Source organism: Mus musculus, chromosome 2, assembly GCF_000001635.26.
Source record: "Mus musculus strain C57BL/6J chromosome 2, GRCm38.p6 C57BL/6J".
Classification (NCBI taxonomy): Eukaryota; Metazoa; Chordata; class Mammalia; order Rodentia; family Muridae; genus Mus; species Mus musculus.
This window is the reverse complement of record NC_000068.7, coordinates 151,257,849-151,329,937: the sequence shown is the minus strand read 5'-3', so window position 1 is coordinate 151,329,937 and position 72,089 is coordinate 151,257,849. Positions and strand designations below refer to the sequence as shown.

Here is a 72,089-nt window from a genome sequence, read left to right as displayed (position 1 = left end):
CACAGTAGAAAGCTTAACCAAGGCCAGGCAGCTGTGTGCCTCCTCCATCCTGGTCAAAAGGATTCTGTTTAGTGCAGAAGGTATACAAACTACTGTATGTTTGTCCACATAGAATTCCATTCACAAATTATCTAGCTCAGTGATGTATTTCATATTTCTCTTGATAAGAGTAGAGGCTGGGCAAAATTGATGTCTACAGACATTGGAGGATGAAAAGACACATAGAATCTATGAACAGGGGAGAGGGTGTAGTTCACAAGTGTCAGAGCCCAGATCCACCAAACAAGATTTTCAAAGGTTGACAATGTCAATAGAAGTAAAAATCCTGAACATGGGAGAGAAGAAAACCTGCCATCTCATTTCTGGGGGTGAGATAATAAAAACCTGTAGTCATCTCAAATATCACCATACTAAATCATACACAAAATATCCATGGTAACAGAACATGTAAGAGTAGGTGGTCTGTGTTTCAGAGCCATGGCATCAGTGCAGAAGGTGACAGGGAATGAACCATATCACATAGCTTGGATATGTGCAGAAGGATGAGGCTCATAAATAATTCAGATAATATGGTCTCTCTCCTACTGCCATGAAAAGGGAACTACACATAGATATCCAAAACCAGAAAATATCATGATAGATGCACAGGGAGTTCAAAATGAAGTGACTTTGGCCTGGGTAGCAAACTGAGCACTGAAGGCCTTCTGTTATTAGGGCACATCATGCAAGTGAGCTATTCATGTATGGTGAGCGATAGGCTTGCTGTGGACATCTGGAGACTGGTACTACTGTTGTGTTTTATAGTTACTATGTCTTGTCTCCCTTTCAAAAAAGAACATGAAACAGAAAATACAGGTCAAATTACCAAGAATTATCAAACAATTGGATCATTCCTGTTTAACTTTCTTTAGATTGTTATGACCATGACATGATCAGCCAGTGGCTGGACATTAACAACATAGGCCACATAAGTAGACACATGTATGAACCATGGTGATCAAATGTCCATAGGTTCTTCAATCAACACATTTTACAACCAACAAATACCCAAATAAAGTTGCAAATAGTGTTGTTGTAAAGCCTTCAAGAAATTCAAGACTTTTAAGACAGTTATACAAGTGTGGATAGTATTGAAATGTTCAGCAGTGGTCACCCTGTACACAATCAAACAAACATTTTAAGACTTGCAAGCAGGGTAATATCATCACCATCTCAGCCTGAGGGGACTTAGTTTTCTTGCCCATCAAATTCTCACCAAAGGCAAGCGTCCATCTTAGTAATTGTGGAACAATGCACAGCATACCTGTAACTCCGTGCTGTCACAGAGAATACACTCTAACAAAACATGCCATAGTGTGTAGAGTCATAGAGAACCAGCTATCTTGGCTTTCCTATGTTTGTGTGTTTGCTTGTAATTTGAGAGATATGGGAGGATACAATAACCTCTCACCAGTCTAATGAAAGCAGAAAAACGAGCCAGGATATCTACTGACAGTTGTTGGTTACTGAGTAATAGAGAAGTGAACACATTTCATCTTTTTGTTCAAATTTCCATTTTCATATTCCCAGGATCAATGAAGTGTTACTTCACTAAGGGAGAAAGAAGTTCTGAACTAGTGAGATATGGGCTGAACAGGTTAGTAGACTGAAGAGAATAAAGCACCTATTCTGAGAGCCCCACAGCTCCTTGCATTGAACGTTTATGTACAGAACCACTGTCTGAAGTTGAATTGATACTTCTGTAGGAATAACACATAGGGTGCTGAACAAGGTTTTCCAAGGAATATATGCACTTATGCACAAATATTATTTTCTTCTTTAATTTTACTATATATATTTAAAACACACATCCACACTATGGTGTGTTAATAGGTGGATAAAAATATATGGTAAAAGGTTTTGGTGCTAGAATATGCTCATTTGCCTGAAAAATAAAAAGCCATCTAGAGGAATCACCATCCCTGACCTCAAGAAGTAAGTTGGGGAAGTGGGATGGGTGTAAATGGGGGAGGTGAGTCAGGTTGCTGTTGGGGTTTAGAGAGCACACTCTTAGAGGGAAAATGTAAGAGGGATGTGGTGAAGAACACTTGGAAGAGGAACTAGGAAGAGGGGCAGCTTTTGTAATGTTAAAAAAATAATAATTTTTAAAAAGGGTATTTTGGGGGAAAGCTGTGACCAAATTCTCTGCCTTTCAGTCCCACAGACTTTAGTAACTTGTCTAAGTATGTTTGAAAAACAGAATATTTATTGCAGTAGCACAATGACAGTGAGGGGCATACTTTGGACAACAATCCAAGTTTAGAGAGGAATGAGTACTTTGAATGTAGATATTTTAAGGTCTGTAACAGCCAAATGTTACCACAGAATTTTCAGTCTTACTCACAAAGCACACTAGAGCATCCTAGGATCCACACACTTATGGGTAAGTATGAGTGTCTATACCCAGTCAAGTGGGTATATGTTATCATTTGGGGGCCTAGGTTATCACTGTTTCCATTCCTGCTTTTATTTCCATTAAAGTGGAGACAGTCCTTGCTGTCTTTTGGATTTAAAATTTTCGCTGTAGACACTTGTGTTTGAACACATGGTCTCTAGCAGGTGATACTGTTATGGGGAGCTGGAATCTAGCTTTATGTGGTGGGGTCTAGCTCCAGGAAGCAGTTTTCTGGCCTGGCAGTAGAAGGGACATGGCCCCCAGTACAGTGTGAGCAGCCACATGCTAACACTGTACACAACTCCTGCCACCAAGCTTTCCCAGTTCCTTCAAAGTGTGAGACAAAATGGATGCTTATCTTCCTTCTTGTTAGGCACATGAGAGCAGTGACTGCAGATTAGCTAATACAGTCCTTTTGTGCAGGAGTGTGCCACTCCTCATTGGTCCTTGTCTTGCTCAGACATCACAAGGAGTCACTGTGATAAGTGACTGACACCTGTGCATATAATGTACCACCTGGGGCCTCTTTTTGTCATTCTATTGTGGAGAACTGCTGGTGGTTATCGGTTGGACTTGGACTTTAGTGAAAATTTTGGACTCAGATATTAGTGAAATTATTTACTCAGATGCTGGTAAAGTTTTGACTCCAATGCTAGAGAAGTTTGGGTTCGAATGCTGGCAACAAATTTGAACTTAGATGCTGGCGAACCTGCTTGGACTTGAACAGAGTGAGACCGTTTTATACATAACTGCTTGAGCTTTGCATTATAATTTTAATCAGGTATTTCTATGAACTTGACATGCATCAATAGATTACTTGAAACACTTTTTTTTTAACTGCAGGAATTTATAGCTATATATGTTTCTTCTAGACCCATTTTAATTCACTTTTATCTTGCATCACTTGTTGGTGTAGACACTGACCACTCCTATCAACAAAGTAGAAGAGATGGCAAGTGAGTCAGGTCCTAAGGTCCAACCTTTACATTGAAGATGCTTTAACTGAACATTAAAAGAATCTTAAAGATCCTTTGCCAAGGATCATTTGGGGTACTAAAACTGACTAGCCATCTCTTCGTGAAGACTATGTTAGCAGTTAAAATTGTATCAAAAGGGAGAAAGATCACCCTCATCAAATAAGAAATTGAAATTATAAAAACTCTAAACTACACCTATATACCTACATTTTTTCACACTATAGACAAAATCATTTATATGATTGTGGAACACTAGGTGGGAGGAGAGTTATTGCGCAGAATTGTGGAATTTGGCTACCTAACTTTGAGCAAGAATCCCACAGGCCATTTAAGCACATTAAGTATGTGTCCAGCAGTATTGTCACTAAAATATATTTCCCACAGAGAATTCAAATGCAGAAATATTTTAGTGGCTGACAAAGAAAATATAAAACTTATCAATTTTAGACTGGGCAAAAAGACTCCCATGTGCTAGACATTCTATAGGAACCTCACTTACTATGCCCAGTAAAGGTAAAGAGTATGATGGCCATGCAATGGATCTCTGGACCTTGGGGGTTGTGCTCTACCATATGTCAACAGAAAGCCTCCCTTTCCAGGAAAATATCTATGAAACACTACAAACGACCTTAGCAGGAAAGTACTCCTGTAAAAATCAAGCTACACTTGATATTTGTGACGGGATTGCTGATGTGTAAACCCTGAACAAAGGCCAATATTGCATGACATCGTGAGATTAGAATGGATAAACACAAATGACGGTTCTTTCAGTTTCAGTGGAGAAAATATCAACAGCCACACAGACTCCACTGTAATGTTCATTACAGGTATCATGGTATATAAGCAATGAGAGATAAAGGAAAGTTTACAAGAGAATTAGTTGACCATGTGATGGTTATAGATTTGATGCTGAGGTAACAGGAAAGTGAGGAGGAAAACACACACAAACACACACAAACAAACCAAACCAAACCTAGGCCCAGGAATTGGGATCAAACCTTAAAACATACAGGGCTAACTGTGAAACAACAACAGCTATGATGAGGGGATTGACTGTACCTACCCCTCCCCGCCTTCAGTTTGTCAAGTCTACTTGAAAATCGTGAAAAGGAAACAAGAGTACAATGATGTACCCTATGCCACCTACTCTGAACTACTTGAACAAGAAGACAACTCCCATTCACAGAATCTACCCCAAATTTATCCATAAGCCTCACTTCATGAACAGCACATGTGGGAGACAGAGAGCAATGAGCCTCAGATGAAAGGTGTACCAGAGTGTCTTCTGAGAATAAAAACATGGAAATCTCCTCCAGCCACTCATCAATGGATGTGTCCAAAGCTGGTTCTAACTATTCAAAGAGCCAGTGTCCTCATCAGGTGGTTCATGTCATCATGCCTGTGTGGAGGAAGCTCAGTGAAAGGGCACCAACATACCCAGTGAAAAGATCATTAATCTCTTCCACAAACCTCATCTCAGGATGAACTCAGGGGTCAACCACCATGACATGACTTTGACTGGTTCAAAGAAAAACAGGACCTAACAGGACAGATCATCTTCATTCTCCTGCAGTGAGGCCTAAGGTAACGTTTCCCCCTGTAGAAATGATTCAAGCCTGTCTTCCCCACATATGCTTCAGGGACACCTTCATGATTGGTCACAGACTACACCCAGGGATCACTTTAAAAGGTGGGTCTGGAAGACCCTGAAAAATGGGCTTGTAAAAGGCCTGTGTCAATACCTAAAATCTAACACCTTTGATGAAGAGGCTTTAACTGAAGATTAACAAATCTTAAAGACTTGGTCAAGGAGCATTCAGGGAATTAACTAGCCATTTCCTCATGCAGACTATAGTAGCAGTTAAAATTCTATCACAAGGGAAAAAGAACACCCTCATCAAACCAGAAATTTAAATCATGAAACTCCACTATGTTATTAAACATTTGTATATCATTCACAAGTCATTTGTGTTTTTCTGGAATTCAAGGTGGGAGGAGAGGTGTTAAGTAGGATTGTGGAGTTTGGTTACATACCAGAGAAAGAATTCCATAGGCTGTTTAAGCAAATGGTATGTGTCGTCCAATATTGTCACCAAAATAAATTGTCCACAAGGGTCTAAAGCTCAGAAATATTTTAGGGGAAGTCAAAGAAATATAAAAATTTAATGATTACAGATTGTGCAAAAAAATTATCTGGGTTCAGAAGCTAGCAAGTTTCAATTGGAGCCTCCTGTACTGTGCTGCAGAACTCTCTGAAGTTGTAGGGTGTGGTGACCACACTATTGATATGTAGACCTGGAGTTATCCTGTATTACAAGGAAAGGAAGTCTTCCTTTCCAGGGAAAATAACTATAAAGACATGAAGCAAGAGACTTTTGTGGAAAGTACTCTGTAAAATTCAAGCTGTTTCCAGAAAAATTTAAAATAATTGTCAATTTGTGAACTGTATACCCTGAACAAACACAAACAGTACAGGACATTGTGAGCTTTGAATGTCTAAACTATGACAATTAAGCTTGTAGCAATTCTTTTAGATAGAATACAGACAGCCATAAAGACCACACTGGAATGGTCCTCATGGTCCTCATGGGATATAAGCAGGGAGAGAGAAAAGGAATTTTACAGGAGAAAGGATTTTGATGGAAACATATCTGAGGTTGAGGCAACACTCACCCTGGGAAGACAGCTCTGGTATAGCCAAATAAAAACCCTAAGCCTGGGCATGGGGATCAATTCTTGAAACACATAGGGCCAAGCATGAACCAACAAAAGGCTCTAAGGAGGGGATCTAATGTGCTTACCCTTCCTACCTTCAGTTTGCCCAATCATACTGAAAATCTGGAGATGGCAAAAGGAGTATAATGAGGCAGAGTATGCCACCCACCACGGACTGCTTGAACAAGAGGAGAAACTCCCATTGGCAAAAACTTCCCCCAGCTTGTCCACTAAGCACACTTCATGAGCAACGCAGTGGAGGAGACAGAGAGCAGTGATACTTATTATGAGAGCTCTACCAGAAAGCCTTTAGAGCATCCAGCACTGGGACTTTACCCAGCATTCATCTATGGATATGCCCAAGGCTAGTTCTGAGATTCAGAAACAAGGTGTCCTCACTGAGTGTTTTATCTCTCCATTCCTTTGTGAGGAAGCCTAGTATAAATGCACTAACATATCCAATTAAAAGTCAACTAATTTCTGCACAAAGTGCCCCTCAGGAGGCCCTTACAGAACAACTCCACATTGTGAGTACAAATGTTTCAAAGAACAACACAGCCTCACAGGATAGATGACCTCCATTTTCCAGCAAGGAGGACCAGGGTGAGGGACCCACAGAAAAAGAAAGTGATTCAAGCCTGTCCTCCCCATGTATGCCCCAGTCACACCTTTGTGGGCGGTGTCAGACTGCATTTAGGGCTCCCTTTAAAAGGTGGGTCTTGAAGACCCTAAAGAATGGGGTTCTAAAAGGCCTCTGTCAGGTCTTAAGGTCCAATGCTTTGATGAGGAGTCTTGACCTTTACATTATAAAAAACTAAGAATTGACCAAGGAGCATTCACGGAAGGAAAGCTAACCTATCATCTCATGCAGCCTGACTGTAGCAGTTAAAATTCTTCTGAAAGGGAGAAAGAATACCCTGATAAATGCTACAACACGTTCATATCATTAATCTTTTACACATTATCAAAAAAACATTTATATGGTTTTGGGACACCATTTGGGAGGAGAGTTGTTGGGCAGAATTTTGGAGTTTGGCTACCTATGTGACAAAGGATTCCATAGGCTATTGAAGCATTTGTATGTGCCCCCCCAGTTTTACCACTAGAAATGTTTGCCTACTGGACAGTAAAGCCTAGAAATATTGTAGCAAAATGCAAAGGAAATATAAAACTTATCAATTACGTATTGTGCCAGAAGACTATCATGGGTTACAAGCCTGCCACTTTCAATGGGACTCTCTCTGAATGTGCCCAAGAACTCTTAGAAGGTAAACAATATGATGACCATGAAATTCATGTCTGGAGTCACGGTGTGTGCTCTACTTTATGTCTACAGAATGCTTGGTTTTACAGAAAATTAAGCGTGGAGACCTAAAGCAGAAGAACTTGGCAGCAAAATACATATAATATTCAAGTTCTCAACAGAATTTTATGACATGATCACTAACTTGGTAAGTGTGATCTCTGGACAAAGGCCAGCACTCCATGGCATTTTAAGCTTTCAAATGCTGAAGCATAACAAAGGAAGTTCTCCCAGTTTCTTTAGGGAGACCATCTATAGCCACCCTAAACCCATTGTAATGTTCATCATGGGTGTCATGAGATATAAGCAACAAGATGGGAAGGAAGGTTTACAGGAGAAAAAAATATGACCATATAATGGCAACATACCTGATGCTCAGGCAACAATAACCCTGGGAAGAAAACTCAATTAAAAAAAAAACCTGAAGCCCAGCTAGAGTGTTCAAACCTTGAAACATACAGGTCCAACCATGAAACAACAAACAGTTATAAGGCAGGGATCTAGTGTACCTACCCTTCCCAACTTCATTTGACCAAATCAACCTGGAAATCCTTAGAATGTGAACAAGAGTAGAATGAGGGACAGTATGTCATCCACCCTTACTGCTTAAAAAAAAAGAGACCCCCCCATTCATAGAATCTGCCCCTCAGCTTGTCCAGAAGGCTCACTTCATGAGCAGCACCTAGTGGGAGACAGAGCATTGACCCTCAGACGAAAGCTGTACCAGAGTGTCTTCAGAGGATTCATCACTGGAAATCTCCTCCAGCCATCATCCAGGAATGTGTCCAAAGCTGACTCTAACAATCCACAGAGCCATGTGTCCTTACAGGGTGTTTCAAGTCATCAGGCCTCTGTGGAGGAAGCTCAGTGTAAGGGCACCAACATACCCAGTGAAAAGAACAGCTCTTCTCTTCACCTCATAAGCATCTCAGGGAATAACTCAATGTCATGAAGACCACTGCTTCAAAGAACAACATGACCTCATGGGATAGATCACCTCCTTTCTCCACAGAGTAGACCCATTGTTAGTGTTGACTTGTACAAGAAAAACAGTCAAGCCTGTCCTCCCCAAATATGCCCCAGTGACACCTTTGAGGTTCCTGTCCCACTGTGCCCAGGATCCACTTTAAAATAAGGTTCTGAAAGACCCTAAAGGAGGGGGTTAAAAAGGCCTGTGTCAGGTCCTAATGCCAAATCCATTTGATGAAGAGGCTTTATCTGACAATTATAAAACATTAAAGATCCTTGGCTAAGGAGCATTTAGGCAAATATAATTGACTAGCTAGCTATATCCTCAACCAGACAATTGTAGCAATAAAAATTGTATCAGAAAGGATAAAGAAAACCCTCATCAAATCAGGAATTGAAAGTGCAAAAACTCTAAACCTCCCTCATATTATTAATCATTTGCACATTATATAAAACAAACTGTTATATGATTCTGGAATATAAGGTGTGGGGAGAATTGTTGGGCAAAATTGTGGAGATTGGCTACCTACCTGAGGAAGAATCCCATTTGCTATTTAAACAAAGGGTATGTCTCCTCCAGTAGTGTCAGCAGAAGTGTATTGTCCTCAGGGATAAAAGCCAGGAAATATTATAGTGGAAGGCAAAGGAAATGTGATTGCAAAATAGGCAAAAAGGTTATCATGGTTCATAAGCTAGCAACTTTCAAGGGGACTCTCCACTGTGAGCTTTGATTGGCTAATTCATGACCATTTAGTTTGTCATAGTTCCTTTAAGAGGAACACAGACAGCCACTCCAAATCACATTGTAATGATAATCAAGGTTACCATGAGATATAAGCAATGAAAGATGAAAGTAATTTTACTAGAGGAGAAGTTTGACCATGTGATGACAACCTATTTTGTTGCTGAGGCAACAATAACCCTGGGAAGACAACTCAATAATAAAACCTGAGCCCAGACAGTGGGATCAAATCTTGACACATATTGGGCCAACCATGAAACAACCAATGGCTATAAGGATGGGATCTAGTTTGCCTAGTCTTCCCACCTTCATATGGCAAATCAAACTGAAATTCCTTAGAATTGAAACAAGAGCTGAATGTGGTACAATTTGCCACAAACCCTGAAAGGCTTGAACAAGTAGACAACTCCCATTCCCAGAATCTATTCCCAGCTGGTCTACAAGACTATCTTCATGAGCAGCATCTCAGGGGGAGAGGGGGAGACAGAGACAGAGAGCAGTGAGCCTCAGATGAAAGCTGTGCCAGGGGGTCTTCAGAGGATTCATCACTGGAAATCTTCTCCAGCCAGTCATCCATAGGTGTGTCCCAAATTGGCTATAAAGATATAAAAAGTGTTTTGACTCATCTTTGCCTCTGCCAAGGACACTCAGTGTAAGGGCACCAATGTATCCAGTGAAAGATCAACTCATCTCTTCCATAAACCTCACTTCAGAGGTTCCTCCTGCACAGCTTCCTCTGATTCAAAGGACAACCTGACCTCTTATGATAGATCACCTCCAATCTTCAGCAAGTATATCATGGGTTACAGTCCCGCTCTACAAGAAACAGAGTGGAGTAGGTCTGCCTCACATATGCCATAGAGACAACTTCACAATTGGTTTAAGACTTTACCCAGGGCACTCTTTAAAAGGTGGGTATTGAAATCCCTGAAGAATGGGGTTACAATAGGCCTCTGTCAGGATCTAAGGTCCAACACCTTTCATGAAGGCTTAATCTGAACATTATTAATCCTTAAAGACCCTTGGTCAAGGAGCATTCTGGAAAGTAATTACGCAAAAAAAGAGAGATAAAAGGAATACAAATCAGAAAGGAAGAAGTCCAAACACCACTAATTTCAGATGATATGATAGTATATATAAGTGACTCCAAAAATTCCACCAGAGAAATCCCAAGCCTGATAAACAACTTCAGTGAAGTAAGCAGGATATAAAATTAACTCAAACAAGTCAGTGGCCTTTCTCTACACAAAGGATAAACAGGTTGAGAAAGAAATTAGGGAAAAAACACCCTTCAAAATAGTCACAAATAATATAAAAAACCTTGGTGTGATTCTACCTAAGGAAGTGAAATATCTGTATGATAAGAACTTCAAGTCTCTGAAGAAAGAAATCAAAGATCTCAAAAGATGGAAAGATCTCCCATGCTCATGGATTGGCATGATTAATATAGTCAAAATGGCTATCCTGCCAAAAGCCATCTAAAGACTCAATGCAATCCCCATCAAAACTCCAACTAAATTCTTCACAGAGTTACAAAGGGCAATTTGCAAATTCATCTGGAATAACAAAAATACTAGGATAGCAAAAACTATTCTCAACAATAAAAGAACCTCTGGAGGAATCACCATCCCCAACCTCAAGCTGTACTACATAGCTATTGTGATAAAATCATCATGGTCCTGGTACAATGAGAGGCAGGTAGATCAATGGAATAGAATTGAAGACCCAGAAATGAACCCACACACCTATGGTCACTTGGTCTTTGACAAAGGAGCAAAAACCATTCAGTGGAAAGAAGATAGCATCATCTTCAACAAATGGTGCTGGCTCAACTGGAAATTAGCACATAGAAAAATGTGAATTGATACATACTTATCCCCTTGTACAGAGCTCAAATATAAGTGGATCAAAGAACTCCACATAAAACCAGAGACACTGAAACTTATAGAGGAGAAAATGGGGAAAACCTCAAAGACATGGGCACAGGGGAAAAATTCCTGAACAGAACATCAATGGCCTGTGCTGTAAGATCAAGAATCAACAAATGGGACCTCATAAAATTGCAAAGTTTCTGTAAGGCGAAGGACACTGTTTATAAGACCAAAAGGCAACCAACAGATTGGGAAAAGACCTTTAATAATCCTAAATCTGATAGAGGGATAAAATCCAATAAATATGAAGAACTCAAGAAGATGGACTCCAGAAAACTAAATAGCCTATTAAAAATCTGGTACACAGCTAAACAAATAATTTTCAACTGAGGAATACCGAATGACTGAGAAGCACCTAAAAAAATGATCAACATCTTTAATCATCAGGGAAATGCAAATCAAAGAAACCCTGAGATTACACCTCATACCATGCAGAATGGCTAAGATCAAATACTCAGATGACAGCAGATGCTGGCAAGAATGTGGAGAGGAACACTCCTCCATCTCTGGTAGGAATGCAAACTTGTACAACTATTCTGGAAATCAATTTGGTGGTTCCTCAGAAAATTGGACAAAAGAGGACCCAGCAATGCCACTCCTGGGCATATGCCCAGAAGATGTTCCAACATGTAATAAGGACACATGCTCCATTATGTTCATAGCAGCCTTATTTATAATAGCCAGGACCTGGAAAGAACCCAGATGTCCTTCAACAGAGGAATGGATACAGAAAATGTGGGACATTTACACAACGAAGTACTAGCCATTTATTAAGAACAATTATTTATGAAATTCTTAGACAAATGGATGGATCTGGAGGATATCATCCTGAGTGAGGTAACCCAATCTCAAGAGAACTCACATGATATGCACACACTGATATTAGTCCAGAAGCTCAGAATCCTTCTTAGAAGGGGGAACAAAGTACCCATGTAAGGAGTTACAGAGACAAAATTAGAGCAGAGAGTGAAAGAATGGTCACCCAGAGACAGCCCCACTTGGGGATCCATCCCATAAACAACCACCAAACCCAGAAACTATGGCAGATGCCAACAAGAGTCTATTGACAGGAGCCTGATATAGCTGTCTCCTGAGGGCCTATGCCAGTGCCTGGTATATACAGAAGTGGATGTTCATAGTCATCCATTGGACAGAGCACAAGGTCCCCAGTGAAGGAGCTAGAGAAAGTACCCAAGGAGCTGAAGGGGTCTGAAGCTCCATAGGAGGAAAAACAGTATGAACTAGCCAGTACCACAAGAGCTCCTTGGAACTAAACTATCAATGAAGAAAGCACATGACGGAACTTGTGGTTCTAGCAGTACATATAGCACAGGACGGCCTAGTCAGACATCAATAGGAGGAGAGGCCCTAGGTCCTGTGAAGGTTCTATGCCTAACTATAGGGGAATACCAGGACTGGGGATGGGAGTGGGTGAGTTGGGGAGCAGTAATAGAGGGGAGTGGATGGGGGATTTTTGGAGGCAAAACTTGGAAAGGGGATAACATTTGAAATGCAAATAAAGAAAATATCTAATTAAAAAAAATACAACACATCTCTTTCACAAACATCACCTCAGTAGGACCTCATGGGTCAACTCCACAATGTGACTACCACTGGTTCCAAGGACAACATGATGTCACAGGATAGATTTCCTCCATTTTCTAGCAGGAGGGCCAGTCCAAAGGTCCCACTATACAATGAATAGTGTCGAGCCTGTCTTTCCCAAATACATCAAAGGTACACCTTCCTGGCAGGTTTCAGACTGCACCCCAGGTCCCCTCTACAAGGCAGCTGTGGAAAACCCTGAAGAACTGGGTTATAAAATACCACTGATTTTATATTGCTGTTTGCCAATCCAAAAGAGCATGTGTAGCTAAAAACAATATTCTGGTTATGAGTTAAAAAGGCAGTGGGGGCTTCCATGGTGAGAGGCATGAGCACAGGCCACAGTGCAATTTTCCATCTAGGATCTTTGAGAAAGAGATATCCCTCATTTAAAGGAAAAATGGTTACCAATGGTATGTATGAGGAGGTTAACTTGCAGAAGTCAGTTCTTTCTTTACACCATGTCTGTCCTGGGGAATGGATTAGGGTCCCCAGGCTTAGCAGCCAATACTTTAGCACATTGAACCGTTTCCTGGATTAAATGACATGCTTTGAAATAAAGATATTATGAAAATATACATTTTAGGGCATGGTGATAATATATTATTTCACCAGAAGTCCAATCCCACAGTATCCTTCCTGTGTTAGTTGACTATGTGTAGAGAGAAGAGGAATGTGTCTGGAGGCTGTGCCAGGATGCTGAGGGAGGGTGGGTGAAGGGATCAGTGGAGCACTCAGGAGGAATCAGCCTTAGAGCTCATGCCATCACAGGGCCAGCAGAGCCAGCCATAAGTCCTGCAAGTTTGTACTGAAAACCCCTTTCTTGTATCTGTTTTAAGTGTACTTGGAGGCACTGTACTTCCTGGATGATGGAATCAGAGAGTAGATAGCAGCTTGTTGAGGATGAAGACAGGCTCAGGCGAGAATCAGGTAGGGTTCTCACAGGGCTTGGCCCCTGTGGGAAGCCATATCTACATCACAGGTTGTAAGTAAAGGCAAACTATTCCCCTATCTGCACAGGAGCAGTGTGTTTATTGGGGTGTAATAGCCTTCTTGGGTCCTCTGGGGCATGAGGACCCAGCAAGGAGTCTAGGAGACAGGTCTGATCTCATGACTCCCCTCTTTGTGCTCTAGGTTGTTTCATGATGGTTGGTAGTGTCACAAATGTTCCAGCCAAGTGAGGAGCTCCATGTAACTCAGAAATCCTGGAATGAAGGTACCACTGCATGCAGGTCACCATCAGGAAGACGGGCCTTAGAGGAACTTCCAGGCATGGTAAGATGGCCAGCTGTCTGTCTCCAAATGTACCCATGAGCCATTAGAAGAGACAGTAGATACTGGAAGCAGATTAAGACCCCAGAGTTCCTGAACTCCTTGTGATTGTGTCCAAGATGACGACAGCTGACCAGCGAGAGTCAGAAACAGAGCAAAGAGAGTGCTCATAAGGGAAGAGAGTGGACAGGAACAGGTGAGTCCATTGCTTTTGGTGCAGCTCTCAAAACCATCCTGACTTGCTGGACAGCTTGCTCCTAACCCACCAAGATTCAGACACCTTCACAACTCACCCCAGCACTGTAACTATTATTGAGTTTGCTTGTTGCTTTGCAACCTCATATGGATGCACACTTCTCAATATCAAAACTATTTTGGAGGGACACACAGGTACACACACACTTTGAGATGTACTTATGTACAGTTCATGCTAGTGAATTTTCCAGAGAACCTCCATGCTAAACAAAGTACTTGCATATTTCATGTGACTTTAGGTGTCCTTCAAATTAGTTTTCTCTTGTATCCACGCTCATTTGAAAACACTAACCACCTCTTCTACTGCTTCATCGGAGCCATTTGCCATGCCATGGTGAACATTTTGTCATAGGACATCTGACCACATGAAAGGTGAGGTGCACCACCTGTCCTCTGAGTGGAGTCAAGGAGAAGTCTGGAGTGTTTGACAGTTGAATTCATATCTGGATCTGGTTCCAAACATGATCATGAATAAGAACCTGTGGATGGAAAAACAACAGAGATCCTCTGGTTTGACAGTGAGGGCTTTCCATTGGGTGGTTAATGGTCACCTGCCACTTTCCACCACCTACAAAAACTCAGGGATTTAAGGACCAGCATCATACCCCTCTTTAGCGCCACTCTCTTGTATACCCTGCCTTTCTCATGTATCTCACACAAAGACCCATGCTGTTTTCTTTCTGATATCCTGCAAGTATGTTGTTGTTACTATGGTTTTGTGTCCCCATGCAGCAGGCTTAAGAAGTCTGGTGCCTTTGCTGCCTATAAGATCCTGTGTTGAAGTTACCAAAGAACTCCTGGGACCACACTCAACAAGGCACAAAGCCTGAGGCCAGCTTCATCTGCTTGGTGCAGGAGATATCCCTCAAGCCTTAACACACTGGATGCCATAGGGACACACAGAAGATGCTCCCGTGCTTAAGCCATGGGGAAGGCATGATTGAATACACGTGTTAGTCTTACCAAAACCTCTTGTTTTCAGATCTCCTTGGTGGAAGAGGCTCCTGCTGATTGGCAGAGAAGTAGGGCCAGAGCTAGAAGAGCACAGAAAATTCCATCAGCCAGACGGACTGGGATCAACAAGAGAAGAAAACCATGTTCTGATCCCAGGTCACCCATCACCTTACCCTGACCCTTTGTTGTTGGAGAAGACTATATGTGGAATTTAGAGAACTTCCTCACTCTGGACAGTTCTCCTGGTAGGCGTCTAGTGACCATGGCAAGGGGCTTCTCAAGCCCCTACCTCCACTGCTGAGTATATGGTGCAAGGAGAGTCAATTGGTGTTACTGCCCCCTCAGTCTCTTAGGCATGGGCACCACTTCTCCAGTAAGATGTCTCAAGAAATACTGTCATCTGAAAGAGCCAGACATACAAGACATAGATAGCTGAGAGACATTGTGTGTGAGGTGAGGGGTACTCTTTATACTGGGTCCCCTCTAAAGCAGTGACAACAGCCATTACCTACAGAAATGAAATATGGAGACGATCTGTCAACAAGTCCGAGATATTCAAAGCTGACCGATTTCTTATTTTAGGTATTGTATGTTCAAGTGAAGATTAGCCAATGAGAATGTCCACAGAGCGCTGAGAGTTTAATTTCTTAGGCAGAAGTGTTACCAAGTGTGTGATACCCAGGAACCTGGAAAAAAATATAGGACATAAATAACTCTGAATACATAGAGTATTGACTTATTACAATAAACTTATAGTGTGTTTAAAAAAAACCTGCTGAGTTATACTAAATTATACCTATGTAAATCTACAGACACTGGACTTATTCAGCATGTCTACCTTGCAAATGAAAAGCTCTTTCCATTGTGAGAGCATCAGTAATTCTCCAGGACACATTCTTGTCTTCATTCTGTGTATTAGATCTCTGCCCTCTTCCTCTTCCATACTGCCTAGTCTCCATCCTAGAGACATCTCTACATTCTACTATTGTTTATCATTAGTGGACACTTTTGTTTCAGACTTCATTTGGGCAGTATTTCCCTCTCTTTTGAAGATTAATTTTCTTAGTATAATGTCCTTCAAGTCTACAGAAGATGACCACAAAGCTCAGTATCCTTCTCCCCTTTATATTTCTGAGAAAAGGTCTTGTTGTATTGCCTAGGCTGGCTTACAACTCCTGACCCTCCTGTTCAGAATCCTGGTTATTGTGGTGGCAGGTTTGGACCTCTTTAATTAGAAGGCCTAATTACATTCTTCCTCAATAAACATGTGGAAATAGGCTAGCCACATTGTTAAAGGATAAGGGGTGGGGTTTTTTTTAAACTCATTTTGAAATATTCTCAATTCTCTTTGCAGTTGTCCTATCTCAGTATCTTATAAAAGCCTTATGATTGGGATTGGAGATTCTCACCAGGGCCCTGACTTTATTCAAAAAGCACTCACTTATGTAGCAGTAATCTGGTTCACCCTCAACTTGTATTTCTGCCCTTCCATTCCTATCCTGTTGAGGGAGCAGAACTTTCTTCAGGGCACAAAGAATGTTCTTTGCTGTCATGTGAACTAGAATTAGAGAGGCTTTCAAGATTAAAGAAATTCCTAAACTAGTTCACATGTTGATATTTATTACTCATTTATCAATGGTTGGCCATATTTCCTGGACAAATGCAGTTCAACTCACAAAGTTCTAAACTATGTCCACACTTTGGTTAATTTTTCCTACTATTCCATTTGCAATTTCAGAGTGTCAGGTCTTACTTGAAGGTCTTCTATCCATTTGGAGTTGATTTTTATGCAGGCAGAGATAGACATCTAATTTCATTCTTCTACATTAAATGCCATGGTTTTTTTCTCTCACCATTTGAAGTCTATATAGGAAATTCCATACTAGTCTGGGCTAAGTAGTGAGACTATAACTATATATAAATACATATATAGAAAATGTAAAACATGGATGACTAGATTCACTTAAAACTAGTTTATCCTTTCCCAAACAACTTTTAACCCATTTGTCAAAAATAGTCATGAAGATGTTGAAACAAGAGACTGGTGAGCTTCTTGGTTTCTAAACTGTACTATGGGTAGATGTGATCTCCGTTTAAGGAATCATTTGAATGCCTCATACAGCATTAATCTATTAGTGACCTGGGCAAAGTGGAAATCAGTCATTACCCAAAAATAGCTGTCTATCATCTTCCGACGTTAAAAAAATTTAAGATTTCAATTTAATTGATACAGTTGGATCTTTCCGTAATTGTGAGAATTTGGTCTAACCTCACCACAGATTTAGGTTAAGATTGCGAAGACTATAAGACATAAATTAGCACACGGTTACAAAAATCTGGAGTGTGTGGAGTTAGAAATTTGGCTAAGAGCCTTTTCTGCTGTTAGAGGATGGAAGTTCAATTCCTAGCACACACATAGGGTTGCTCACAACTGTTATAATTTCAGCTCCATGTATCCAGTACCTCTGGCCTCTATGGGAATCTTCATTCACATGCACTTCTGCTAAGAACACTTATGGCTGTCTATAGGATTCCACTAAGGAAGTTCGGGGTGAGAGCACAAGCCATGAGGCTCAGAAGAGAAAATGCTATATTCCAGAGCAATTCCGAGGGTACTGCCAGAGTTTACTCAAAGTCTCACAAAGACAATGGTGCCAGAAGGGCCTGAACAGAAATGCCAAAGGTTTACCCAGCTTGTGTTCCCGCCTTCCCAATGCAAAGAGACCATCATAATTTGGAAAGAGCAAAATCATGGCAACCAAGCAGATTTCATTACTGTGTGCCCGAGAAGTAATCTCTTTTGTACAGTGTGGAGGAATAATCTCCCAATAAAAAATGATGGCTCATTCCAAAGGACAGGAAGTAGAAGGTGGGAGTTTCAGTAGAGAGATTGGTACTCCAGGAAGTATTCATTGCTGGGAGATATTCCCTGGATGAACTCCTAGGAAGTTGGACATATGAGGTTACTAGCCACATGGCAGACATAGTGTTATTTAAATGGGCTAAATATACAAAGACAACAAATGAGCTCTTCTTGCTGCTGAGAATTAAAAAAAAAAATCACGCCTAAAACCCTTAACCCCCAAATTTTTAAGACTTCTTTATTTAAATGCTTGTTCTTCTCCCTAAGAGAAACACCAGAAACAATGTTTGTCTTTTATCTCAAAATTTTTATACTTCTTTATTTTAATGCTTATTTTCCCCCCTAACAGGAATACCTGAAACTATGTTCTTGCCTTCTAACCTAAAATTCCCCTGAAAACTTACAATTTGTTTAAAATTCCTTTTAAGCCTCAAAAATCATATTTAATCCACTCTAACAGGACAAACCATCAATGTTAAGAATCAATATTAAATTGCTAATTAACAACCAATTTCCTTTTACAGACAAATTATTACTACTGCATATCCCAGATACATAATTACCGTGATATATTCTTCCTCGTCCATCTACAGCACATAAATTCTCAACCTTTCCCTCTGGTTTTCTTAATAAAACACATGTAATTCCCCCTTAAAGGATTCCTTCCAGGACTACGTTCCTTAAACACTCTGGCCTTTTTTCTAAGACCATAACAACAGACCAGCAAAATGTTCACAATCAAGCTGTTTCAGGTTCCATATATACATTACCCACACTGTGCAGACATCCCCCTGCTGGAATTCTGCCCCCTGTTGTGATTATTCTACAGGTTTATCACTATAAAAGGAGGAAATAGAGTGCTGCTTCCACAAGCCAGAGAGAGAAGCACCCTCCATCTCCCTGGACCAGCCTAGGGCAGTAAAGCTTCCTTTGTCCAGACACATCTTCTGACTGAAGGCTTCTAGGACACCAAGCCCCACAGATGACGGCTGAGACCCACTGATGACAGACTTGAGACCTTCCAGAAAGTAATGAACTCTCTGCCAGAGACTAATGCATATGGAAGTTAGGGACATGTATATGATAGTAAGGAAAATGTTATGTCTATATCAATAAATCAAATGTTGTTTAAAACTGATGTTAATACCCTCACAAACCCTATGCAAATCCACTCGGTGACCACCTGCTGAACAATTATTCGTTCAACAAACCCTTTTCATCTCAGCCTCACAACCATGGCCGCTGGACAGCTAATCATATTAAAGTCCATGGATGCCCCCCCCAACACACACACACACACACAATTCCCTGGATACGTCAAGAGGGGATAACAGATTCCTCAATCTCTGAATCCCTGACAGGACTATAATTAACTATGGATACCATTTTTTTCCCTCATTACCTGACCACCTTTTCCAATCTGCTGACATTGTGCTGGTACATCACATCAACACTAACCGCTGCTGATACATCACTTCAAAACTAACTTCCATTAGTGCACGAAGGATGCCCAACACTATTGATATTGCTGGTATTCCTTCCTGGATTCATCACTCTCATCTCAAGAAAGCACCTGAGGATTTCATAGAAAGAAAAACTTGCCAACAGAGGTGAAATCTGACTTAATGGAGATCCTTCAAGATTAAAATTTTCAAGGTTTAATATTTTATCGCTAATCTTTTCTTACTCACATTTTATACTATGATAGTCATAATGTTAGCATATTAGATTATATTCACGCCCTTAAAGTTTAGCTGTTCTAGCCCACATAGAACATGCACTTGAAAACTGAAGCTTGTGCTCTCATGTATAAGACATTTTTACAACATGTAATTGATCTAAGTTGAAGCAGATTACTGTAAGCTCTTTCACTGCCATTCTGGGATGAAGTGTGGGCATTTACAATTTAAAAAGAACCTACAAGTCATCCTAATCTATGCATGTCCAGCACAACTAGGCAAACTTGCTAGGGTACTGGTGCATATCATTAGGCTTTTTGTAGATGTGGAACTATTGTCTTCCTGGGGAAAGACCAACAATGGTGTATTTATCCTTTGTCCCAAACCTAAAACCAACCCTGCCAATTAAAATAATTTAACATTGTAAATTCCTAACCTAAACTCTTGAGACATCTATAACTATTCTGGCAAATTGCTCTGGGATGCCAGAATACCTTGAGCAATTCAGTTGTGTTGGACCTGGGTTCCTCAATCACAATTCAAAGATATTAGGTAAAACAAGAAGTGTCTAAGCCCACAGTCTTCAATAGAGAATTCTTTCTGGTGCCTTAGATTCCCCTGGTACACAAGTCTATAGGGTCTGGTAACTACCTTCTCACCTATGCTATTCTCCCCAAGACACCTTCACCTATCTCTTTAAATGGAATTCCTCCGGACTATGTTAGCAGCAACCATTTCTTCCTCAATCAATCTTCATCTAACCTGACACAGTTTTATTGGTTCTACCTTGATCCAAAATGCTCTTATTAGGTAGGAATGTCCTACAACCTTTCAACTGTAGAACTGTCACAAACCACTGCTGATGCCTGTTCATGGACCCAGGCCATATCAATCATAGGTGACATATAAGGATAAGAACTATGCATCCTGTCAAAGGTATCAGGTTACCTGGCTTCTCTCTCAGTGCATAATTGTGAAGATAGTATCCAGAACCTCACTATGAGAGTTACCAACTGTCAACAACTGTTCCTTCCTGTCCCTTCTGATACTTGGTGAACATGTATCAAAGGTATCAGGTTATCTACATTTTCCAATGTCTATTGGTCTCCCACTTTGTCCAATGTCCATTGGTCTTCCACATTGTGCATGGGATACATCCACTCATTTGTGGCATTACTCACATCTGTCCCCAAGTTTATATCTACAATGGGGATGCAAGCCACCTACCTTTAGCCATGACACCAGGCCACACTTGATCAAAACATGTAGTAGCCATACTATTCCACTCTTAATGAGCGCAGGAATGCAGGGTCTACTGTACTAGGAACATCAGTTTTCCTCAAAGATCAAGTGTTTAGAACCTTGAATATCTACTCAAGTTTAACAAGATTTAGGGTTCTTAGATGACTCGATATCCAGGGTGGATACCAAGTAGACATATTGGCAGAAGTAGTATCGAGGAATCAGTGAGGTCTCAGTTTGCATTCAAAGAAACAAATAGCATTGTGTAGTCTTTGGAGAACTTTTTTATGCCAACAATTCAAGAACAATCAGGGACACTTTCATCATTGTGAAAAAACGATCTTAAAACTTAAATACCTACCTAAAAGGCAGGAAACAATCGGAACTAATCACTGGTCAACTGGTCCCCCATAGTTAACACCTGCTTTAACTGTAGCATGATCCTATCCAGGAGTATTTAAAGAACAGGGCACATCTCTGATTCATCTCTCATATACGATCACATTCTATATTGCCTACAAATTAACAAAAGGAAATGAGAGACCTGATGCCATGATTACGGCTGTGGATGGAATTGTTAAAACAAGCTAGAATGTTACACCAACAATTTCACCTTTCCCCTCAGAATTTTCATAATCTCTTGCCCAAATTGCCCATGTCACAATATACACATTTTACAAGATACAGTGCAATGTTCACACCCCTTGAACCATTGGGGCCTCTTGGCTTATAAGAAGTTAACCCTAGAGGTCTACTCCCCAATGCAATCTGACAATGATATCATCCATTACCCAGCCTTTGGTAATCTTAGATATGTACGTGTTGTGGTAAATATTTACTCTGCCTTCTATACGAGGTGGCCATGACAGGAGAAAAGGCCTATCATTCTATTAAGGCCATGAAATCAACAATATTAATAAGGGGAGTGCTGTGGACACTCTTGTCTGGCAATAGACATTCTTACTCATTTGAATAGTTCAGCAGTTGTTATCCTCGTGGAGGATCAGTCACTCCTTTGGGATACCCTATCATCTTCAAGGACAAACAATCATAAAGAGAACAAATCACTCCTTAAAGGAGCACTTGCTTGGCTCCTGTCCCAAGAATCCAAAAGAGATCCACACCTAGCATTGATGCCAATCCTATTTCATTAGATCTTTCTCTCCTTCAGTGAGCAAAGGCTGAGCTCTGCTACCAAACATTGGAAACTTTTGCCGAGGAACACTTCCCTCCCATTGGTTACATGGAGGGACCCAATAACCTCTCAATGACAGTTTCCCACTCCTCTTCTTACAAGAAGTGAAACTATGCTTGTGTTTTCTCCCTGGACACAACCACACCAATATCCATGCCCTCAAGAGACATTTGCCTTGCCATGGACCAAAGGCCAATGAAGGAGCCAGAAGAGAACCAGAATCCAGAGATGTAATTCACATACTGTGAAGAGAGAATCTCGGGGGCAGAAGATACCATAGAAAACATTGACACAACTGTCAGAGAAAATGCAAAATGCAAAAAGCTCCTACCCCAAACCATCCAGGAAATCCAGGACACAATGAGAAGACCAAACCAAAGGATAATAGGTATAGAAAAGAGTGAAGATCCCCAACTTAAAGGGCCAGTAAATATCTTCAATAAAATTATAGAAGAAAACTTCCCTAACCTAAAGAAAGAGATGCCCATGAACATACAAGGAGCCCACAGAATTCCAAATAGTTTGGACCAGAAAAGAAATTCCTCCCATCACATAATAATCAAAACACCAAATGCACAAAACAAAGAAAGAATATTAAAAGCAGTAAGGGAAAAAGGTCAACTAATATATAAATGCAGACCTATCAGAATTGCACCAGACTTCTCACCAGAGACTATGATAGGTCAAAGATCCTGGGCAGATGTCATACAGAAATTAAGAGCACATAAATGCCAGATGCCTACTATGCCCAGAAAAACTCTCAATTACCATACATGGAGAAACCAAGATATTCCATTACAAAACCAAATTTACACAATATCTTACCAGAAATCCAACCCTACAAAGGATAATAGATGGAAAATGCCACCTCAAGGAAGGAACTAGACAAAGCAAGTAAGTAATCTTCTTTCAATAAACCCAGAAGAAGGTAGACACACAAACATAAAAAGAACATCAAAAATAACAGGAAGCAACAATCACTTTTGCTTTATATCTCTTAACATCAATGGACTCAATTCCCCAATAAAAAGCCATAGACTAAAGACTAGATAAGTCTGTGGCTCCAGGAAGAGAGCACAGCTGTTAGAGAGTATAACAGGATGGCTGCTCTAGGCAGAGAGCTTAATCAGTAAATCTACTTTACTTGCTTCTTATAGGCAGATACTAGTGAAAATTGAATTAATTGCCTTAAAGATGGTATAATGTTCTAATAAATCTTACACGATACTCATATTCTTTCTAATGTGGGATCCATGGGAACTTTGGTTAAAATCCTGGTTTGACAAGCTCCCTGCTTATAAACACGGCCAGATGGAAGTGTGAATTAATTGTTTTAAAGATGGTAAAATAAGGTCTGCAGGATAATTAACTCATATTCTTTGAACGTGGGCTCTACTGGAATTTTGGGTTGATTATCCTGACATGAAAGATTAGGAAAAAGGCCTGAAATAGGTTTTTACACTAAGCAAAATGTTTTTAGGATAGCAGGGAAATTGTATGAAAACAATTGTTTAGGGAAGATTTGAAGTCCTGCAGGATAACTCATTCTTTGAACATGGACTCCATGGGAATTTTAGGTTAATTTCCTAGCATGGCAAAATAGAAAAAGGCTAAGAATAGGCACATACAGTATTTTAGTTTACTTCATTTGTTTTAGACTGTGTTAATTTCCACTGGATGTGATTTTGAATATTGTGGTATATTAGTCTTTTGGGAGAGAGGTCAAAATTAAGATTTTTCTGGTTACTGGCCCAAGGATATGCTGATTGGGGAGAAAGGTTTTGTCTTTGTGTTTTTAGATAAGGTGATTAGTGTGTATACACCTTCCAGAACCATATGGATCAGATATGATGAAGGGAGACCCCTAAAGGTCTAGATTCAAGAGAGTCAAACAAAAAGATATCTTGATAATATTAAAACTTTGTTTTGAGATTTGTATATTACAGAATATACAGCCTTAGTGACTATCATCGGCAGGGATGTTGAACTGACCTGCTTTCAACTTCTGATCTCTTGAACTTTTAGCCAGATCCAGTCAAGATACAGACACCAGACACTAAAACAATCATTGGTGTGGTCCTTTTAAGGCCAACCAGCTCCCCCAATTTCCCTACACTTCCCCACTTCAAATATATCCCATCACCCATATTCAGCTTGGAGAAGTTATGAAGAGTCTTTGCCCCAGTTTTCTGGACTTTGGGGTCTAGATGTGGTTATTCTAGTTGTCTTCCTGGGGAATGTTGAAATGGTCATAATTAAAACAGTGAAGAAATAGCTACAATTGATTGTGTAATAATAATTGCATTTGCTAGAAATCTTTACAATACTTACTAAATTGAAGTCATAATTTCTTATTTTGGTATAGAATTTATGTCGATACAGAATCAAGGTTAGCATTGGTATAAATTTCTTCTATTGATACAAAAACTTTAAAAGTACAAGGTTTCCACCCAGTCCTGTCATTAGAAACTGATCTGAGATGTTTAAGCCGGCTAGTTAAGGGCAAAATAGCAAATTCAGGATTCTAAGTTTATTGTTAGGGTGTTTTCAGACAACTTAATTAGAACTAGCTGAGAGTAGTTAACAGACAACAGTCCAGATTAATTGACATAGATAGTTGGTTTTCAAAAACATCAAAAATCCACAGAATATGATATATAATGTTATTTATTATTTTGTTGATGAGACCTATCTGCTCCTAGAAGTCCCACTTTGGGGATTCAAAGAAGAAATTGAGCATCTCTACCTCCAGGTAAGATAGTACATTGCAGCTAGGAGGCCACTGGGCAGAAATTGCCTATCATTCCTGCAGATCTATACCATTCTTGAGAGGACACAATTTACAGGTTAGGACAGCTTAGTTCTGCTGAGACAGAATGAGGTAGTCCTTAACAATTCCTGTTTTTCAAAGGACTGTCAGATGACCCTGGGCAAGAAGGCTGAAAACTGATGCTCCAACTTCCTCACTGACTGGAGCTGTATAGGTAGGCAGCTCTCTCTACAACTTGTCTTAGTTCTGGAAGCTGTGTTAGGCTTTGTATATTTTCAGATAATGTTGCTCAATTTTCTGATGGTGTTGAAAGACTACATATTGCCGGGCGTGGTGGCATACACCTTTAATCCCAGCACTAGGGAGGAAGAGGCAGGCAGATTTCTGAGTTGGAGGCCAGCCTGGTCTACAAAGTGAGTTCCAGGACAGCCAGGCCTAAACAGAGAAACCCTGTCTCGAAAAACAAAACAAAACAAACAAACAAATAAGAAAGACTACTTATAGTCTCATAGCCAACCCAGGCTATTTAACACTGAGAAAATGTATTTGAGAATATAGTTCTCAGATAGTATACAAGCAAAATCAGGACATAACATATGGAGTTATAAGTCTTTTATGTTAGGATAAATGACAGAGTGTTCTATTTAATTGTCCAAGATGATGGACTGGATGTTAGGTGTATCTTATATTTTAAAAAATGGTCAACCCTATAGGAGGAACAACAATATGAACTAACCAGGACCCCCAGAGCTGTGTCTCTAGCTGCATATGTAGCAGAGGATGGCCTAGTTGGCCATCAGTGAGAGGAGAAGCCCTTGGTACTGCAAAGGTCATTATGCCCCAATACAGAGGATTGCCAGGGCCAGAAAGTGGGAGTGGGTGGGTTGGGGAGCAGGAGGAGAGGGGAAGGGAGGGGGGCTTCAGGGATAGCATTTAAACTATAAATGAAGAAAATATCTAACAAAAAAGACAAATGGTAAAAAAAAAGTCTACACAAGATAGTTAAAAAAATTTATTGTATTTGAAGTAAAAACACCATAGATTTGAGACTGAAGGAAAAAAAAGGCAAGCAAAGCAGTGTTAAGCAAGCCAGTAAGCAACATTCCTCCATGGCTATGCATCCACTCCTGCCTCCAAATTCCCACTCTGTGTGAGTTCCTATCCTGACTTCCTTCTGTAATGAACAGTAATGTGGAAGTGTAAGCTGAATAAACCCTTTCCTCCTCCCACCAACCCCCCCCCAAAAAAAAACCAAGAGAAGTGAACAGGATAGCAAGACAGTTAAAATGAAGATATTGGAAGCAGGAGGGGCAGGCCTGTGCATGCACAGAAACCAAATATCAAACGCTTCAGGAGCCACTCACCCGATGGTTTTCTACCCTTTCCTTCGTGGCAGACTCTCTCACTGCCACTTGGGAATCAGCAACTTAGCTAGACTGGCAAGCCAGTGAGCTCTAGGGAAGATGGTCTTCCTCTCCCCAGGGCCAGGATAATCAGAAAAACTACTTACCTAGTCTACATAGGTGCAGGGTATCAAGAATAAGGTCTTCATTCTCACAACCAAGAGCACTTTACCAATTGACATTCTCCTTGGTCAAAGGTAATTTTTATGGCAACTGCTATTATGATTGTATGTTTCAGTAGATTGAATTCCTTGCTCCTAAAATTATGTGTTAAGTTCTAACTACAGAACCTGTTAAGGCAACAATGTTAGAACTAAGGGTGTATTAGTTATTTTGCATAGTTCTGACAAATTTCTGATAAAAGTAATGGAAGAGATGACTTAATCATTTTGACAAACTGTACCAGTGTTTATATTTGCTTGACCCTGTGAGCTTGAGCACAAGGACATAGTGGCAGCAGAGTGGAGGACACAGCACTATTCACACACACTGCAGGGGTCAAAGAAGCAGAGGGAATCTAAGATATTTTCATGGGTCAAAACCAGTAAGACCCACCTTCCATTGTCCAGAAACTTCCAAATTCTCCCCAAATAGCAAAGCTTGAGAGAAGACCAAACAAGAATTCAAAACACAAGTCTATGGGGCACAGTTTAGATTCAACCATGCTAAGAATCTTTCAAGATGTAACCAAGTTGAATTCATGAGATTAGAGTGGGCTCTAATCCCGTGGACTTCATTTACAAAGTAAAGCACATAGTTTAATGGAAAAACAGGCAGACAGTGTATTTATGGTGAGCCAAAAGCCAAAAGACACCTAGTATTGCAAAACAATATCTGAAGCTAACATAAGCTAAGACCTTCCAGAGCACCCAGCCCAGAAAAAAACCTTGCTTTTACACTCCTAGACACCAGTGTGTGAGGCAATTTATTTACCTTAGCCGGGCAGTGGTGGTGCATGCCTTTAATCCTAGCACTTAGGAGGCAGAGGCAGGCGGATTTCAGAGTTCGAGGCCAGCCTGGTCTACAAAGTGAGTTCCAGGACAGCTGGGGCTACACAGAGAAACCCTGTCTCGAAAATAAATGAATGAATGAATAAATAAATAAATAAATAAATAAATAAATAAATAAAATTTACCTTAACTCAAGTTTGTTACAGCAGTCCTAGAAATCTTACTTCCCCTCCCTCCTCTGAAACCATCCCACCATTAATTGCTGGCATATCCTTCCATCATAAAGAAGGTGCCTTTAAAATCATGGAGTAACATGCTTCAGATATGTACAAAAATGTAATGGGCAGGCTATGCTCTTAACTACTTTACAAGTCAAGTAAGGAAATTAAATGGTGCTGCACTGTGTACTACACCTGGTTTAAGAAACCAACGCTTGTCGCCAAGAAGCTCATATAAAGGTGAAAAAAAAAAACAGTAACGTTCTCCTGCAGTAAATATTTCTATTAGGTAGATATCAGATACTTTAGTTAAATGTCTAAACTTTTAGACGGCTAAAATTTTAGACATTTACTACATTTACCTACTTTTCATTTGAAACAACAACCCGCTTGAGCTTACAACCTCGGGGTCCAAAGGAGTCCTCCAAGAACAGGCAGCAGCACTGCCCACCAACGGCTTCAACCAGAGGCCTTTGCGCAGGAGCAACGGCAAAGTTTGTTAACTGCCTTACCCAGAAGCCTTTGCGCTCGAATATAATGCACACCAACTGCCTCACCCAGAAGCCTTTGCTGTTCAAATATAATGCACCACAGCTGCCTCACCCAGAGTCCTTTGTGCCCCCGACATCAACGGGGATTAAAAACATGGAAGGCCCCTTTCTCCTACCTACATGCAATACAGGAAAGAATAAAGTCATCATTTCGGGTAGAAAGACAGTCCAACTTGAGTTTGCAATGAGCACACAACACAGTGAGCTTCAGTTTTCCCAGTGGAGGAGGTTCGTGTCCCCATCAGGATGACCTTTGTATTCCAAGGTTATCCAGAATTCCAGATGTGTCAATTGCACAGTTGTTTAGGTTCTAGGAAGAAGGGAATGTGTTTATACATGAGAGAAAATTGAATATTGGCAATATAGTAGAGAAAATGAGGTTTAAAGAGTGGCAAGGTGAACCAGTGCCAGAGTGTTGTCCACTGTCTGTTGGTTATATTTATACACTTTCTAAATACCCTGTGTCCCCTCAAGCTTCTCTCTTCTACCACAAAAGTAACTTGATTCTCACTGGGACCTCCCGATATCCTTCCCCACATAATTCTGTTACCTTGTGCCATGGAGACCCTGTAGTTTAGATCTGCAGGACCAGATCTACTCCTCTGACTTCACCTCTGGCATAGTCTGCTACCCCAGGTCAGCACAGCACCAGATTGGTGGTCATCCCAGGTCAGCTCCCTGTCTGGGATCTGTGGGGCTATACCGATAGTCATCTTGGACTCACTCCTGATCCAGGCCATTAAAGTGGGCCCCCGTGGGTATTGTCTGTCTTGTGCTCACTCCCCACCCTGGAAGCCGGTCTGGGACAGAAGGACATTTCTTTTTCAAGGAGTGTCAGGCTACCAATAATTAGGTACAGAATGTTTACAAGTCAGAGTGCTGAATACAGACTAGCCTCTCTCTTCTCTGCCTTCTACTGATACACATGGAACACAGAGCCAAAGCTACAATGCCTCTAGGTGTAGGGTGCTGACTATCTTTCCCTGTACTTATTTTTGACTTGTGTTCTTCAGTGAACTGCCCGGAAAATTGATCTATTGGGCCCTAGTGGATAAATGTGCCCTAGTGGAAAGGAAGATGTGAAGAGATGTAGTGAGTTCAATTCTGAATTGAAGGTCAAGCTCAGGAAGAGGAAGAACATGATTTTCTCTGATTGGATGACCATTGAGCACATGTGTGAAGCCTCCTGAGAAACCAAGTTAGACAAGAAGCATTCCTTTTGGCCTATGTAGCTGCAAACAGTGTAAGAGAAAACTATAGCCCTTGCTTCACAAACTTTGTAAATAAAAGTAACATTATTATATACAAAAAAGAATGAATTTCTTGCATTTTTAAATATTTCCTCTTTATTACTTTACACTGTTCCTTTATCAGCTATCCTAAGAAATCTTTATCTAGAGATTTTATAATTTTAGATCTTACTTTTAGAACTAAAATTCATTTGAGTTTACTTTTATATCTGCTGTCCATCCTGGATCCAAGTTTATTGTGTGGGTGTGGATTTTCACTTGGTCCTGCCACCTTTTGAAAAGTAATCTTTAGCCAAGCACTGGTCGTGTGTGCCTCTAATTTCAGCATTGGAAAGGCAGAGATTGGCAGATCAATGTGAATTGGAGGCCAGCTGGTCTACAGAACAAGTTCTATGACAGTAAAGACCACACACACACACACACACACACACACACACATACACACACATCCGACCACCATCACCCTGGGGGAAAAGAAGCTTACAAACAGATAAAAGACCTCATAAGGTTGAGTGAACTTAGACCCTATAAATCTTAGAATTCAGAAAGGAAAGAGTGGAACCATTCCCTGCCACCTCTGCCTGCACTGGAACATGGAACCTCATCACCCCACTAAGAGGACCCCATATGACAATAAATCATGGAGGAAAAAAACCTGGTGTCCTCTTTAAAACATTAGCACTTACAAGCATTTGAAGACATTGAACTTAGGAAGACACAAAATGGAGAAATTCTGGAAATGGGATATCTAGGTAAGAAAATAGGAACTACATATGCAGGCATCACCTATAAAATGCAAGAGATGGAAAAGAGAATCACAGGACTGAACTTACAATGAAATATATCCATCAAAAATGTTGCATTCCAAACATCCCTGATACAAAACAACAGGAAATTGGGATATCATGAAAAGACCAAACCTATGAATAATAGCAAAAAAAAAAAAAAAAAGAAAAAAAGAAAAAGAAGAAGAAACTTTTTTCAAAGGCCTAGAAAATATTTTCAACAAAATCAGAGAAGATAAGTTTCCACTCTAAATAAGGAGATGCCTATAGAGATACAAGCAGCATACAGAACAGTAAATAAATTTTACCAGAAAGAAGGCCTACAGAGCCAATGGACTGCACTCAAGTGGACTCACTATCTGGGTCTGAGTTAGATACTCTGCATGTATTTTATGGTTGTGTAGCTTAGTGTTCTCATAGGACAGACCACTGTGGCAGTGCGGGCATCTCTGATCCTCTTGGATGCGCTTGGATGTCTCCTCCTGGTTTGCCTCGTCCAGCTGTGATACGAGTGTTTGTGCATAGTTTTCTTGTAACTTGTTAGGCCATGTTCACTGGATCCTTAAGAGGCCAGCTCTTATATCAAGGGCTATGGAGGAGGAGGAGTGAATATGATAGAGACAAGAGGTACAGAGGGGAAAGTGGAAGAATGAAGAGAGGAGAGACTTACTCAGCAATTAATTTATGAGAGAAAAATGAATAAAATAAATTTAATTATGGAAAATTACAAAAGGATCCCTGAAAAAAGGAATTCTATTGTTGAAAGGAAAAAAAACTGATGAGACATGTTAGGACTCTGTCTTCTCTCTCTCTCTCCCCTCTCTCTGTCTCTCTGTCTCTCTGTCTCTCTGTCTCTGTCTCTGTCTCTCTCTCTCTCTCTCTCTGTGTGTGTGTGTGTGTGTTTGTATGTTGTGTGTCCAACCAGATGTAAAGAATACCCATCAAATGACTAAAGTTTAAGGGCAAATGCACATTCAGAGACTAGATGTGGAAGATTTGTGGGGGCTTCAGGATCTCTTTCAGTGTGACTGCAGTAGTAATGATGCTTTGGAGACCTGCAGCAGAGCTGTAGGGCTAAGCTGTCTCTGTCCACTTTGTATTCGCTTATGGACTCCAATGGACACTCATGGCTTATCAGTTTTGTTGCTACCTGTAACTTGATCAAACATATCCATTGGTCACATGCAACAAGTCAGGACCTCTGGGTTCCTTACTCTCCCTTCAGAACCACTGGCTGCTCGGCTGACAGGTAAACTTAGAGCCAGCCAACTGAATTGACATTCTCACAGTGCATGAAGGTTCTCTAAAGTCTGCTGTTTCTTCTCAGTTTCATTGGTAATCACCAGAACTCTATGGATCTTTGATCCAGGGGCTTCTGAGTCCTGTGAAGAGGAATACACTGGTCCACGGCTATTCTGGGACTGGTGTCCAGCATGGGTATCCCAACATGGCATGGGAACAATGAACATAGGCAGAATTTGCCAGAATTTGCATTCAGTCCTCAAGGAAAAATGGTTTACCTCTACTTTCATTCCTTTCTTTCTTTCTTTCTTTCTTTCTTTCTTTCTTTCTTTCTTTCTTTCTTTCTTTCTTTCTTCCTTCCTTCCTTCCTTCCTTCCTTCCTTCCTCCTTTCTTTCTCTCTCTCTCTCTCTCTCTCTCTCTCTCTCTTTCTTTCTTTCTTTCTTTCTTTAAACTAGTTCATTAATGGATACACAGCACATACACATGAGAGCTTCAGGGAGTAACCTGAAGGGGAGATTAGAATTTGCTCTTATTTAACATTACAACCAAGAAAGTAAATTTGTCTAAAAATGACAATGGGAAGGCACTTTGAGCTTCTGAGACAGCAAATTATACGTAGACAAAGGGGTAAAACAAAACAAAACAAAAACAAGGTGAGATAGTGGGGTAGGTGGGTCCCTCTGGTACTTCCTGAGGAGGTTAAGACCTGGGGAATCTCAATGATTGACAGCTAGTGAAAAAAGAGAGCCACCTAAACCCGTCGACATCAGCACACAAGGCATGGGCAGAACTCTTTTTACATCTGCATTCTAATGGCCACAGACTCAAAATAATTCTTCTACCAAATTGGCCTGCAAGCATGCCTTCTATTGTCCTTCATTATTCTTCCAACATTCTCTAGCTATCCCAGTGGAGTCACAGCTCTGCCACTCCACTGAAATCACCATGCTTCCTGGGATCTGAGAGAGCCTCCCCTGTCAAACAGCACTGTGCACACTTTAGAATTCACACCTCATCCAGACCAAGGGCCTCACCTTTGTTCAGCTCCTGCTGTAAGACTCCGGGGGGCCTTAGCTTACCAGGGACCCCTGAGTGAACCACGTGGAGCCTGGATCGATGCAAAAAGCAAGAGGAATTTATTGTTCCAGTGCATGGGAGTCATCCCAGATCCAAAGAAGAGGTGCATACCCCCAGTGCCCATTCAGTGAGTTTTTATATTCCAGGGGCAGAATAGAGCATCAGCAACTTTTCCTCTACTTTCAACCTGTGATTTAAACAGAGCCTACCAGTGGCAAAGTCACCTGGAATTCTTACCTGGCTCTGGGCTCTTCTGCTCTAGTCTGTATCTTCAGCACATTGCTCTCCACTCTCTGGTATCATCCTCCAGGGACCACAGTGCCTGCAAGAGCACTGGAAAAACACAAAAGGAAGGGCCCTGTTAGGAGAAATCTATAGGACCCATGGTGGTCTGTGCTGGCACTATGCTGGCACAGGCCTTCAGGCTGATTCTTCCAGAGTAATCCATTGCTCCATTCACACACCCTTTTCTAGCACCCTTGCCCAGCCTCAGGACACTGTCTTCTGCTGTCAGCATGTAGTCCAACTTTGAAGGACTCCACTTAGGAGGGAAGACAGGGTTGGATTTTTCTCTAAGACAGTAGCTACATTGCCACCAACCCCCTGAGCATGGATGCTAGTGATTTGTTGAGGTAAGGGGACAGTCTTAAAAGTACACAATAACCATGGGCTTTCCCACCTACACACCAGTTCCTGGATAATTACTTGGAGGCTTATTATTAATGTAAAAGGCCTAGGCTACAACTTAGGCTTGTTTCCTGACTACCTTGTAACATATTTAACCCACATAAACTATACTATGTCTGCCAAGAGGCAAATTAACTCTCCTTGATATCCTCTGTCAATCTTTTTTGGAGTTTGTCCAGGGTAAATCTCCCACCTCTGACTATCTCCTGTAGTTCCAATCCCTCTACTGGAACGCCCCCCACCCCAATTTCCCAGCCTTTGATGATAGGTTTAACTCCCGGCACACAGTGTGACTCACAGCAGCTCTAATTTCAGCTTCATGTATACATCACCTCTGTCCTCCATGGGTACTTTTACTCACATGCATTTGAAAAAGTTGCATCTCCGACATTTATGGTAACACCACCTTTGGCTGTCTATAGAATTCCACAGAGGAATCTGATGGAGAGTACAAGCCATGAGACTCAGAAAACAAATCCAAAACCATAATAGCAATAATTGTAACCAAGTAGATTTCTTTATGGTGTGCTCTAGAGATAATCTGTTGTATACTGTCTGGAGGTAATATATGTCAATTAAAAGATGCTGCTGTGCCTTCCGTTCGGCCCCAGCACCAGGTTACCTTGGGCTTGGAGTCTGTGGACAACCCCAAGGTCCCCAGAGCACTCTCCACGGAATCTTAGGACCTCTGTGTGTGGACCACAACTACTGCCAGGAGGCAGGTTCAAATGCCAGATATCTGGGCACCTTCCATGCAAGAGGAGAGCTTGCCTGCAGAGAGTGCTCTGACCACTGAAACTCAAGAGAGAGCTAGTTTCCCAGGTCTGCTGATAGAGACTAACAGAATCACAAGAGGAACAAGCTCTAACCAGAGACAACTATAACAACTGACTCCAGAGATTACCAGATGGCTAGAGGCAAATGTAAGAATCATACTAACAGAAGCCAAGACCACTCACCATCATCAGAACACAGCACTCCCATCTCACCCAATCCTGGGCACCCCAACACACCCGAAAAGCTAGACCTGGATTTAAAAGCATATCTCATGATGATGGTAGAGGACATCAAGAATGACTTTAAAAACTCATTTAAAAAAATACAAGAGAACACTGCTAAAGAGTTACAAGTCATTAAAGAAAAACACGAAAATACAAACAGCTAGAAGTTCTTAAAGAAAAAAAGGAAAACACATCCAAACAGGTGATGGAAATGAATAAAACCATACTAGACCTAAAAAGCAAAGTAGACACAATAAAGAAAACCCAAAATGAGGCAACGCTAGAGATAGAAACCCTCGGAAAGAAATCTGGAACCATAGATGCAAGCATCAGCAACAGAATACAAGAGAGGGAAGAGAGAATCTCAGGTGCAGAAGATTCCATAGAGAACAATGGCACAACAATCAAAGAAAATGCAAAAAGATCCTAACTCAAAACATCCAGGAAATCCAGGACACAATGAGAAGACCAAACCTACGGATAATAGGAATAGATCAGAATGAAGATTTTCAACTTAAAGGGTCAGCAAATGTCTTCAACAAAATAATAGAAGAAAACTTCCCAAACTTGGAAAAAGAGAGAGAGAGAGAGAGAGAGAGAGAGAGAGAGATATGCCCATGAACATACAAGAAGCCTACAGAACTCCAAATAGACTGGACCAGAAAAGAAATTTCTCCTGACACATAATAATCAGAACAACAAATGCACTAAATAAAGATAGAATATTAAAAGCAGTAAGGGGAAAAGGTCAAGTAACATATAAAGGCAGGCCTATCAGAATTACACCAGACTTTTCACCAGAGACTATGAAAGCCAGAAGATCCTGGAAAGATGTTATACAGACACTAAGAGAACACAAATGTCAGCCCAAGCTACTATACCCAGCCAAACCCTCAATTACCATAGATGGAGAAACCAAAGTATTCCACGACAAAACCAAATTCACACATTATCTTTCCACGAATCCAGCCCTTCAAAAATAACAGAAAAAAACCAATACAAGGATGAAAACCATACCCTAGAAAAAGGAAGAAGGTGCTCCTTCAACAAACCAAAAAGATGACAGCCACAAGAACAGAATGGCAACTCTAACAACAAAAATAATAGGAAGCAACAATTATTTTTCCTTAATATCTCTTAATATCAATGGACTCAATTCCCCAATTAAAAAAAAAAAACATAGACTAACACCCTGGCTACACAAGCAGGACCCAATATTTTGCTGCTTACAGGAAAACCATCTCAGGGAAAAAGACAGACACTACCTCAGAGTGAAAGGCTGGAAAACAATTTTTAAGCAAATGGTCTGAAGAAACAAGCTGGAGTAGCCATTCTAATATGGAATAAAATCACCTTCCAGCCCAAAGTTATCAAAAAAAAACGAGGGACAATTCATACTCATCAAAGGTAAAATCCTCCAAGAGGAACTCTCAATTCTGAATATCTATACTCCAAATGCAAGGGCAGACACATTCACTAAAGAAACTTTAGTAAAGCTCAAAGCACACATTGCACCTCACACAATAATAGTGGGAGACATCAACACACCACTTTCATCAATGGACAGATCGTGGAAACAGAAACTAAACAGGGACACAGTGAAACTAACAGAAGTTATAAAACAAATGGATTTAACAGGTATCTACAGAACATTTTATCCTAAAACAAAACGATATACCTTCTTCTCAGCACCTCATGGTTCCTTCTCCAAAATTGACCATATAATTGGTCACAAAACAAGCCTCAACAGATACTAAAATATTGAAATTGTCCTATACATCCTATCAGATCACCATGAACTAAGGCTGATCTTCAATAACAACATAAATAATAGAAAGCCAACATTCATGTGGAAACTGAACAACACTCTTCTCAATGATACCTTGGTCAAGGAAGGAATAAAGAAAGAAATTAAAGACCTTTTAGAGTTTAATGATAATGGAGACACAACATACCCAAACTAATGGGACACAATGAAAGCATTTCTAAGAGGGAAACTCATAGCTCTGGTTGCCTCCAAAAAGAAAGTAGAGAGAGCACACACTAGCAGCTTGACAGCACACCTAAAAGCTCTAGAACAAAAGGAAGCAAATTCACCCAAGAGGAGTAGACAGCAGGAAATAATCAAACTCAGGGCTCAAATCAAACAAGTGGAAGCAAGAACTATTCAAAGAATCAGCCAAATGAGGAGCTGGTTCTTTGAGAAAATCAACAAGATAGATAAACCCTTAGCCAGACTCACTAGAGGGCACAGGGACAGCATCCTAATTAACAAAATCAGAAATAAAAAGGGAAACATAACAACAGATCCTGAAGAAATCCAAAACACCATCAGATCCTTCTACAAAAGGCTATACTCAACAAAACTAACAAACCTGGATGAAATGGACAAATTTCTAGACAGATACCAGGTACCAAAGTAAAATCAGGGTCAAGTTATGATCTAAACAGTCCCATATCCCCTAAAGAAATAGAAGCAGTCATTAATAGTTTCCCAACCAAAAAAATCCCAGGACCAGATGGGTTTAGTGCAGAGTTCTATCAGACATTCAAAGAAGATCTAATTCCAGTTCTGCACAAACTGTTCCACCAATAGAAGCAGAAGGTACTCTACCCAATTTATTCTATGGAGCCACAATTACTCTGATACCTAAACCACAGAGAGATCCAACAAAGATAGAGAACTTCAGGCCAATTTCCCTCATGAATATCGATGCAAAAATACTCAATAAAATTCTCGCTAACCAAAAACTGTATACATGTACTAAAACAATGATAGTCAAAAGAACAGTACAACAAGACCAAGTAATTTTAGATCTGAGCTGAGTCATTTCAGACAGCATTTATCTGTTCTGTGTAGCATGAAGTCATGTTTTATGTTCTCAAACCAAGGCTGCATTGAAGTTTTCTGATGTAAGACATATGAATACTGCCTGAAACATGTCAGGTTTATTATGAATCTGGATTAGAATTCACTTTTGAGCACTGTATATTCATGATTCTTTCTCTTTGTCAACTACAAAAGTAGACTCTTTATAGAATACCAAACTAATTAAACAGGTGTGATTTTTTTTCTGCTTTTGTAAAAAAAAAAAAAAAATCTCCCTAACCGAATCCAAGAACACATTAAAACAATCATCCGGCCTCAGCCTCAGCAGCAGCGGTCGCCATCTGGATTCCGGGACTCCGCGGGACCTAGGAAATTAGTCTAAACAGGTTAGAGGGTGCGCCAGAGAACCGGACAGCTTCTGGGACAGGCAGAAGCACAGAGCCGCTGAGGCAGCACCCTTGGCGGGCCGCAGACAGCCGGCCACCGTCCGGACCAGAGGACAGGTGTCCGCCTGGCTTGGGAGGCGGCCTCAGCCTCAGCAGCAGCGGTCCCATCTTGGTTCCAGGACTCCCTGGAACTTAGGAATTTAGTCTGCACAGGTGAGAGTCTGTACCACAGAAGCTGACAGCTTCTGGGAACTGCCAAAGCAACACAGCTTCTGAGAGAGGCCCTGTTTTGGGCCTTCTTCTTCGACCAGGAGAAGGTCCAAAAACAAGATATCTGCGCACCTTCCCTATAAGAGAGCTTGCCAGCAGAGAGTGCTCTGAGCACTAAAACTCAGAGGAGAGAATCTCTCTCCCAGGTCTGCTGAGAGACGGTAACAGAATCACCAGAAGAACAATCTCTAAACAGAGTCAACTATAACTACTAACTCCAGAGATTACCAGATGGCGAAAGGTAAACGTAGGAATCCTACTAACAGGAACCAAGACCACTCACCATCATCAGAACCCAGCACTTCCACTTCGCCCAGTCCAGGGCACCCCAACACACCCGAAAACCTAGACCTAGATTTAAAAGGATATCTCATGATGATGGTAGAGGACATCAAGAAGGACTTTAATAAATCACTTAAAGAAATACAGGAGAACACTGCTAAAGAGTTACAAGTCCTTAAAGAAAAACAGGAAAACACAATCAAACAGGTAGAAGTCCTTACAGAAAAAGAGGAAAAAACATACAAACAGGTGATGGAAATGAACAAAACCATACTAGACCTAAAAAGGGAAGTAGACACAATAAAGAAAACTCAAAGTGAGGCAACACTGGAGATAGAAACCCTAGGAAAGAAATCTGGAACCATAGATTTGAGCATCAGCAACAGAATACAAGAGATGGAAGAGAGAATCTCAGGTGCAGAAGATTCCATAGAGAACATCGGCACAACAATCAAAGAAAATGGAAAATGCAAAAAGATCCTAACTCAAAATATCCAGGAAATCCAGGACACAATGAGAAGACCAAACCTACGGATAATAGGAGTGGATGAGAATGAAGATTTTCAACTCAAAGGACCAGCAAACATCTTCAACAAAATTATTGAAGAAAACTTCCCAAATATAAAGAAAGAGATACCTATGAACATACAAGAAGCCTACAGAACTCCAAATAGACTGGACCAGAAAAGAAATTCCTCCTGACACATAATAATCAGAACAACAAATGCACTAAATAAAGATAGAATACTAAAAGCAGTAAGGGAAAAAGGTCAAGTAACATACAAAGGCAAGCCTATCAGAATTACACCAGATTTTTCACCAGAGACTATGAAAGCCAGAAGAGCCTGGACAGATGTTATACAGACACTAAGAGAACACAAATTCCAGCCCAGGCTACTATACCCAGCCAAACTCTCAATTACCATAGATGGAGAAACCAAAGTATTCCACGACTAAACCAAATTCACACATTATCTCTCCACGAATCCAGCCCTTCAAAGGTTAATAACAGAAAAAAACCAATACAAGAACGGGAACAATGCCCTAGAAAAAACAAGAAGGTAATCCCTCAACAAACCTAAAAGAAGACAGCCACAAGAACAGAATGCCAACTTTAACAACAAAAATAACAGGAAGCAACAATTACTTTTCCTTAATATCTCTTAACATCAATGGTCTCAACTCCCCAATAAAAAGACATAGACTAACAAACTGGCTACACAAACAAGACCCAACATTTTGCTGTTTACAGGAGACACATCTCAGAGAAAAAGATAGACACTACCTCAGAATAAAAGGCTGGAAAACAATTTTCCAAGCAAATGGTATGAAGAAACAAGCTGGAGTAGCCATCCTAATATCTGATAAGATTGACTTCCAACCCAAAGTCATCAAAAACGACAAGGAGGGGCACTTCGTTCTCATCAAAGGTAAAATCCTCCAAGAGGAACTCTCAATTCTGAATATCTATGCTCCAAATACAAGGGCAGCCACATTCATTAAAGAAACTTTAGTAAAGCTCAAAGCACACATTGCACCTCACAAAATAATAGTGGGAGACTTCAACACACCACTTTCACCAATGGACAGATCATGGAAACAGAAACTAAACAGGGACACACTGAAACTAACAGAAGTGATGAAACAAATGGATCTGACAGATATCTACAAAACATTTTATCCTAAAACAAAAGGATATACCTTCTTCTCAGCACCTCATGGTACCTTCTCCAAAATTGACCACATAATAGGTCACAAAACAGGCCTCAACAGATTCAAAAATATTGAAATTGTCCCATGTATCCTATCAGATCACCATGCACTAAGGCTGATCTTCAATGACAAAAAAAATAACAGAAAGCCAACACTCACGTGGAAACTGAACAACACTCTTCTCAATGATACCTTGGTCAAGGAAGGAATAAAGAAAGAAATTAAAGACTTTTTAGAGTTTAATGAAAATGAAGCCACAACGTACCCAAACCTTTGGGACACAATGAAAGCATTTCTAAGAGGGAAACTCATAGCTTTGAGTGCCTCCAAGAAGAAACGGGAGAGAGCACATACTAGCAGCTTGACAACACATCTAAAAGCTCTAGAAAAAAAGGAAGCAAATTCACCCAAGAGGAGTAGATGGCAGGAAATAATCAAACTCAGGGCTGAAATCAACCAAGTGGAAACAAGAAGAACTATTCAAAGAATTAACCAAACGAGGAGTTGGTCCTTTGAGAAAATCAACAAGATAGATAAACCCTTAGCTAGACTCACTAGAGGGCACAGAGACAAAATCCTAATTAACAAAATCAGAACTGAAAAGGGAGACATAACAACAGATCTTGAAGAAATCCAAAACACCATCAGATCCTTCTACAAAAGGCTATACTCAACAAAACTGGAAAACCTGGACGAAATGGACAAATTTCTGGACAGATACCAATTACCAAAGTTGAATCAGGATCAAGTTGACCTTCTAAACAGTCCCATATCCCCTAAAGAAATAGAAGCAGTTATAAATAGTCTCCCAGCTAAAAAAAGCCCAGGACCAGACGGGTTTAGTGCAGAGTTCTATCAGACCTTCAAAGAAGATCTAATTCCAGTTCTGCACAAACTTTTTCACAAGATAGAAGTAGAAGGTACTCTACCCAACTCATTTTATGAAGCCACTATTACTCTGATCCTAAACCACAGAAAGATTCAACAAAGATAGAGAACTTCAGACCAATTTCTCTTATGAATATCGATGCAAAAATCCTCAATAAAATTCTCGCTAACCGAATCCAAGAACACATTAAAGCAATCATCCATCCTGACCAAGTAGGTTTTATTCCAGGGATGCAGGGATGGTTTAATATACGAAAATCCATCAATGTAATCCACTATATAAACAAACTCAAAGACAAAAACCACATGATCATCTCGTTAGATGCAGAAAAAGCATTTGACAAGATCCAACACCCATTCATGATAAAAGTTCTGGAAAGATCAGGAATTCAAGGCCCATACCTAAACATGATAAAAGCAATCTACAGCAAACCAGTAGCCAACATCAAAGTAAATGGAGAGAAGCTGGAAGCAATCCCACTAAAATCAGGGACTAGACAAGGCTGCCCACGTTCTTCCTACCTTTTCAACATAGTACTTGAAGTATTAGCCAGAGCAATTCGACAACAAAAGGAGATCAAGGGGATACAAATTGGAAAAGAGGAAGTCAAAATATCACTTTTTGCAGATGATATGATAGTATATATAAGTGACCCTATAATTCCACCAGAGAACTCCTAAACCTGATAAACAGCTTCAGTTAAGTAGCTGGATATAAAATTAACTCAAACAAGTCAATGGCCTTTCTCTACACCAAAAATAAACAGGCTGAAAAGAAATTAGGGAAACAACACCCTCTCAATAGTCACGAATAATATAAAATATCTTTGCATGACTCTAAGGAAGTGAAAGATCTGTATGATAAAAACTTCAAGTCTCTGAAGAAAGAAATTAAAGAAGATCTCGGAAGATGGAAAGATCTCCCATGCTCATGGATTGGCAGGATCAACATTGTAAAAATGGCTATCTTGCCAAAAGCAATCTACAGATTCAATGCAATCCCCAATGTCCAATTTTACTATGTCCAATTTTCTGAGGAACCGCCAGAATGACTTCCAGAGTGGTTGTACAAGCTTGTAATCCCACCAACAATGGAGGAGTGTTCCTCTTTCTCCACATCTTCACCAGCATCTGCTGTCACCTGAATTTTTGTTCTTAGCCATTCTGACTGGTGTGAGGTGGAATCTCAGGGTTGTTTTGAGTTGCATTTTCCTGATGATTAAGGATGTTGAACATTTTTTCAGGTGCCTCTCTGTCATTCGGTATTCCTCAGGTGAGAATTCTTTGTTCAGCTCTGAGCCCCAATTTTTAATGGGGTTATTTGATTTTCTGGAGTCCACCCTGTTCAGTTCTTTATATATATTGGATATTAGTCCCCTATCTGATTTAAGATAGGTAAAGATCCTTTCCCAATCTGTTGGTGGTCTTTTTGTCTTATTGACGGTGTCTTTTGCCTTGCCGAAGCTTTGCAAGTTTATGAGGTCCCATTTATCCATTCTCGATCTTATAGTAGAAGCCATTGCTGTTCTATTCAGGAATTTTTCCCCTGCACCCATATCTTCGAGGGTTTTCCCTACTTTCTCCTCTATAAGTTTCAGTGTCTCTTGTTTTATGTGGAGTTCCTTAATCCACTTAGATTTGACCTTAGTACAAGGAGATAGGAATGGATCAATTCACTTTCTTCTACATGATAACTGCCAGTTGTGCCAGCACCATTTGTTGAAAATGCTGTCTTTCTTCCACTGGATGGTTTTTGCTCCCTTGTCAAAGATCAAGTGACCATAGGTGTGTGGGTTCATCTCAGGGTCTTCAATTCTGTACCATTGGTCTACTTGTCTGTCGTTATACCAGTACCATGCAGTTTTTATCACAATTGCTCTATAGTACAGCTTTAGGTCAGGCATGGTGATTCCATCTGAGGTTCTTTTATGCTTGAGAAGAGTTTTTGCTATCCTAGGTTTTTTGTTGTTCCAGATGAATTTGCAGATTGCTCTTTCTGATTCATGGAGGAATTGAGTTGGAATTTTGATGGGGATTGCATTGAATCTGTAGATTGCTTTTGGTAAGATAGCCATTTTTACAATGTTGATCCTGCCAATCCATGAGCATGGGAGATCTTTCCATCTTCTGAGATCTTCTTTAATTTCTTTCTTCAGAGACTTGAAGTTCTTGTCATACAGATCTTTACTTCCTTAGTTAAGAGTCACGACAAGATATTTTATATTGTTTGTGACTATTGAGAAGAATGTTGTTTCCCTAATATCTTTCTCAGCCTGTTTATCCTTTGTGTAGAGAAAGGCCATTGACTTTCTTGAGTTAATTTTATATCCAACTACTTCATTGAAGCTGTTTATCAGGCTTAGGAGTTCTCTGGTGGAATTATAGGGTCACTTATATATACTATCATATCATCTGCAAAAAGTGATATTTTGACTTCTTCTTTTCCAATTTATATCCCCTTGATCTCCTTTTGTCATCGAATTGCTCTGGCTTGGACTTCAAGTACAATGTTGAATAGCTAGGGCGAGAATGGACAGCCTTGTCTTGTCCCTGATTTTAGTGGGATTACTTCCAGCTTCTCACCATTTACTTTGATGTTGGCTACTGGTTTGCTGTAGATTGCTTTTATCATGTTTATTTATGGGCCTTGAATTCCTGATCTTTCCAAGACTTTTATCATAAATGGGTTTTGGTTTTTGTCAAATGCTTTCTCCTCTTCTAATGAGATGATCATGTGGTTTTTGTCTTTGAGTTTGTTTATATACTGGATTACACTGATGGATTTTCGTATATTGAACCATCCTTGCATCCCTGGGATGAAACCTACTTGGTCAGGATGGATGATTGTTTTAATGTGTTCTTGGATTCGGTTAGCGAGAACTTTATTTAGGATTTTTGCATCAATATTCATAAGGGAAATTGGTCTGAAGTTCTCTATGTTTGTTGGGTCTTTTTGTGGTTTACGTATCAGAGCAATTGTGGCTTCATACAATGAGTTGGGTAGAGTACCTTCTGTTTCTATTTTGTGGAATAGTTTGTGAAGAACTGGGATTAGATCTTCTTTGAAGGTCTGATAGAACTCTGCACTAAACCCATCTGGTCCTGGGCTTTTTTTGGTTGGGAGACTATTAATGACTGCTTCTATTTCTTTAGGGGACATGGGACTGTTTAGACCATTAACCTGATCCTGATTTAACTTTGGTACCTGGTATCTGTCTAGAAACTTGTCTTTTTTATCCAGGTTCTCCAGTTTTGATGAGTATAGACTTTTGTAGAAGGATCTGATGGAGTTTTAGATTTCTTCAGGACCTGTGGTTATGTCTCCCTTTTCATTTCTGATTTTGTTAATTAGAATACATTCCCTGTGCCCTCTAGTGAGTCTGGCTAAGGGTTTATCTATCTTGTTGATTTTCTCAAAGAACCAGCTCCTCAATTGGTTGATTCTTTGAATAGTTTTTCTTGTTTCCACTTGGTTGATTTCACCCCTGAGTTTGATTATTTCCTGCTGTCTACTCCTCTTGGGTGAATTTGCTTCCTTTTGTTCTAGAACTTTTAGGTGTGTTGTCAAGCTGCTAATGTTTGCTTTCTCTAGTTCCTTTTTGGAGGTACTCAGAGCTATGAGTTTTCCTCTTAGAAATGCTTTCATTGTGTCTCATAAGTTAGTGTATGTTGTGGCTACATTTTCATTAAACTCCAAAAAGTCCTTAATTTCTTTGTTTATTCCTTCCTTGACCAAAGTATCATTGAGAAGAGTGTTGTTATTTTCCATGTGTGTGTTGGCTTTCTATTATTTATTTTGTTATTGAAGATCAGCCTTAGTCCATGGTGATCTGATAGGATGTATGGGACAATTTCAATATTTTTGTATCTGTTGAGGCCTGTTTTGTGACCAATTATATAGTCAGTTTTGGAGAAGGTCCCATGAGGTGCTGAGAAGAAGGTATATCGTTTTGTTTTAGGATAAAATGTTCTGTAGATATCTGTTAAATCCATTTGTTTCATAACTTCTGTTAGTTTCACTGTGTCCCTGTTTAGTTTCTGTTTCCATGTTCTGTCGGTTGGTGAAAGTGGTGTGTTGAAGTCTCCCACTATTATTGTGTGAGGTGCAATGTGTGCTTTGAGCTTTACTAAAGTTTCTTTAATGAATGTGACTGCCCTTGCATTTGTATCATAGATATTCAGAATTAAGAATTCCTCTTGGAGGATTTTACCTTTGATGAGTATGAAGTGTTTCTCCTTGTCTTTTTTGATAAGTTTGGGTTGGAAATTGATTTTATTAGATATTAGAATGGCTACTCTAGCTTGTTTCTTCAGACCATTTGCTGGGAAAATTGTTTTCCAGCCTTTCAATCTGAGGTAGTGTCTGTCTTTTTCCCTGAGATGGGTTTCCTGTAAGCAGCAAAATGTTGTTTAGCCAGTCTGTGAGTCTATGTCTTTTTATTGGGGCTTGAGTCCATTGATATTAAGAGATATTAAAGAAAAGTAATTGTTGCTTCTTTTTATTTTTGTTGTTAAAGTTGGCATTCTGTTCTTGTGGCTGTCTTCTTTTTGGTTTGTTGAGGGATTACTTTCTTGCTTTTTCTAGGGCGTGATTTCCGTCCTTGTATTTTTTTTTTCTGTTATCTTTTGAAGGGCTGGATTCGTGGAAAGATAATGTGTGAATTTGGTTTTGTCCTGGAATACTTTGGTTTCTCCATCTATGGTAATTGATAGTTTGGCCGGGTAAAGTAGCCTGGGCTGGCATTTATGTTCTCTTAGTGTCTGTATAACATCTGTCCAGGCTCTTCTGGCTTTCATAGTCTCTGGTGAAAAGTCTGGTGTAATTCTGATAGCCCTGCCTTTATATGTTACTTGACCTTTTTCCCTTACTGCTTTTAGTATTCTATCTTTATTTAGTGCATTTGTTGTTCTGATTATTATGTGTTGGGAGGAATTTCTTTTCTGGTCCAGTTTATTTGGAGTTCTGTAGGCTTCTTTTATGTTCATGTGCATGTCATTCTTTAGGTTTGGGAAGTTTTCTTCTATAATTTTGTTGAAGATATTTGCTGGCACTTTAAGTTGAAAATTTTCATTCTCATCAACTCCTATTATCCGTAGGTTTGGTCTTCTCATTGTGTCCTGGATTTCCTGGATGTTTTGAGTTAGGATATTTTTGCGTTTTGTATTTTCTTTGATTGTTGTGCCGATGTTCGCTATGGAATCTTCTGCACCTGACATTCTCTCTTCCATCTCTTGTATTCTGTTGCTGATGCTCACATGTATGGTTCCAGATTTCTTTCCTAGGGTTTCTATCTCCAGCGTTGCCTCACTTTGGGTTTTCTTTATTGTGTCTACTTCCCTTTTTATGTCTTGGATGGTTTTATTCAATTCCATCACCTGTTTGGTCGTGTTTTCTTTCAATTCTTTAAGGAATTTTTGTGTTTCCTCTTTAAGGTCTTCTACCTGTTTTGCTGTGTTCTCCTGTATTTCTTTAAGTGAGTTATTAAAGTCCTTCTTGATGTCCTCTACCATCATCATGAGATATGCTTTTAAATTCGGGTCTTGATTTTAGGGTGTGTTGGGGTGCGCCGGACTAGGTGAGGTGGGAGTGCTGCGTTCTGATGATGATGAGTGGTCTTGATTTCTGTTAGTAGGATTCTTACGTTTGGCTTTCGCCATCTGGTAATCTTTGAAGCTAGTTGTTATAGTTATCTCTGGTTAGAGCTTATTCCTCAGGTGACTCTGTTAGCCTCTATCAGCAGACCTGGGAGACTAGCTCTCTCCTTTGTTTCAGTGGTCAGAGTATTCTCTGCAGGCAAGCTCTCTTCTTGCAGGGAAGGTGCCCAGATATCTGGTGTTCGAACCTGCCTCCTGGCAGAAGTTGTGTTCCACTCACCAGAGGTCTTAAGATCTAGTGGAGGGTCCTGTGAGGACGTTGGGGGTGTCTGGAAACTCTGTGTGCAAGGAACCCCAGTGCTGGAGTGGACCGGAAGGGACTTGTGCCCCTGATCAGGCCAAGTTATCTGCTTCCCTAGTTAATGCAGTCTCAGGTCCTGCGCGATTGGATTGGAGCAGATGCTGTGTTCCACTCACCAGAGGTCTTAGGATCCCATGGGAGATCCTGTGTGGGACCTTGCGGTTGTCAGGAGACTCCGCGGGAAAGGCACCCCGGTGCTGGAGAGGACCAGAAGGGCAGATTAGTCTTCAGTCCAACTCCCAACAATGGTCAGTAGCAGCTGTGAATAAAGTAAAAAAATCTAGCAGTTGTTCAGTCCCACACTGCAAGCAGGCGACGGAGAGATGTGCCACTAGGGCACATTTATCCACTAGGGCACAATAGATCAATCCTCTGGGCAGTTCACTGAAGAACACAAGTCAAAAATAAGTACAGAAAAAGATATTCAGCACTCTACACCTAGAGGCATTGTTGCTTTGGCTCTGTGTTCCATGTGTATCAGTAGAAGGCAGAGAAGAGAGAGGCTAGTCTGTACTCAGCACTCTGACTTGTAAACATTCTGTACCTAATTATTGGTACCCTGACATTCCTTGAAAAAAAATGTCCTTCTGACCCAGACTGGGTTCCAGGGTGGGGAGTGAACACAAGACAGACAACCCCCATGTGGGCCCACTTTAGTTGCCGGAATCAGGAGTGAGTACAAGATGACTATCAGTATAGCCCCACGGAACCCAGACAGGGAGCTGACCTGAAATGACCACCAGTTTGGTGCTGTGCTGACCTGGGGGAGCAGACTATGCCAGAGGTGAAGTCAGAGGAGTAGATCTGGTCCTGCAGATCTAAACTACAGGGTCTCCATGGCACAAGGTAACAGAATTATGTGGGGAAGGACATCGGGAGGTCCCAGTGAGAATAAAGTTAATTTTGTGGTAGAAGACAGAAGCTTGAGGGCACACACAGTATTTAAAAACTGTATAAATATAACCAACAGGCAGTGGACGACCCTCTGGCATTGGTTCACCTTGCCACTTTCTTTGCTAGACTTTGTTGAGTTTTGCTGACCCTGGTCTGCTCTGGCAATGCTCTCTCTGGCACTGGTTTGCTTTGCCTTCTTTACTGATCATTACGTGTCATGACTTAGTAGAGAGAAATGCACCAAAGAACTTATTGTGATATTTTGGTGGCTCCTTGCCACTTCCTTGGACTTGGGCAGATTTGCAGAGCCTCAAGGTTTCTTCTGAATCAAACTGCCATTGCTGATTCACGAATGGTGCTTGGCAGTACATCCAGCTGCCACTATGATTTGTGTAAACTGAACTGTTGATATCCTGACAACAACAACTGGAATCCCATCAAAGAACTATTTCTAAAGAGGTCTACACCATACTTTTCTTTTTTTTTTTTTCTTTCCATTTTTTATTAGGTATTTAGCTCATTTACATTTCCAATGCTATACCAAAAGTCCCCCATACCCACCCACCCCCACTCCCCTACCCGCAGACTCCCCCTTTTTGGCCCTGGCGTTCCCCTGTTCTGGGGCATATAAAGTTTGTGTGTCCAATGGGCCTCTCTTTCCAGTGATGGCCGACTAGGCCATCTTTTGATACATATGCAGCTAGAGTCAAGAGCTCCGGGGTACTGGTTAGTTCATAATGTTGATCCACCTATAGGGTTGCAGATCCCTTTAGCTCCTTGGGTACTTTCTCTAGCTCCTCCATTGGGGTCCCTGTGATCCATCCAATAGCTGACTGTGAGCATCCACTTATGTGTTTGCTAGGCCCTGGCATTGTCTCACAAAAGACAGCTATATCTGGGTCCTTTCAGCAAAATCTTACTAGTGTGTGCAATGGTGTCAGCGTTTGGAAGCTGATTATGTGGTGGATCCCTGGATAAGGCAGTCTCTACATGGTCCATCCTTTCATCTCAGGTCCAAACTTTGTCTCTGTAACTCCTTCCAAGGGTGTTTTGTTCCCACTTCTAAGGAGGGGCATAGTGTCCACACTTCAGTCTTCATTTTTCTTGAGTTTCATGTGTTTAGGAAATTGTATCTTATATCTTGGGTATCCTAGGTTTTGGGCTAATATCCACTTATCAGTGAGTACTTTTCCCTATTAACCATTCCTTTCCACTAGCTCTGATGGATAGTGGACTAGAAGGGAGGTCAAAGTGTTTCAGAACCCATATAAAGTAGGCTTTGAAAAATCTAAGCCTACTGTACAGAGACAATGGTTATCCATCTTTTCTTGCTTAACCAGTAAGCATAGGTAGTTACTTTTGAAAAAAAAAAAAACAACTCATTGATTTTAAAAGGCTACCTTTCCCCATGGCTGCCATTTCTTAATTACATTTATAAAGTAATTGGCTTACATGACAATACATTCCCTGTTTTCACTCTAGTTTTTTTTACAGTGCATATTCAATTTACATTTTTACTAGTGAATATTTTATTTATGTATTTAAAGGAATTCACTATATTTCAGTGTATGAATGTGGACTTTGACCATATTCATTCACTCTACTTCTTTCTTATTTATCTTTTCATATCTTAGGAGAGCCCTGTTTACTTAAAATCATCACCATTAACTTTATAATATATTTTTTAAACTTGAAAAAATATTTATTCATTTACATGTGTGCTCTGTCTGCATGTATACCTGCTGCCAGAAGAGGGCATCAGAACCCTTACATCGGTGGTGATGAACCACCATGTGTTTGCTGAGAATTGAACTCAGGACCTCTGGAAGAACAGTCAGTGGCATCTCACTAGTCTATTATATATTTTTTAATTTAGTACTATTTTAATAAAATTATTAGATATTTTCTTTGTGGGACCACACATCTATAAAATCTTTTCAGGCAAGCATTAAGTAGGCAAAATATTAAGAATATCTAAGGTACTGGCTTTATATTATTAAATTTCTGGATTCATCATTGTTTCTACCATGCATAAAATTTATAGCCTATTTTAAAACAGTGTTTTCACGACAAGGATATTCAACTTTGAATACAAGGGATATTGTGAAGGGACAGACACAGGAACAACTAATAATATCATAACATCTGTTGAGGGCAAAAGTAAAGAGAAAAATAACATTGTGTGCATTATTTGATAAAATAGAAAATAGCAGATCTTTTGTTGCCATTTCCATAAAAGTATTTTTATTGGAAATCTAAAAATCCATTTGGAAAATATTCCAACAAATCCTCCTCATATTAGGGAAACTCTTTCACTTTTATCAATTTTTTAAAAATTGATGCATGTGTTCCATATTTACATACTTTCTATTTTTGTGTCTCTCAACTCAAATCCATGACCTCTTTTTCTTTAACTGTTTTTGCTACATGGTACAAGATTGTATATTCTAGGAAATTCTAATCATAACTCTTGACCATATGGTTTTCTAGACAAGATCTGAATGATGACAACCCAGGTTGCTGTGGCAGCATGGTCAGGAGAACTCTCACAAGAGCAGTACAAGAAATGTTAGAGGCAATTAATGACCATTAAAGAGGAAAATTGAGTGTTCTCTATGGATGAACCCTGTAATGGGATATCTAATACCAGGTGGTCAGCCAGCCCATAAAATATTTTCATATGGAAACACTAAATGGACTCACCCATTTGTATGTATACATCTATTTGTTTTTTTTATATATATATATAAAATGTTAACTAAAAAAGGAAATTCCTTTTTGAAAAGAAATAAGCTTTCCCAGGGCCTACCACGCAGGTGTGAGAACTGTACATGTGGAAACCTCACTGGAGGTGGGTTACATTTAAGTGTTACAAAGAAGAATAAGAGAGGACAAGACAAGTCCCTTGTTCATGCCCATATTGCTCTCTTGACAGCCCTGAATGTCAGCCCAGAATTCTGGCTCCACAGCTCTTGGAAATATGCTGTGATAGCAGTCTTTATCTCCAAGGGTTTGTATGCCAACAATAGCAGAGGATTCCAAATCAGTCAGTTTATGGTGATAATAGATAAAATTCGTTTTTGATGGTCCAACACATTCTGAGAATAAAGACATTATCTGGGCAATTTGGGAAATCTGCTTTCCATGAACTAGGTACCCTCCCTCCCTCCCTCTTTCCCTCCTTCCCTCCTTCCCTCCTTCCCTCCATCCCTCCCTCCCTCCCCCGAAAAAGGGCTGACTGGGCAATCTTTTATGTTTTTAGCTATTTATCTGTACTTCAGAACTTACTCGGCCATACTGTAGGATCTTTAAACCTCGTTTTCTCTACTATATTGCCAATATTCAATTTTCTCTCATGTATAAACACATTCCCTTCTTCCTAGAACCTAAACAACTGTGCAATTGACACATCTGGAATTCTGGATAACCTTGGAATACAAAGGTCATCCTGATGGGGACACGAACCTCCTCCACTGGGAAAACTGAAGCTCACTGTGCTGTGTGCTCACTGCAAACTCAAGTTGGACTGTCTTTCTACCCGAAATGATGACTTTATTCTTTCCTGTATTGCATGTAGGTAGGAGAAAGGGGCCTTCCATGTTTTTAATCCCCGTTGATGTCGGGGGCACAAAGGACTCTGGGTGAGGCAGCTGTGGTGCATTATATTTGAACAGCAAAGGCTTCTGGGTGAGGCAGTTGGTGTGCATTATATTCGAGCGCAAAGGCTTCTGGGTAAGGCAGTTAACAAACTTTGCCGTTGCTCCTGCGCAAAGGCCTCTGGTTGAAGCCGTTGGTGGGCAGTGCTGCTGCCTGTTCTTGGAGGACTCCTTTGGACCCCGAGGTTGTAAGCTCAAGCGGGTTGTTGTTTCAAATGAAAAGTAGGTAAATGTAGTAAATGTCTAAAATTTTAGCCGTCTAAAAGTTTAGACATTTAACTAAAGTATCTGATATCTACCTAATAGAAATATTTACTGCAGGAGAACGTTACTGTTTTTTTTTTTTCACCTTTATATGAGCTTCTTGGCGACAAGCGTTGGTTTCTTAAACCAGGTGTAGTACACAGTGCAGCACCATTTAATTTCCTTACTTGACTTGTAAAGTAGTTAAGAGCATAGCCTGCCCATTACATTTTTGTACATATCTGAAGCAGGTTACTCCATGATTTTAAAGGCACCTTCTTTATGATGGAAGGATATGCCAGCAATTAATGGTGGGATGGTTTCAGAGGAGGGAGGGGAAGTAAGATTTCTAGGACTGCTGTAACAAACTTGAGTTAAGGTAAATTTTATTTATTTATTTATTTATTTATTTATTTATTCATTCATTCATTTATTTTCGAGACAGGGTTTCTCTGTGTAGCCCCAGCTGTCCTGGAACTCACTTTGTAGACCAGGCTGGCCTCGAACTCTGAAATCCGCCTGCCTCTGCCTCCTAAGTGCTAGGATTAAAGGCATGCACCACCACTGCCCGGCTAAGGTAAATAAATTGCCTCACACACTGGTGTCTAGGAGTGTAAAAGCAAGGTTTTTTTCTGGGCTGGGTGCTCTGGAAGGTCTTAGCTTATGTTAGCTTCAGATATTGTTTTGCAATACTAGGTGTCTTTTGGCTTTTGGCTCACCATAAATACACTGTCTGCCTGTTTTTCCATTAAACTATGTGCTTTACTTTGTAAATGAAGTCCACGGGATTAGAGCCCACTCTAATCTCATGAATTCAACTTGGTTACATCTTGAAAGATTCTTAGCATGGTTGAATCTAAACTGTGCCCCATAGACTTGTGTTTTGAATTCTTGTTTGGTCTTCTCTCAAGCTTTGCTATTTGGGGAGAATTTGGAAGTTTCTGGACAATGGAAGGTGGGTCTTACTGGTTTTGACCCATGAAAATATCTTAGATTCCCTCTGCTTCTTTGACCCCTGCAGTGTGTGTGAATAGTGCTGTGTCCTCCACTCTGCTGCCACTATGTCCTTGTGCTCAAGCTCACAGGGTCAAGCAAATATAAACACTGGTACAGTTTGTCAAAATGATTAAGTCATCTCTTCCATTACTTTTATCAGAAATTTGTCAGAACTATGCAAAATAACTAATACACCCTTAGTTCTAACATTGTTGCCTTAACAGGTTCTGTAGTTAGAACTTAACACATAATTTTAGGAGCAAGGAATTCAATCTACTGAAACATACAATCATAATAGCAGTTGCCATAAAAATTACCTTTGACCAAGGAGAATGTCAATTGGTAAAGTGCTCTTGGTTGTGAGAATGAAGACCTTATTCTTGATACCCTGCACCTATGTAGACTAGGTAAGTAGTTTTTCTGATTATCCTGGCCCTGGGGAGAGGAAGACCATCTTCCCTAGAGCTCACTGGCTTGCCAGTCTAGCTAAGTTGCTGATTCCCAAGTGGCAGTGAGAGAGTCTGCCACGAAGGAAAGGGTAGAAAACCATCGGGTGAGTGGCTCCTGAAGCGTTTGATATTTGGTTTCTGTGCATGCACAGGCCTGCCCCTCCTGCTTCCAATATCTTCATTTTAACTGTCTTGCTATCCTGTTCACTTCTCTTGGTCTTTTTTGGGGGGGGGTTGGTGGGAGGAGGAAAGGGTTTATTCAGCTTACACTTCCACATTACTGTTCATTACAGAAGGAAGTCAGGATAGGAACTCACACAGAGTGGGAATTTGGAGGCAGGAGTGGATGCATAGCCATGGAGGAATGTTGCTTACTGGCTTGCTTAACACTGCTTTGCTTGCCTTTTTTTTTCCTTCAGTCTCAAATCTATGGTGTTTTTACTTCAAATACAATTTATTTTTTTAACTATCTTGTGTAGACTTTTTTTTTTTACCATTTGTCTTTTTTGTTAGATATTTTCTTCATTTATAGTTTAAATGCTATCCCTGAAGCCCCCCTCCCTTCCCCTCTCCTCCTGCTCCCCAACCCACCCACTCCCACTTTCTGGCCCTGGCAATCCTCTGTATTGGGGCATAATGATCTTTGCAGTACCAAGGGCCTCTCCTCTCACTGATGGCCAACTAGGCCATCCTCTGCTACATATGCAGCTAGAGACACAGCTCTGTGGGTCCTGGTTAGTTCATATTGTTGTTCCTCCTATAGGGTTGACCATTTTTTAAAGTATAAGATACACCTAACATCCAGTCCATCATCTTGGACAATTAAATAGAACACTCTGTCATTTATCCTAACATAAAAGACTTATAACTCCATATTTTATGTCCTTATTTTGCTTGTATACTATCTGAGAACTATATTCTCAAATACATTTTCTCAGTGTTAAATAGCCTGGGTTGGCTATGAGACTATAAGTAGTCTTTCTTATTTGTTTGTTTGTTTTGTTTTGTTTTGTTTTGTTTTTCGAGACAGGGTTTCTCTGTTTAGGCCTGGCTGTCCTGGAACTCACTTTGTAGACCAGGCTGGCCTCCAACTCAGAAATCTGCCTGCCTCTTCCTCCCTAGTGCTGGGATTAAAGGTGTATGCCACCACGCCCGGCAATATGTAGTCTTTCAACACCATCAGAAAATTGAGCAACATTATCTGAAAATATACAAAGCCTAACACAGCTTCCAGAACTAAGACAAGTTGTAGAGAGAGCTGCCTACCTATACAGCTCCAGTCAGTGAGGAAGTTGGAGCATCAGTTTTCAGCCTTCTTGCCCAGGGTCATCTGACAGTCCTTTGAAAAACAGGAATTGTTAAGGACTACCTCATTCTGTCTCAGCAGAACTAAGCTGTCCTAACCTGTAAATTGTGTCCTCTCAAGAATGGTATAGATCTGCAGGAATGATAGGCAATTTCTGCCCAGTGGCCTCCTAGCTGCAATGTACTATCTTACCTGGAGGTAGAGATGCTCAATTTCTTCTTTGAATCCCCAAAGTGGGACTTCTAGGAGCAGATAGGTCTCATCAACAAAATAATAAATAACATTATATGTCATATTCTGTGGATTTTTGATGTTTTTGAAAACCAACTATCTATGTCAATTAATCTGGACTGTTGTCTGTTAACTACTCTCAGCTAGTTCTAATTAAGTTGTCTGAAAACACCCTAACAATAAACTTAGAATCCTGAATTTGCTATTTTGCCCTTAACTCGCCGGCTTAAACATCTCAGATCAGTTTGTAATGACAGGACTGGGTGGAAACCTTGTACTTTTAAAGTTTTTGTATCAATAGAAGAAATTTATACCAATGCTAACCTTGATTCTGTATCGACATAAATTCTATACCAAAATAAGAAATTATGACTTCAATTTAGTAAGTATTGTAAAGATTTCTAGCAAATGCAATTATTATTACACAATCAATTGTAGCTATTTCTTCACTGTTTTAATTATGACCATTTCAACATTCCCCAGGAAGACAACTAGAATAACCACATCTAGACCCCAAAGTCCAGAAAACTGGGGCAAAGACTCTTCATAACTTCTCCAAGCTGAATATGGGTGATGGGATATATTTGAAGTGGGGAAGTGTAGGGAAATTGGGGGAGCTGGTTGGCCTTAAAAGGACCACACCAATGATTGTTTTAGTGTCTGGTGTCTGTATCTTGACTGGATCTGGCTAAAAGTTCAAGAGATCAGAAGTTGAAAGCAGGTCAGTTCAACATCCCTGCCGATGATAGTCACTAAGGCTGTATATTCTGTAATATACAAATCTCAAAACAAAGTTTTAATATTATCAAGATATCTTTTTGTTTGACTCTCTTGAATCTAGACCTTTAGGGGTCTCCCTTCATCATATCTGATCCATATGGTTCTGGAAGGTGTATACACACTAATCGCCTTATCTAAAAACACAAAGACAAAACCTTTCTCCCCAATCAGCATATCCTTGGGCCAGTAACCAGAAAAATCTTAATTTTGACCTCTCTCCCAAAAGACTAATATACCACAATATTCAAAATCACATCCAGTGGAAATTAACACAGTCTAAAACAAATGAAGTAAACTAAAATACTGTATGTGCCTATTCTTAGCCTTTTTCTATTTTGCCATGCTAGGAAATTAACCTAAAATTCCCATGGAGTCCATGTTCAAAGAATGAGTTATCCTGCAGGACTTCAAATCTTCCCTAAACAATTGTTTTCATACAATTTCCCTGCTATCCTAAAAACATTTTGCTTAGTGTAAAAACCTATTTCAGGCCTTTTTCCTAATCTTTCATGTCAGGATAATCAACCCAAAATTCCAGTAGAGCCCACGTTCAAAGAATATGAGTTAATTATCCTGCAGACCTTATTTTACCATCTTTAAAACAATTAATTCACACTTCCATCTGGCCGTGTTTATAAGCAGGGAGCTTGTCAAACCAGGATTTTAACCAAAGTTCCCATGGATCCCACATTAGAAAGAATATGAGTATCGTGTAAGATTTATTAGAACATTATACCATCTTTAAGGCAATTAATTCAATTTTCACTAGTATCTGCCTATAAGAAGCAAGTAAAGTAGATTTACTGGTTAAGCTCTCTGCCTAGAGCAGCCATCCTGTTATACTCTCTAACAGCTGTGCTCTCTTCCTGGAGCCACAGACTTATCTAGTCTTTAGTCTATGGCTTTTTATTGGGGAATTGAGTCCATTGATGTTAAGAGATATAAAGCAAAAGTGATTGTTGCTTCCTGTTATTTTTGATGTTCTTTTTATGTTTGTGTGTCTACCTTCTTCTGGGTTTATTGAAAGAAGATTACTTACTTGCTTTGTCTAGTTCCTTCCTTGAGGTGGCATTTTCCATCTATTATCCTTTGTAGGGTTGGATTTCTGGTAAGATATTGTGTAAATTTGGTTTTGTAATGGAATATCTTGGTTTCTCCATGTATGGTAATTGAGAGTTTTTCTGGGCATAGTAGGCATCTGGCATTTATGTGCTCTTAATTTCTGTATGACATCTGCCCAGGATCTTTGACCTATCATAGTCTCTGGTGAGAAGTCTGGTGCAATTCTGATAGGTCTGCATTTATATATTAGTTGACCTTTTTCCCTTACTGCTTTTAATATTCTTTCTTTGTTTTGTGCATTTGGTGTTTTGGTTATTATGTGATGGGAGGAATTTCTTTTCTGGTCCAAACTATTTGGAATTCTGTGGGCTCCTTGTATGTTCATGGGCATCTCTTTCTTTAGGTTAGGGAAGTTTTCTTCTATAATTTTATTGAAGATATTTACTGGCCCTTTAAGTTGGGGATCTTCACTCTTTTCTATACCTATTATCCTTTGGTTTGGTCTTCTCATTGTGTCCTGGATTTCCTGGATGGTTTGGGGTAGGAGCTTTTTGCATTTTGCATTTTCTCTGACAGTTGTGTCAATGTTTTCTATGGTATCTTCTGCCCCCGAGATTCTCTCTTCACAGTATGTGAATTACATCTCTGGATTCTGGTTCTCTTCTGGCTCCTTCATTGGCCTTTGGTCCATGGCAAGGCAAATGTCTCTTGAGGGCATGGATATTGGTGTGGTTGTGTCCAGGGAGAAAACACAAGCATAGTTTCACTTCTTGTAAGAAGAGGAGTGGGAAACTGTCATTGAGAGGTTATTGGGTCCCTCCATGTAACCAATGGGAGGGAAGTGTTCCTCGGCAAAAGTTTCCAATGTTTGGTAGCAGAGCTCAGCCTTTGCTCACTGAAGGAGAGAAAGATCTAATGAAATAGGATTGGCATCAATGCTAGGTGTGGATCTCTTTTGGATTCTTGGGACAGGAGCCAAGCAAGTGCTCCTTTAAGGAGTGATTTGTTCTCTTTATGATTGTTTGTCCTTGAAGATGATAGGGTATCCCAAAGGAGTGACTGATCCTCCACGAGGATAACAACTGCTGAACTATTCAAATGAGTAAGAATGTCTATTGCCAGACAAGAGTGTCCACAGCACTCCCCTTATTAATATTGTTGATTTCATGGCCTTAATAGAATGATAGGCCTTTTCTCCTGTCATGGCCACCTCGTATAGAAGGCAGAGTAAATATTTACCACAACACGTACATATCTAAGATTACCAAAGGCTGGGTAATGGATGATATCATTGTCAGATTGCATTGGGGAGTAGACCTCTAGGGTTAACTTCTTATAAGCCAAGAGGCCCCAATGGTTCAAGGGGTGTGAACATTGCACTGTATCTTGTAAAATGTGTATATTGTGACATGGGCAATTTGGGCAAGAGATTATGAAAATTCTGAGGGGAAAGGTGAAATTGTTGGTGTAACATTCTAGCTTGTTTTAACAATTCCATCCACAGCCGTAATCATGGCATCAGGTCTCTCATTTCCTTTTGTTAATTTGTAGGCAATATAGAATGTGATCGTATATGAGAGATGAATCAGAGATGTGCCCTGTTCTTTAAATACTCCTGGATAGGGTCATGCTACAGTTAAAGCAGGTGTTAACTATGGGGGACCAGTTGACCAGTGATTAGTTCCGATTGTTTCCTGCCTTTTAGGTAGGTATTTAAGTTTTAAGATCGTTTTTTCACAATGATGAAAGTGTCCCTGATTGTTCTTGAATTGTTGGCATAAAAAAGTTCTCCAAAGACTACACAATGCTATTTGTTTCTTTGAATGCAAACTGAGACCTCACTGATTCCTCGATACTACTTCTGCCAATATGTCTACTTGGTATCCACCCTGGATATCGAGTCATCTAAGAACCCTAAATCTTGTTAAACTTGAGTAGATATTCAAGGTTCTAAACACTTGATCTTTGAGGAAAACTGATGTTCCTAGTACAGTAGACCCTGCATTCCTGCACTCATTAAGAGTGGAATAGTATGGCTACTACATGTTTTGATCAAGTGTGGCCTGGTGTCATGGCTAAAGGTAGGTGGCTTGCATCCCCATTGTAGATATAAACTTGGGGACAGATGTGAGTAATGCCACAAATGAGTGGATGTATCCCATGCACAATGTGGAAGACCAATGGACATTGGACAAAGTGGGAGACCAATAGACATTGGAAAATGTAGATAACCTGATACCTTTGATACATGTTCACCAAGTATCAGAAGGGACAGGAAGGAACAGTTGTTGACAGTTGGTAACTCTCATAGTGAGGTTCTGGATACTATCTTCACAATTATGCACTGAGAGAGAAGCCAGGTAACCTGATACCTTTGACAGGATGCATAGTTCTTATCCTTATATGTCACCTATGATTGATATGGCCTGGGTCCATGAACAGGCATCAGCAGTGGTTTGTGACAGTTCTACAGTTGAAAGGTTGTAGGACATTCCTACCTAATAAGAGCATTTTGGATCAAGGTAGAACCAATAAAACTGTGTCAGGTTAGATGAAGATTGATTGAGGAAGAAATGGTTGCTGCTAACATAGTCCGGAGGAATTCCATTTAAAGAGATAGGTGAAGGTGTCTTGGGGAGAATAGAATAGGTGAGAAGGTAGTTACCAGACCCTATAGACTTGTGTACCAGGGGAATCTAAGGCACCAGAAAGAATTCTCTATTGAAGACTGTGGGCTTAGACACTTCTTGTTTTACCTAATATCTTTGAATTGTGATTGAGGAACCCAGGTCCAACACAACTGAATTGCTCAAGGTATTCTGGCATCCCAGAGCAATTTGCCAGAATAGTTATAGATGTCTCAAGAGTTTAGGTTAGGAATTTACAATGTTAAATTATTTTAATTGGCAGGGTTGGTTTTAGGTTTGGGACAAAGGATAAATACACCATTGTTGGTCTTTCCCCAGGAAGACAATAGTTCCACATCTACAAAAAGCCTAATGATATGCACCAGTACCCTAGCAAGTTTGCCTAGTTGTGCTGGACATGCATAGATTAGGATGACTTGTAGGTTCTTTTTAAATTGTAAATGCCCACACTTCATCCCAGAATGGCAGTGAAAGAGCTTACAGTAATCTGCTTCAACTTAGATCAATTACATGTTGTAAAAATGTCTTATACATGAGAGCACAAGCTTCAGTTTTCAAGTGCATGTTCTATGTGGGCTAGAACAGCTAAACTTTAAGGGCGTGAATATAATCTAATATGCTAACATTATGACTATCATAGTATAAAATGTGAGTAAGAAAAGATTAGCGATAAAATATTAAACCTTGAAAATTTTAATCTTGAAGGATCTCCATTAAGTCAGATTTCACCTCTGTTGGCAAGTTTTTCTTTCTATGAAATCCTCAGGTGCTTTCTTGAGATGAGAGTGATGAATCCAGGAAGGAATACCAGCAATATCAATAGTGTTGGGCATCCTTCGTGCACTAATGGAAGTTAGTTTTGAAGTGATGTATCAGCAGCGGTTAGTGTTGATGTGATGTCCCAGCACAATGTCAGCAGATTGGAAAAGGTGGTCAGGTAATGAGGGAAAAAAATGGTATCCATAGTTAATTATAGTCCTGTCAGGGATTCAGAGATTGAGGAATCTGTTATCCCCTCTTGACGTATCCAGGGAATTGTGTGTGTGTGTGTGTGTGTTGGGGGGGGCATCCATGGACTTTAATATGATTAGCTGTCCAGCGGCCATGGTTGTGAGGCTGAGATGAAAAGGGTTTGTTGAACGAATAATTGTTCAGCAGGTGGTCACCGAGTGGATTTGCATAGGGTTTGTGAGGGTATTAACATCAGTTTTAAACAACATTTGATTTATTGATATAGACATAACATTTTCCTTACTATCATATACATGTCCCTAACTTCCAATATGCATTAGTCTCTGGCAGAGAGTTCATTACTTTCTGGAAGGTCTCAAGTCTGTCATCAGTGGGTCTCAGCCGTCATCTGTGGGGCTTGGTGTCCTAGAAGCCTTCAGTCAGAAGATGTGTCTGGACAAAGGAAGCTTTACTGCCCTAGGCTGGTCCAGGGAGATGGAGGGTGCTTCTCTCTCTGGCTTGTGGAAGCAGCACTCTATTTCCTCCTTTTATAGTGATAAACCTGTAGAATAATCACAACAGGGGGCAGAATTCCAGCAGGGGGATGTCTGCACAGTGTGGGTAATGTATATATGGAACCTGAAACAGCTTGATTGTGAACATTTTGCTGGTCTGTTGTTATGGTCTTAGAAAAAAGGCCAGAGTGTTTAAGGAACGTAGTCCTGGAAGGAATCCTTTAAGGGGGAATTACATGTGTTTTATTAAGAAAACCAGAGGGAAAGGTTGAGAATTTATGTGCTGTAGATGGACGAGGAAGAATATATCACGGTAATTATGTATCTGGGATATGCAGTAGTAATAATTTGTCTGTAAAAGGAAATTGGTTGTTAATTAGCAATTTAATATTGATTCTTAACATTGATGGTTTGTCCTGTTAGAGTGGATTAAATATGATTTTTGAGGCTTAAAAGGAATTTTAAACAAATTGTAAGTTTTCAGGGGAATTTTAGGTTAGAAGGCAAGAACATAGTTTCAGGTATTCCTGTTAGGGGGGAAAATAAGCATTAAAATAAAGAAGTATAAAAATTTTGAGATAAAAGACAAACATTGTTTCTGGTGTTTCTCTTAGGGAGAAGAACAAGCATTTAAATAAAGAAGTCTTAAAAATTTGGGGGTTAAGGGTTTTAGGCGTGATTTTTTTTTTTTTAATTCTCAGCAGCAAGAAGAGCTCATTTGTTGTCTTTGTATATTTAGCCCATTTAAATAACACTATGTCTGCCATGTGGCTAGTAACCTCATATGTCCAACTTCCTAGGAGTTCATCCAGGGAATATCTCCCAGCAATGAATACTTCCTGGAGTTCCAATCTCTCTACTGAAACTCCCACCTTCTACTTCCTGTCCTTTGGAATGAGCCATCATTTTTTATTGGGAGATTATTCCTCCACACTGTACAAAAGAGATTACTTCTCGGGCACACAGTAATGAAATCTGCTTGGTTGCCATGATTTTGCTCTTTCCAAATTATGATGGTCTCTTTGCATTGGGAAGGCGGGAACACAAGCTGGGTAAACCTTTGGCATTTCTGTTCAGGCCCTTCTGGCACCATTGTCTTTGTGAGACTTTGAGTAAACTCTGGCAGTACCCTCGGAATTGCTCTGGAATATAGCATTTTCTCTTCTGAGCCTCATGGCTTGTGCTCTCACCCCGAACTTCCTTAGTGGAATCCTATAGACAGCCATAAGTGTTCTTACCAGAAGTGCATGTGAATGAAGATTCCCATAGAGGCCAGAGGTACTGGATACATGGAGCTGAAATTATAACAGTTGTGAGCAACCCTATGTGTGTGCTAGGAATTGAACTTCCATCCTCTAACAGCAGAAAAGGCTCTTAGCCAAATTTCTAACTCCACACACTCCAGATTTTTGTAACCGTGTGCTAATTTATGTCTTATAGTCTTCGCAATCTTAACCTAAATCTGTGGTGAGGTTAGACCAAATTCTCACAATTACGGAAAGATCCAACTGTATCAATTAAATTGAAATCTTAAATTTTTTTAACGTCGGAAGATGATAGACAGCTATTTTTGGGTAATGACTGATTTCCACTTTGCCCAGGTCACTAATAGATTAATGCTGTATGAGGCATTCAAATGATTCCTTAAACGGAGATCACATCTACCCATAGTACAGTTTAGAAACCAAGAAGCTCACCAGTCTCTTGTTTCAACATCTTCATGACTATTTTTGACAAATGGGTTAAAAGTTGTTTGGGAAAGGATAAACTAGTTTTAAGTGAATCTAGTCATCCATGTTTTACATTTTCTATATATGTATTTATATATAGTTATAGTCTCACTACTTAGCCCAGACTAGTATGGAATTTCCTATATAGACTTCAAATGGTGAGAGAAAAAAACCATGGCATTTAATGTAGAAGAATGAAATTAGATGTCTATCTCTGCCTGCATAAAAATCAACTCCAAATGGATAGAAGACCTTCAAGTAAGACCTGACACTCTGAAATTGCAAATGGAATAGTAGGAAAAATTAACCAAAGTGTGGACATAGTTTAGAACTTTGTGAGTTGAACTGCATTTGTCCAGGAAATATGGCCAACCATTGATAAATGAGTAATAAATATCAACATGTGAACTAGTTTAGGAATTTCTTTAATCTTGAAAGCCTCTCTAATTCTAGTTCACATGACAGCAAAGAACATTCTTTGTGCCCTGAAGAAAGTTCTGCTCCCTCAACAGGATAGGAATGGAAGGGCAGAAATACAAGTTGAGGGTGAACCAGATTACTGCTACATAAGTGAGTGCTTTTTGAATAAAGTCAGGGCCCTGGTGAGAATCTCCAATCCCAATCATAAGGCTTTTATAAGATACTGAGATAGGACAACTGCAAAGAGAATTGAGAATATTTCAAAATGAGTTTAAAAAAAACCCCACCCCTTATCCTTTAACAATGTGGCTAGCCTATTTCCACATGTTTATTGAGGAAGAATGTAATTAGGCCTTCTAATTAAAGAGGTCCAAACCTGCCACCACAATAACCAGGATTCTGAACAGGAGGGTCAGGAGTTGTAAGCCAGCCTAGGCAATACAACAAGACCTTTTCTCAGAAATATAAAGGGGAGAAGGATACTGAGCTTTGTGGTCATCTTCTGTAGACTTGAAGGACATTATACTAAGAAAATTAATCTTCAAAACAGAGGGAAATACTGCCCAAATGAAGTCTGAAACAAAAGTGTCCACTAATGATAAACAATAGTAGAATATAGAGATGTCTCTAGGATGGAGACTAGGCAGTATGGAAGAGGAAGAGGGCAGAGATCTAATACACAGAATGAAGACAAGAATGTGTCCTGGAGAATTACTGATGCTCTCACAATGGAAAGAGCTTTTCATTTGCAAGGTAGACATGCTGAATAAGTCCAGTGTCTGTAGATTTACATAGGTATAATTTAGTATAACTCAGCAGGTTTTTTTTAAACACACTATAAGTTTATTGTAATAAGTCAATACTCTATGTATTCAGAGTTATTTATGTCCTATATTTTTTTCCAGGTTCCTGGGTATCACACACTTGGTAACACTTCTGCCTAAGAAATTAAACTCTCAGCTCTCTGTGGACATTCCCATTGGCTAATCTTCACTTGAACATACAATACCTAAAATAAGAAATCGGTCAGCTTTGAATATCTCGGACTTGTTGACAGATAGTCTCCATATTTCATTTCTGTAGGTAATGGCTGTTGTCACTGCTTTAGAGGGGACCCAGTATAAAGAGTACCCCTCACCTCACACACAATGTCTCTCAGCTATCTATGTCTTGTATGTCTGGCTCTTTCAGATGACAGTATTTCTTGAGACATCTTACTGGAGAAGTGGTGCCCATGCCTAAGAGACTGAGGGGGCAGTAACACCAATTGACTCTCCTTGCACCATATACTCAGCAGTGGAGGTAGGGGCTTGAGAAGCACCTTGCCATGGTCACTAGACGCCTACCAGGAGAACTGTCCAGAGTGAGGAAGTTCTCTAAATTCCACATATAGTCTTCTCCAACAACAAAGGGTCAGGGTAAGGTGATGGGTGACCTGGGATCAGAACATGGTTTTCTTCTCTTGTTGATCCCAGTCCGTCTGGCTGATGGAATTTTCTGTGCTCTTCTAGCTCTGGCCCTACTTCTCTGCCAATCAGCAGGAGCCTCTTCCACCAAGGAGATCTGAAAACAAGAGGTTTTGGTAAGACTAACACGTGTATTCAATCATGCCTTCCCCATGGCTTAAGCACGGGAGCATCTTCTGTGTGTCCCTATGGCATCCAGTGTGTTAAGGCTTGAGGGATATCTCCTGCACCAAGCAGATGAAGCTGGCCTCAGGCTTTGTGCCTTGTTGAGTGTGGTCCCAGGAGTTCTTTGGTAACTTCAACACAGGATCTTATAGGCAGCAAAGGCACCAGACTTCTTAAGCCTGCTGCATGGGGACACAAAACCATAGTAACAACAACATACTTGCAGGATATCAGAAAGAAAACAGCATGGGTCTTTGTGTGAGATACATGAGAAAGGCAGGGTATACAAGAGAGTGGCGCTAAAGAGGGGTATGATGCTGGTCCTTAAATCCCTGAGTTTTTGTAGGTGGTGGAAAGTGGCAGGTGACCATTAACCACCCAATGGAAAGCCCTCACTGTCAAACCAGAGGATCTCTGTTGTTTTTCCATCCACAGGTTCTTATTCATGATCATGTTTGGAACCAGATCCAGATATGAATTCAACTGTCAAACACTCCAGACTTCTCCTTGACTCCACTCAGAGGACAGGTGGTGCACCTCACCTTTCATGTGGTCAGATGTCCTATGACAAAATGTTCACCATGGCATGGCAAATGGCTCCGATGAAGCAGTAGAAGAGGTGGTTAGTGTTTTCAAATGAGCGTGGATACAAGAGAAAACTAATTTGAAGGACACCTAAAGTCACATGAAATATGCAAGTACTTTGTTTAGCATGGAGGTTCTCTGGAAAATTCACTAGCATGAACTGTACATAAGTACATCTCAAAGTGTGTGTGTACCTGTGTGTCCCTCCAAAATAGTTTTGATATTGAGAAGTGTGCATCCATATGAGGTTGCAAAGCAACAAGCAAACTCAATAATAGTTACAGTGCTGGGGTGAGTTGTGAAGGTGTCTGAATCTTGGTGGGTTAGGAGCAAGCTGTCCAGCAAGTCAGGATGGTTTTGAGAGCTGCACCAAAAGCAATGGACTCACCTGTTCCTGTCCACTCTCTTCCCTTATGAGCACTCTCTTTGCTCTGTTTCTGACTCTCGCTGGTCAGCTGTCGTCATCTTGGACACAATCACAAGGAGTTCAGGAACTCTGGGGTCTTAATCTGCTTCCAGTATCTACTGTCTCTTCTAATGGCTCATGGGTACATTTGGAGACAGACAGCTGGCCATCTTACCATGCCTGGAAGTTCCTCTAAGGCCCGTCTTCCTGATGGTGACCTGCATGCAGTGGTACCTTCATTCCAGGATTTCTGAGTTACATGGAGCTCCTCACTTGGCTGGAACATTTGTGACACTACCAACCATCATGAAACAACCTAGAGCACAAAGAAGGGAGTCATGAGATCAGACCTGTCTCCTAGACTCCTTGCTGGGTCCTCATGCCCCAGAGGACCCAACAAGGCTATTACACCCCAATAAACACACTGCTCCTGTGCAGATAGGGGAATAGTTTGCCTTTACTTACAACCTGTGATGTAGATATGGCTTCCCACAGGGGCCAAGCCCTGTGAGAACCCTACCTGATTCTCGCCTGAGCCTGTCTTCATCCTCAACAAGCTGCTATCTACTCTCTGATTCCATCATCCAGGAAGTACAGTGCCTCCAAGTACACTTAAAACAGATACAAGAAAGGGGTTTTCAGTACAAACTTGCAGGACTTATGGCTGGCTCTGCTGGCCCTGTGATGGCATGAGCTCTAAGGCTGATTCCTCCTGAGTGCTCCACTGATCCCTTCACCCACCCTCCCTCAGCATCCTGGCACAGCCTCCAGACGCATTCCTCTTCTCTCTACACATAGTCAACTAACACAGGAAGGATACTGTGGGATTGGACTTCTGGTGAAATAATATATTATCACCATGCCCTAAAATGTATATTTTCATAATATCTTTATTTCAAAGCATGTCATTTAATCCAGGAAACGGTTCAATGTGCTAAAGTATTGGCTGCTAAGCTGGGGACCCTAATCCATTCCCCAGGACAGACATGGTGTAAAGAAAGAACTGACTTCTGCAAGTTAACCTCCTCATACATACCATTGGTAACCATTTTTCCTTTAAATGAGGGATATCTCTTTCTCAAAGATCCTAGATGGAAAATTGCACTGTGGCCTGTGCTCATGCCTCTCACCATGGAAGCCCCCACTGCCTTTTTAACTCATAACCAGAATATTGTTTTTAGCTACACATGCTCTTTTGGATTGGCAAACAGCAATATAAAATCAGTGGTATTTTATAACCCAGTTCTTCAGGGTTTTCCACAGCTGCCTTGTAGAGGGGACCTGGGGTGCAGTCTGAAACCTGCCAGGAAGGTGTACCTTGGATGTATTTGGGAAAGACAGGCTCGACACTATTCATTGTATAGTGGGACCTTTGGACTGGCCCTCCTGCTAGAAAATGGAGGAAATCTATCCTGTGACATCATGTTGTCCTTGGAACCAGTGGTAGTCACATTGTGGAGTTGACCCATGAGGTCCTACTGAGGTGATGTTTGTGAAAGAGATGTGTTGTATTTTTTTTAATTAGATATTTTCTTTATTTGCATTTCAAATGTTATCCCCTTTCCAAGTTTTGCCTCCAAAAATCCCCCATCCACTCCCCTCTATTACTGCTCCCCAACTCACCCACTCCCATCCCCAGTCCTGGTATTCCCCTATAGTTAGGCATAGAACCTTCACAGGACCTAGGGCCTCTCCTCCTATTGATGTCTGACTAGGCCGTCCTGTGCTATATGTACTGCTAGAACCACAAGTTCCGTCATGTGCTTTCTTCATTGATAGTTTAGTTCCAAGGAGCTCTTGTGGTACTGGCTAGTTCATACTGTTTTTCCTCCTATGGAGCTTCAGACCCCTTCAGCTCCTTGGGTACTTTCTCTAGCTCCTTCACTGGGGACCTTGTGCTCTGTCCAATGGATGACTATGAACATCCACTTCTGTATATACCAGGCACTGGCATAGGCCCTCAGGAGACAGCTATATCAGGCTCCTGTCAATAGACTCTTGTTGGCATCTGCCATAGTTTCTGGGTTTGGTGGTTGTTTATGGGATGGATCCCCAAGTGGGGCTGTCTCTGGGTGACCATTCTTTCACTCTCTGCTCTAATTTTGTCTCTGTAACTCCTTACATGGGTACTTTGTTCCCCCTTCTAAGAAGGATTCTGAGCTTCTGGACTAATATCAGTGTGTGCATATCATGTGAGTTCTCTTGAGATTGGGTTACCTCACTCAGGATGATATCCCCCAGATCCATCCATTTGTCTAAGAATTTCATAAATAATTGTTCTTAATAAATGGCTAGTACTTCGTTGTGTAAATGTCCCACATTTTCTGTATCCATTCCTCTGTTGAAGGACATCTGGGTTCTTTCCAGGTCCTGGCTATTATAAATAAGGCTGCTATGAACATAGTGGACCATACGTCCTTATTACATGTTGGAACATCTTCTGGGCATATGCCCAGGAGTGGCATTGCTGGGTCCTCTGGTAGTACTATGTCCAATTTTCTGAGGAACCACCAAACTGATTTCCAGAATAGTTGTACAAGTTTGCATTCCTACCAGAGATGGAGGAGTGTTCCTCTCCACATTCTTGCCAGCATCTGCTGTCATCTGAGTATTTGATCTTAGCCATTCTGCATGGTATGAGGTGTAATCTCAGGGTTTCTTTGATTTGCATTTCCCTGATGATTAAAGATGTTGATCTTTTTTTAGGTGCTTCTCAGTCATTCGGTATTCCTCAGTTGAAAATTATTTGTTTAGCTGTGTACCAGATTTTTAATAGGCTATTTAGTTTTCTGGAGTCCATCTTCTTGAGTTCTTCATATTTATTGGAATTTAGCCCCCTATCAGATTTAGGAATATTAAAGGTCTATTCCCAATCTGTTGGTTGCCTTTTGGTCTTATAAACAGTGTCCTTCGCCTTACAGAAACTTTGCAATTTTATGAGGTCCCATTTGTTGATTCTTGATCTTACAGCACAGGCCATTGATGTTCTGTTCAGGAATTTTTCCCCTGTGCCCATGTCTTTGAGGTTTTCCCCCATTTTCTCCTCTATAAGTTTCAGTGTCGCTGGTTTTATGTGGAGTTTTTTGATCCACTTATATTTGAGCTCTGTACAAGGGGATAAGTATGTATCAATTCACATTTTTCTATGTGCTAATTGCCAGTTGAGCCAGCACCATTTGTTGAAGATGATGCTATCTTCTTTCCACTGAATGGTTTTTGCTCCTTTGTCAAAGACCAAGTGACCATAGGTGTGTGGGTTCATTTCTGGGTCTTCAATTCTATTCCATTGATCTACCTGTCTCTCATTGTACCAGGACCATGATGATTTTATCACAATAGCTCTGTAGTACAGCTTGAGGTTGGGGATGGTGATTCCTCCAGAGGTTCTTTTATTGTTGAGAATAGTTTTTGCTATCCTAGTATTTTTGTTATTCCAGATGAATTTGCAAATTGCCCTTTGTAACTCTGTGAAGAATTTAGTTGGAGTTTTGATGGGGATTGCATTGAGTCTTTAGATGGCTTTTGGCAGGATAGCCATTTTGACTATATTAATCATGCCAATCCATGAGCATGGGAGATCTTTCCATCTTTTGAGATCTTTGATTTCTTTCTTCAGAGACTTGAAGTTCTTATCATACAGATATTTCACTTCCTTAGGTAGAATCACACCAAGGTTTTTTATATTATTTGTGACTATTTTGAAGGGTGTTTTTCCCTAATTTCTTTCTCAACCTGTTTATCCTTTGTGTAGAGAAAGGCCACTGACTTGTTTGAGTTAATTTTATATCCTGCTTACTTCACTGAAGTTGTTTATCAGGCTTGGGATTTCTCTGGTGGAATTTTTGGAGTCACTTATATATACTATCATAACATCTGAAATTAGTGGTGTTTGGACTTCTTCCTTTCTGATTTGTATTCCTTTTATCTCTCTTTTTTTGCGTAATTACTTTCCAGAATGCTCCTTGACCAAGGGTCTTTAAGGATTAATAATGTTCAGATTAAGCCTTCATGAAAGGTGTTGGACCTTAGATCCTGACAGAGGCCTATTGTAACCCCATTCTTCAGGGATTTCAATACCCACCTTTTAAAGAGTGCCCTGGGTAAAGTCTTAAACCAATTGTGAAGTTGTCTCTATGGCATATGTGAGGCAGACCTACTCCACTCTGTTTCTTGTAGAGCGGGACTGTAACCCATGATATACTTGCTGAAGATTGGAGGTGATCTATCATAAGAGGTCAGGTTGTCCTCTGAATCAGAGGAAGCTGTGCAGGAGGAACCTCTGAAGTGAGGTTTATGGAAGAGATGAGTTGATCTTTCACTGGATACATTGGTGCCCTTACACTGAGTGTCCTTGGCAGAGGCAAAGATGAGTCAAAACACTTTTTATATCTTTATAGCCAATTTGGGACACACCTATGGATGACTGGCTGGAGAAGATTTCCAGTGATGAATCCTCTGAAGACCCCCTGGCACAGCTTTCATCTGAGGCTCACTGTTCTCTGTCTCTGTCTCCCCCTCTCCCCCTGAGATGCTGCTCATGAAGATAGTCTTGTAGACCAGCTGGGAATAGATTCTGGGAATGGGAGTTGTCTACTTGTTCAAGCCTTTCAGGGTTTGTGGCAAATTGTACCACATTCAGCTCTTGTTTCAATTCTAAGGAATTTCAGTTTGATTTGCCATATGAAGGTGGGAAGACTAGGCAAACTAGATCCCATCCTTATAGCCATTGGTTGTTTCATGGTTGGCCCAATATGTGTCAAGATTTGATCCCACTGTCTGGGCTCAGGTTTTATTATTGAGTTGTCTTCCCAGGGTTATTGTTGCCTCAGCAACAAAATAGGTTGTCATCACATGGTCAAACTTCTCCTCTAGTAAAATTACTTTCATCTTTCATTGCTTATATCTCATGGTAACCTTGATTATCATTACAATGTGATTTGGAGTGGCTGTCTGTGTTCCTGTTAAAGGAACTATGACAAACTAAATGGTCATGAATTAGCCAATCAAAGCTCACAGTGGAGAGTCCCCTTGAAAGTTGCTAGCTTATGAACCATGATAACCTTTTTGCCTATTTTGCAATCACATTTCCTTTGCCTTCCACTATAATATTTCCTGGCTTTTATCCCTGAGGGCAATATACTTCTGCTGACACTACTGGAGGAGACATACCCTTTGTTTAAATAGCAAATGGGATTCTTCCTCAGGTAGGTAGCCAATCTCCACAATTTTGCCCAACAATTCTCCCCACACCTTATATTCCAGAATCATATAACAGTTTGTTTTATATAATGTGCAAATGATTAATAATATGAGGGAGGTGTAGAGTTTTTGCACTTTCAATTCCTGATTTGATGAGGGTTTTCTTTATCCTTTCTGATACAATTTTAATTGCTACAATTGTCTGGTTGAGGATATAGCTAGCTAGTCAATTATATTTGCCTAAATGCTCCTTAGCCAAGGATCTTTAATGTTTTATAATTGTCAGATAAAGCCTCTTCATCAAATGGATTTGGCATTAGGACCTGACACAGGCCTTTTTAACCCCCTCCTTTAGGGTCTTTCAGAACCTTCTTTTAAAGTGGATCCTGGGCACAGTGGGACAGGAACCTCAAAGGTGTCATTGGGGCATATTTGGGGAGGACAGGCTTGACTGTTTTTCTTGTACAAGTCAACCCTAACAATGGGTCTACTCTGTGGAGAAAGGAGGTGATCTATCCCGTGAGGTCATGTTGTTCTTTGAAGCAGTGGTCTTCATGACATTGAGTTATTCCCTGAGATGCTTATGAGGTGAAGAGAAGAGCTGTTCTTTTCACTGGGTATGTTGGTGCCCTTACACTGAGCTTCCTCCACAGAGGCCTGATGACATGAAACACCCTGTAAGGACACATGGCTCTGTGGATTGTTAGAGTCAGCTTTGGACACATTCCTGGATGATGGCTGGAGGAGATTTCCAGTGATGAATCCTCTGAAGACACTCTGGTACAGCTTTCGTCTGAGGGTCAATGCTCTGTCTCCCACTAGGTGCTGCTCATGAAGTGAGCCTTCTGGACAAGCTGAGGGGCAGATTCTATGAATGGGGGGGTCTCTTCTTTTTTAAGCAGTAAGGGTGGATGACATACTGTCCCTCATTCTACTCTTGTTCACATTCTAAGGATTTCCAGGTTGATTTGGTCAAATGAAGTTGGGAAGGGTAGGTACACTAGATCCCTGCCTTATAACTGTTTGTTGTTTCATGGTTGGACCTGTATGTTTCAAGGTTTGAACACCCTAGCTGGGCTTCAGGTTTTTTTTTAATTGAGTTTTCTTCCCAGGGTTATTGTTGCCTGAGCATCAGGTATGTTGCCATTATATGGTCATATTTTTTCTCCTGTAAACCTTCCTTCCCATCTTGTTGCTTATATCTCATGACACCCATGATGAACATTACAATGGGTTTAGGGTGGCTATAGATGGTCTCCCTAAAGAAACTGGGAGAACTTCCTTTGTTATGCTTCAGCATTTGAAAGCTTAAAATGCCATGGAGTGCTGGCCTTTGTCCAGAGATCACACTTACCAAGTTAGTGATCATGTCATAAAGTTCTGTTGAGAACTTGAATATTATATGTATTTTGCTGCCAAGTTCTTCTGCTTTAGGTCTCCACGCTTAATTTTCTGTAAAACCAAGCATTCTGTAGACATAAAGTAGAGCACACACCGTGACTCCAGACATGAATTTCATGGTCATCATATCGTTCACCTTCTAAGAGTTCTTGGGCACATTCAGAGAGAGTCCCATTGAAAGTGGCAGGCTTGTAACCCATGATAGTCTTCTGGCACAATACGTAATTGATAAGTTTTATATTTCCTTTGCATTTTGCTACAATATTTCTAGGCTTTACTGTCCAGTAGGCAAACATTTCTAGTGGTAATATTGGGGGGCACATAGAAATGCTTCAATAGCCTATGGAATCCTTTGTCACATAGGTAGCCAAACTCTAAAATTCTGCCCAACAACTCTCCTCCCAAATGGTGTCCCAAAACCATTTAAATGTTTTTTTGATAATGTGTAAAATATTAATGATATGAACGTGTTGTAGCATTTATCAGGGTACTCTTTCTCCCTTTCAGAAGAATTTTAACTGCTACAGTCAGGCTGCATGAGATGATAGGTTAGCTTTCCTTCCGTGAATGCTCCTTGGTCAATTCTTAAT

At 40.4% G+C, this 72,089-nt stretch overlaps 2 long non-coding RNA genes and 2 other non-coding genes across 4 annotated transcripts; 2 read left to right on the top strand and 2 right to left on the bottom strand.

The window, feature by feature from the left end:
- Positions 1–13,934: 13,934 nt before the first annotated feature.
- On the bottom strand, positions 13,935–27,899 carry 4930442J19Rik (RIKEN cDNA 4930442J19 gene). The gene is made up of 6 exons (NR_040747.1): positions 27,844–27,899; positions 21,303–21,456; positions 15,666–15,843; positions 15,331–15,589; positions 15,167–15,237; positions 13,935–14,682 (listed from the first exon to the last, which is right to left on the bottom strand). It is a non-coding gene; the product is annotated as an RIKEN cDNA 4930442J19 gene (long non-coding RNA).
- Positions 27,900–28,858: 959 nt separating this feature from the next.
- On the bottom strand, positions 28,859–28,994 carry Gm24077. Its single transcript, XR_003954232.1, has one exon. It is a non-coding gene; the product is annotated as a small nucleolar RNA SNORA17 (small nucleolar RNA).
- A 17,833-nt stretch (positions 28,995–46,827) lies between these two features.
- Positions 46,828–46,963, top strand: Gm23005. The gene has a single exon (XR_003954236.1). It is a non-coding gene; the product is annotated as a small nucleolar RNA SNORA17 (small nucleolar RNA).
- Positions 46,964–51,073: 4,110 nt separating this feature from the next.
- Positions 51,074–65,336, top strand: Gm14144 (predicted gene 14144). Its single transcript, NR_166458.1, has 6 exons — positions 51,074–51,168; positions 57,565–57,718; positions 63,183–63,360; positions 63,437–63,695; positions 63,789–63,859; positions 64,344–65,336. It is a non-coding gene; the product is annotated as a predicted gene 14144 (long non-coding RNA).
- The last annotated feature ends 6,753 nt before the right edge of the window (positions 65,337–72,089 follow it).